Source organism: Aegilops tauschii, chromosome 3, assembly GCF_002575655.3.
Source record: "Aegilops tauschii subsp. strangulata cultivar AL8/78 chromosome 3, Aet v6.0, whole genome shotgun sequence".
Taxonomy (NCBI): Eukaryota; Viridiplantae; Streptophyta; class Magnoliopsida; order Poales; family Poaceae; genus Aegilops; species Aegilops tauschii.
Window position 1 is genome coordinate 491236597 of NC_053037.3, and position 71421 is coordinate 491308017.

The 71421-nt window shown below is 53.2% G+C and overlaps 1 protein-coding gene across 1 annotated transcript; it reads right to left on the reverse strand.

Annotated features, from left to right (window-relative positions):
• Positions 1-18985: 18985 nt before the first annotated feature.
• Positions 18986-31590, reverse strand: LOC109746855 (ASC1-like protein). Its single transcript, XM_040403009.3, has 6 exons — positions 31496-31590; positions 31232-31310; positions 20278-20504; positions 20037-20192; positions 19765-19950; positions 18986-19630 (listed from the first exon to the last, which is right to left on the reverse strand). The coding sequence occupies exons 1-6, from the start codon at positions 31588-31590 to the stop codon at positions 19363-19365; spliced, it is 1011 nt and encodes a 336-aa protein (XP_040258943.1). The 3' UTR covers positions 18986-19362.
• Between the last annotated feature and the right edge of the window lie 39831 nt (positions 31591-71421).

The following is a 71421-nucleotide window of genomic DNA, read 5'->3' on the forward strand; positions in this document are numbered from 1 at the left end:
TAGCAATCATAGAAGACTATATGATGGTTGAGTATGTGGTGTTGGGGATACACATAACAGGTAGGCCCACGAAGGTTCGAAATATCATAAAGCATGGGGTCTACACAACATGTGGGTCCAGATAAATTTCATACAGACATACTGTCCACTCGACCAAGCAGCATACCATCCACTCGACCAAGCAGCATACCATCCACTCGGATGATAGTTTATCACTCGACCGTACGACTCACTCGGGTACACGAAGACCAGCAGGCAGCAAAGCAGTCAAAGCATCATTCTCATAGTGAAGGCTTGGTAGTGGGCTGGCATTATTGCATTCATGCCCCTGCTTTGTAACATAGGAGGTGAGGGGGTTGCGCACTCTATATAAGCCACCCCCACCACTAGACTTGGGGGCAGGCTCTTTTCTTCTACCTCTCTCTCTAGTCTCAGGACTTAGCTCAGGCATGGGGATCGTCCCTCTCTCTCGCATACATTGTAATCTCCGGATACATACCTAGATAAAACAAAGCCTCTTCGGAGCACGAGACGTAGGGTTGTTATCTCTACTGTGAGAGGCTTGAACTCGCTAAAACCACCGTGTCACCCATTTGCATCTCGATAGATCATGCTCCTTTACCCTATCCTTTATTATTGTCGAAATCATTTCCACGACAGTTGGCTCCCACCTTGGGGCCTGGCGTCGATCGAGCCATGATGCAAATGGTTTTTCTTTTTCGATCTTCGTCCGTCGGTCAACAATCATCGATGGAGAATTTGATCCAGGATGTTCCAGACATCGCTCCATTCACTGGAAAGTCATGACACTCTGCATACAGAAGGATCAGGGAGTTGCTCATCTCAACTTGTCCTCTTTACAATCAAACAATGATATAACAATGGTTTGTTCTTCTTATGTATGCACATGAGCCTATACGAAACGACGCCTCCTTTTGTTCCGATTGGCGGCTCGGTTCCCGGACGATGAAGCGTCGTCGTCCGCCCATCATCATCTCGCGAACTTCTCTACGACGCCGTCGCCGAGCGCCCACACACGTGCTGCCGCTAACGCTCAGCCTGGTTCCCTGACCGGCTGAGCACGACGATCGGCGGCCGACCCGGTTCCTCGGGCGGCAAGGCGCGGCTGCCAGCAATCCGCCAAGTTCCGCGGGTGTTGAAGTGCGACTCCGACCGGCGCACGGCTCCGGCTCCCCGAGCAGTGAAGCACGATCACTAGCGCTCACGTCAGCCTCGCCCTTGGCTGCGCCGGCCCGCGACTCCCGCGCCTGGACTGCGGCCAGCTGCTCATCCTCCTCGTCGCCTCCTCTCGGCCGCCGTCTGATTCCGGCCAGACCGGCAGTTTCCGCCGCAGCGGGGCTCTCCCTCGGGCTGCCTCTACAGCTTTCCTCATTTCAACTCCCTCGCATGCAGAATCTTCTTTAATTCTTGCTTAATTAGCAATAATACCTCCTGCATGCAGGTCCTGGACGTGGGGCAACCCCTTCAATGCGTTGGACGTGGACAATCACACCTAAATACCATGCTTTATTGCTCCATGACTAATCGACCGAGCTCTGCACCAAATCAACCTCCTCGAGGGATAACTGCATGCAGGAAAACGGAAGGACTAGCTCCCACCAGTACGCCGCTCTGCTGGCTCCGCTTCATCAAGGTATAATCGCCTCATTAAGCGGCTCATCTGGTGAGTATTTCCTACGCCAGTTACCTAATTACTCGGGAAGGCGGAAATAACAGGATACTCGGCCACTCGCGCGCCTTCAGACAACTAAGTCATTTTACATTCTGTTATTTCCGTCTTCCCGAGTATCCCGTAATTCACACATCACGTTCACTCGGAGGCCACACCATCGAGTGTACCTTTAGACTCGGCTGCTTATTTCCTACGTCAGTCACCTCATCACCACTCGGCTGTCCCGCGCGTCACCATCGGTTGGTCAACTCATCACCACTCGGCCGCCCCGCGCGTCGCCATCGGTTGGTCACCTCATCACCACTCGGCCGCCCCACGCGTCGCCATCGGTTGGTCACCTCATCACCACTCGGCCGCCCCGCGCGTCGCCATCGGTTGGTCACCTCATCACCACTCGGCCGCCCCGGGCGTCGCCATCGGTTGGCCACCTCATCACCACTCGGCCGCCCCGCGCGTCGCCATCGGTTGGTCAGCTCATCACCACTCGGCCGCCCCGCGTGTCGCCATCGGTTGGTCACCTCATCACCACTCGGCCGCCCCGCGCGTCGCCATCGGTTGGTCACCTCATCACCACTCGACCGCCCCGCGCATCGCCACTCGGTTGGTCACCTCATCACCACTCGGCCGCCCCGCCCGTCGCCGTCCGTTGGTCACCTCGTCACCACTCAGCCGCCCCGCGCGTCGCCATCGGTTGGTCACCTCATCACCACTCGGTCGTCCCGCGCGTCGCCATCGGTTGGTCACCTCATCACCACTCGGCCGCCCCGCGCGTCGCCATCGGTTGGTCACCTCATCACCACTCGACCGCCCCGCGCGTCGCTACTCGGTTGGTCACCTCATTACCACTCGGCCGCCCCGCGCGTCGCCATCGATTGGTCACCTCATCACCACTCGGCCGCCCCATGCGTCGCCATCGGTTGGTCACCTCATCACCACTCCGCCGCCCTGGGCGTCACCACTCAGTTGGTCGCCTCATCACCACTCGGCCACTCACGCGCCTTCAGACAGCTAAGTCATTTTACATTCTGTTATTTCCGTCTTCCTGAGTATCCCATAATTCACACATCACGTCCACTCGGAGGCCACGCCACCGAGTGCACCTCTACGCTCGGCTGCTTATTTTCACATACTTACTTAGTACTGGTTATGTGACTCCCGAGTCCAACTTCCTTTTTTTCGCATACATCATTCACGAACACCATGTGTCGTTCTTCATTTCGAGTTTGCATCAGTCCTCCGGGGCTGCGACTCTGTCTAAACACTACACTTCCGTTTTATTTGAGCCAGTATTCCAATGAGTTCAGTCGGATCCTTCGCTTCGACAAGTTTGAACGAATCATTTGCTCTTTCAGAATCTTGCCGGTTAACCAGCAAGCCCCTTGCACTCCCAGCGGGTGTATGGGTGTCATTCACACAAATTATTTTAGCATACATCAAATTTCCTTGAGAAATTATTATGTTGGCTTGTTCTATTTTTCATACACAAGTTACACAACCACTCGACGGCCCTATGCGCCAACTTCATCGTGTCGGCGTTCTGGGAACGGGGGTCCCCAAACTTGCCTGCCTGCGGCCCACGGCGTGGCTAAGCCAGTAGGCCGTACGGCCCATCTTCATCAACAAGGCATCCAAGACCCTCGTGAGGGTCCGAGCCTCGCGAGGCGGACGACGCAAGACCTCCTCAGGAGTGGCCTAGTCAGGCAGGCTCACGAGGAGTAGAGATATCAAGGCAGGGCAAACCTCACGAGGCTCTCGTGACGTGAGCCATGATGATCGACACCAGGGGGGCGCCAGCGCGCGCAGCGTCCTTGTTTCCTCTTTGGTGCTAAGGAGGCCAGCGCAGGCGAGGAGTACTGAGGCATCAGGCAAAGGTTGCCATATCGGTGCAACGAGACTAAGACCAGGGGGACGGCAAGACGGAGGTCATCGTGGAGCCCAAGACGGCGTCACCACCAGAGCCTTTCGCAGGTGAAGACCACTTTTGTCAGGATAGCTTGTACTAGCTGTCCCCCTTCAAATTTGCCCGCCGTTGTTGTCTCCCTTCCCGCTCAATATTTGGGAAGAGGACCAGGGCCTATATAAGTAGAGCTAGCCACCACCGTAGGGGGCAACTGATTCAGATCACTCTCACCCGCACAAGTTAGCCAAGCACAAAAACACCTCAACCTCAGGCGGCTGTTCTTCCCCCTGTACTATTCATCATCTGCCCAAGAGGCAATCCACCACCACCACACTGGAGTAGGGTATTACACCACAACGGTGGCCCGAACCAGTATAAATCTCGTGTCTTTCTGTGTTGCGAGTGCGTCGAGTTCGTCCGCGAGATCTAAGCGAGCTAGGGCGTAGATCGGTAGGAGGGAAAGACTTCGCGCGCACCCCAGTGTTCGAACCTTAAGGGTTTGCCGGAACCCCACATCCGACATTTGGCGCGCCAGGTAGGGGTGCGCCGTAGCCTCCCTCTCGTCAATCAGTCGCTCCGTCGTCCCCATGGCGGACGCTCACCGTGTTCGAGCTGAGCGTCGGGCTGCCCTCACCGCCCGCGTTGCTCAAACGGCTCCCATCGGCGGGCCACCTCGTCGTTCTCCGTCTCCCGCCGCCAACGCTGCCACCGGCCCGGTGGGGAACGAGCAGCAGGCGTCCTCGCTGCATCCTTCGGTACGGTAGGACGGCCGCACCGCCACTCCATCGCTGACCCCGGACGGTTCTTCGTCTCACGCGCGCCGCGCTTCCATGGAGGCACGGTCTGCACTCCTCGCCGCAAACGAACTCCTGCGCTAATGCCCAGTCGACGACCTCTACGAGGAGTGGCTCGACCGCATCGCCGAGCTCGTCCGCGCCGCAGGGGGCTCCCCAGCGCCGTCCCTCTCTCTACCTCACCCTCAGCCAGCCACGGGCGACGAGGCACATGGCGCGCCTCCACCACCTCTGCCCCAAGACGGTGCCTTGGCACCAAGGCGCGCGGCCCCGCGGCGTGATCCGCCACGCCCGGTGCCCGCGCGCGAAGAGAGAAGCTGCCAAGAAATCCCACGGCCGCGAGAAGCTGCACCCGCGCTGCCTCATTAAGACCGCGCACCGCCCGCGGCGGCGCCGCGCGGACCTCATCAAGACCAAGCTCCACCTCCGAAGCAGGCCCCAGCAACCACGGCTGGCTGCCGCGCCTTCACCCCCGAGCTGCGCAGCGTCGCCTGGCCAGGCAAGTTCAAGCCAGATCTGCCTCCTCGCTACGACGGCACCGCCGACCCCGCGGAGTTCCCATGGCTCTCAAGGATGGAGCCCGCTCCTGGCTCCTGAACCTGCAGCACGGCTCGATTTCCTCCTGGGATGAGATGCGCGACCGCTTCGTCGCCAACTTCCAGGGCACTCGCGACCGCCGGCCGGCCGCGGGCGACCTGCGCCGCATCAAGCAACAACCAGGAGAGACCCTCCAGAAGTACATCTAGCGCTTCAACAACACCCGCCTCAAGATCCCCAATGTCACGGATGAGGCCATCATCTCTGCGTTCTCCGACAGCATCCGTGACGTCAAGATGAAGGAAGAGCTCGCTATCCACGATGAGCTCTGCACATCTCAGGAGCTGTTCAACCTAGCGACCAAGTGTGCAAGAGCTGAGGAGGGGCGGCTCTCCCTCCTCGAGCTGCCAGCTGCGGGCACAGAGGAGAAGAAGGCCAAGGCCAAGGACGTGAAGCGCAAGGAAGCAGCAGTGCTAGCAGTGGAGCCCGACACCAAGCGGGGCAGAGATTAGCCCGAGTCATCCAAGAACAGCCGACCGTTCTGCGCCTTCCACAACCTAAACACCCACAACACCAGCGACTGTCAAGAGCTCAGAGCCATACAAGAAGGATGCTTCGGTCGACGCCCTGAGCGCAGCGACCGGGGCTACGGCCGTGGAGGAGGACGTGGAGGTGGACGCTGGGACGACCGTGGCCCGCGCCAAGAATGGCGCGACAGGCCTCGTGAGGACCGCTGGCAGGACCATCCTCGCGAGGGGGCCTGGAGGGACCAGCCTCGTGAGGATCGCCCCAAAGGCAACGCCGGTCTTCCCCCACTGCCGCCACCAAGAAGGAACGACGATCACCATCAGGACAAGGGGGCTGGGAGCTTCCAGGAGCCGCGTGCAATCGCCTGCATCTTGGGCGGCGCCCAGGCCCCAGCCTCTCAGCGCATCTTCAAATAGTTCGCTCGCGAGGTGAACGCGGTGCTCCCCAAGCTCGAGGCCACGCGCCCGCTCAAGTGGTCCCAATGCGCCATCACTTTCAACTCGGCAGATCAGCTCAAGTGCGCGGCCACCGCCGGCACCCTCCCGATGTTGTGTTCCCCAGTCATTAGCAATGTGCAGGTTACCAAGACCCTCATCGACGGCGGCGCGGGGCTCAACGTCCTGTCCGTCGACACGTTCGACAACCTCCAAGTGCCATATGAGTAGCTCCAGCCTACCAAACCTTTCTCAGGAGTGACCGACGGTTCCACCACACCGATAGGGCAGGTCCGCCTGCCTGTCACCTTCGGGGAGCGCAAGAACTACCGCACCGAGCTCATCGACTTTGACGTCGCGCATATCCGCCTGCCGTACAACGCCATCCTCGGGTATCCGGCCCTGGCCACGTTCATGGCGGTCACCGACCACGGCTACAACGCCCTCAAGATGCCGGGAAGTGGCAGGATCATCACGGTCCCATGTGAAGAAAGAGATGCGGTGTGCTCCCTCGAGCGCGCCTTCCAAGCTGCAGCAATCGACGACCCCGACAGCAGAAGTGAGGGCCCTCCGGAGGCCATCCCCAAGAAGAAGCAGCTGCACCGCGCAGGACCTCAGGAGGATGGCTTCGCGGCAGGAGCCTCATCAGGGTCAGCGTCCGTCCCAGGGGCGCCTCCCTCCATCGCATAGGAAGGCGTGCCCAGCGCCCTCCTCGGGCAGGGCTCGGGGGCTCTCTTCTAGAGGACCTCAGACCTTGCCAACCTCACGAGGGAGGCACTTGGGCACCACTTGGAGGCGTGTTTCGCGGCACGTTTCCCTCAGGAGAACACAGGGCAAGAAGGTGCCCACCAGTCAGGAGTTCATCGCCAAGACCACTCAGGAGCTGCAAGACGCAAGAGCCATGCGCGGCGACGGCCATTCACGAGGCGCAGCTCCCCATCCTCGAGAGGATGCTGGGCTGCGTGTCCGCATCGACGTCCCAGGGCTCAATAGGGCCGCATCTCAGGAGCGCTTCTGGCCTTCACGTGTGGGCCCCTGCGAGGGCCCGCCACACAACTACGTACGCATGCCCTTCGGCTTGCCGAGCATGGCGTCAGCCTATCAGCGCAACATGCGGCGTGTCCTGGCAGCTCAGGAGGCCAGGTACCACGCCGTCCTGGAAGAAATGGAGACGGTCTTTAGGGAACCTCCCGAGCCCCTAGAGCCTCCCGAGGCTCGGGGCTCTGGTGGTTCGTGAGGAGTCACTCCTTCGACGCACGCCTTCAGCTGCACCAACTCTACTTTGTCTACAGAACCAGGTGACACCTTCCAAGCTCGCTTAGCTGGGAGCGCCCCTCGGGCTGCATCATTCCCAGGCCACATGGGTCCGTCCCTGTGGCATGTATCCCTTTTGCTTATGTCTTTAGCTTACCTTGCTGGGGGCGCCCCTCGGGCTACATCATCCCCAAGCCGCTCGGGCTGGACCCAGTGGCATGTATCTTCCTGCATTTACCCAAGCTGATCTGCTTTCCATGCTTAACCCGCCTACGGCTATCGCCTGCTCGATCGCCACCCGCCGCGGGTCCATTCACCCCGTGCAATTCGCTTGCGCGTTAAAAGGGGGGCTCCTGAGCATCGCGACTCAGGAGCTCTGACTGGCTCTCCAGCCCTCACCCCCTGGCCTTGACCACGGCATCACGACCTGGCATACCAACGACAGCTGAGCTCGCTCGAGGGTCGGGACCTGAGGACGTAGAGTGCTTGCACCTAACTGCCTTGCAGGAACATACAGTCACCAAGACTCAAGACCAGGCGCAACCCGCCTTGAGGTAGGGCCTCGTGAGTCCCGCGCTGGCTCACAAGTGCCCAGATACACCTCGCAGCCCTGCCGTGCAAGTCACATGTCAGGGCGGGGCTGTACACGCCCCGGGGGCTCCTCCCGAAGGGGGCCCCCCATCCCACGCTCAAGTGGAAGCACCATGCTCTGCGCCGGCCGTCGACACTGCCGAGGAGCGGCCATGCCCGTGCACAAGCGGAAGCACTATGCTCCGCGCTGGTGATAAAGAACCGAGGGCGGCCCCACGGTCGTACCAACCTCAGGGAGCCCAGAGCTCAGCGTCCAGCCTCACCGCAACGCCTCCCCTCGGGAGAGCCGCGCGAGGGGGCTGGGCACGGGGGCTGCGCTCGGGTCACACCCAAGCGCACGCCACCCAACCAGGTCTCCCGGACCTGGGCGTCGCGCGCCCCTCCCGAGGCCTTGGCGAGGGCAGGTATGGAAATTGTTTGCACGTGAAGGGGGACTCCTGAGCATCGTGACTCAGGAGCCTAACTAGTCACGTAGCCCCTCACTCCTTGGTCCGTCCTGGTCTCCGGTCGGCCCAATGGCGGTTGAGGTATGCGCGGGGCCAGGCTCTGCCGACGTAGAACATCAATCTATCCTTGCGAACTCTCCCTATAAGCTGTTTGCGCGTCAAGGGGGACTTCTGAGCATCGCAACTCAGGAGCCTAACTGGTCACGTAGCCCCTCACTCCTTGGTCCGTCCTGGTCTCCGGTCGGCCCAATGGCGGTTGAGGTATGCGCGGGGCCGGGCTCTGCCGATACAAAACGCAAAGCAAATAGGAAGGAAATCGCAAAATCTCGAAGCAAATATTACAAACACATTGTCCTCACGATATCAAATGAAAAGTCTAAACGCCTCCATGAGGCCTAATGCATGTTGCAGGAACAAAACGGGAGAATAGCAGCAGGTCACCCCCGGGCACAGCCATCACCTGCGGAAGGTGCTACTTCGTGAGCGACGTTGTCTTCACCTTCACCACCAGCTGCAGGATCGGCGACATCGTCGGACATAGGAGCGGAGACAAAGCCGCGGAACTTCTTAAGCAAGGCCTCCACTTGACCTTGCACGGCTGCGGCGGCGGCCTCGTATTGATCTTCAGCCACAGGCTCCAGCAGCTCATCAAGACAAGCGTTGGGGTCGCGAAGGTACAGGTGGCTGAAGACGCGGGTCAATGCAGCTGAAGACAGGACGCGAGCTTCCGCCTCCGCCATGGGACCAACGCCATCAACGACTTCCTCGAGCACCTTCACCAAGAGAGGAAGCAGCCGGGCGGGGCCGTCCTCATCAGTGGCCAGCGACTTCTCCAGGCCATGCTCGTAGAGCGTCTTCAGTGCCTTGCGAGATCTCTTCTCGAGGTCGGCAAAAGCCGCGCGGTCTTCGGTCAGGACTCGCGCCTTGGCGTCGAGATCGGCCTCCCTCGTCTTCGCCTTTCGCTCCAGCTCTTCCAACCGGTTGCGCTCAGTGGCCTGCGTCCTCCCCAACTCCGACAACTCAGCATCACAGTTCTTGATGGCGTCCTCCCGGGCCTTCATCTCCTCCTCCTTCGCTTGGCAGCAGCGTGCTTCTTCGGTGTGCTTGTCACGCAGGCTCTGCAACTCATCCTCCAGCACTTGGCAGCGGTCACGGGTGGCCTCGGCGTCTTTCAGCGCCACCTCACGATCGGCTGCGGCGTTGGCGCCACTCCGCTTCTCCTTCTCGGAAGCCGCAGCGGCCTGGCCCAGCGCCGCGCGAACCGCCAGGTCGGAGTGAAGCCAGCCAGAGGCCAGCTCCAAGCACCCAGACACCAGGCGTGGGTCCGCGCCCAGGAGATCTGCCTGGAGTTGGGTCATCTCCGAAAGAGCACGTTCCAGAACAGCAGCAGGAGCGGAAGAACCAAGGAGTGGAGGTGCAGCAGTGGGAGGAGGCGACACTGTCACCAGGGCCTGGGAGATCGCGGGTTCCGGAGCAGCTGGGACCTCATCAGCCGCGCCAGGCGCCGGCACTTCCGGACCCAGCGGGGCCATGGGGGCTGATTCCACACGGCGACGTTCCTCTTGGCCCCGCGAGGACGACCGGGCTGGGGAGATGCGGGCGCTGCTGCCTCCTTTCTCTGCGGAGGGAGGCACGGCCGCCGTATCCTCCTTCCTCTTCTTCGCCGAAGATGTCGGCCTGATCAACCAAGGGCGAGCATCAGGAAATGACGAGTACAAATAGGGACAAGGCGAAGCTTAAGACACTTACTGATCCACCGCAACATACTTCCACTTGGGGAGCTTGAAGCCTGACAGCATCGGGACCTGAGGAGCAGGCATTCGGGTTCCGGCGGCGCCAGGCGGTGCGGAGGCAGAACCGGAGCCAACCCTAGGAGGTGTCGGGACGGAGGCGGCATCGCGAGGCACCAGCGACGACCTACCCCTCGTCGGGATGAGGGGCTGCTCCCTCTCCCCTTGGCGAGCGTCGGCCTCGGCATCGTCAGGAAGGGCGCGGAGGATCTCGGCCTTGCTCAGAGGGGAAGTCTCCCCCACATCTTCCAGAGTCTTCTCCGAGTCCACCTCCTCTTCCCCTTCCCCGTGGGACTCGTCAGAGGACACCTCCATCGGTTTCGGTGCCGCAGGGGCTCCCGGGAGCGCCGGCGGCACCAGCCCACGCGCGTCAAAGTTTGGCCTAGAGGCGAAGAGTTCCTCCCGGTCCCTGCGTTGGAACAAGGGGGTGAAGGTGCTTGGTGGGTACTCCTGGTTGTCCCCAACTATGAGGCGCAGAATAGCGGCCAATTCATCGTCAGGCAGGGCCCTCGGCCTCAGGCGGGTCTTGTTTCCCTCTTCTTCAAGCTCCCACAGGGGGCGCGCACGCGCCTGGAGCGGGGCAACTCGCAGCGTCAAAAACTCCCTCAGGAGCAAGACCCCTGTCACCTTGTCCGCCCTCGCGTTGCCCGGCTTCAAGTCGGTCATCATCTGCCCCAACACTAACGATGCCCGCTCATCGGCAAGCTCCGCCTAGGGCCACCCCCCGTTGGAGGAGGGCGCCGCCGTTGGCAACACCAGACTCGGATCGGCACGCTTGGCGTCCATCATGACCCATTTGGATCGAATGTTGTCGGCCCTCTTCCCGGTGCTCGAGATCGAGTTGGCCTTGGCGCATGCGACGAAATTACCGCATCCGGAGACGTGCACCTCGCTGACACGGAGGAAGAAGAAATGGCGTAGGAGTGCCACAGATGGCATCACGCCCAGGTACGCCTCACAGTAATAGGAAAAGATGGATAGGAGGAGGACAGAGTTGGGATGGAGATGCAACGCCTGCAGCCCGTAGTGGTCGAGGACTTCATAAAAGAAATCAGAGAAGGGAGGAACCAACCCAACGGGAACACTGCTCGAGAAGAAGGGGAAGAAGGTGCTTTCCTCGGGCTCCGGCACGTCGGAGGCAAGCCGGAGCTCGGGCTCCCCCCACTCATTGCTCTCACCCGCCGTCAGCAGGCGCACGGAGGAGAGGCTCTTCTCAGTGACGGTGGACGCCTCAAGGGCCGGCTCATACCAAGCCGGTGCTGAGGAAGTCTTGACCTTGCGCGGCGCCATGGATCGCGGATGCAGTATGAGATTGGAGCGGATCTGGAGGTAGCGGTGGCGAGGAGCAAGAAATGGGATCTGGAGCATGGCGAGGAAGAAGCAATGAAGGCCAGTACTGCCTGCACCAACCTTTTGTCAGGTCAGGCAGTTGCCGAGGCAGCGTGGGGAAGCGGAGACGCCCACGTCTAATCAACCGCCACGCGTCAGCCGAGGCCGCAGGCTTTTGGGGCCCGCGGTGCTCCGTACTTGACCCTTGGCTTCGCCGCGAAGCCAAGCCCGAGCGCACCTTGGGCCCGGGGGCTACTGTCGGCGTTCTGGGAACGGGGGTCCCCAGACTTGCCTGCCTGCGGCCCACAGCGTGGCTAAGCCAGCAGGCCGTACGACCCATCTTCATCAACAAGGCATCCAAGACCCTCGCGAGGGGCCGAGCCTCGCGAGGCGGACGATGCAAGACCTCCTCAGGAGTGGCCTAGTTAGGCAGGCTCACGAGGAGCGGAGATATCAAGGCGGGGCAAACCTCATGAGGCTCTCGTGACGTGAGCCATGACGATCGACACCAGGCGGGCGCCAGCGCGCGCAGCATCCTTGTTTTCTCTTTGGTGCTAAGGAGGCCAGCCCAGGAGAGGAGTACCGAGGCATCAGGAAAAGGTTGCCATATCGGTGCAACGAGACCAAGACCAGGGGGACGGCAAGACGGATGTCATCGTGGAGCCCAAGACGGCATCACCACCAGAGCCTTTCACAGGCGAATACCACTTTTGTCAGGATAGCTTGTACTAGCTGTCCCCCTTCAAATTTGCCCGCCGTTGGTGGCTCCCTTCCCGCTCAATATTTGGGAAGAGGACCAGGGCCTATATAAGTAGAGCTGGCCACCACCGTAGGGGGCAACTGATTCAGATCACTCTAACCCACCCAAGTTAGCCAAGCACAAGAACACCTCAACCTCAGGAGGCTGTTCTTCCCCCTGTACTGTTCATCATCTGCCCAAGAGGCAATCCACCACCACCACACTGGAGTAGGGTATTACACCACAACGGTGGCCAGAACCAGTATAAATCTCGTGTCTTTCTGTGTTGCGAGTGCGTCGAGTTCGTCCTTGAGATCTAAGCGAGCTAGGGCGTAGATCGGTAGGAGGGAAAGACTTCGCGCGCACCCCGGTGTTCGAACCTTAAGGGTTTGCCAGAACCCCACATCCGACACATCGCTACTCAAACTCGGTCACCATACCGGTCTTAGCGCACCATAACACCGACCTTGTCGCTCTGTTGACTTCAAACACATCCGTCCGACCCCTCTGTGGAATCCTCTTCATGGTATCAATGATATAGACCTCGTCGTCTCGTTGGGCATGAGACAGATAAATCTCTTTTATAATCAAACTGCACACTTCACTCCTTTGCGAGTTTTCATCTTTCGAGCATCACTCGGAAGCTTCTCCTCATCTTTACCTGAGTCAAACTCGATGAATTGCAAATCATCCATTCAAAACTATATTTCTCGTATTTCGACATGTCCGTTGTCGAAGACTGTAGTACGCTCGGGGGCTACGCCGCACTCGGGGGCTGCCTCTCATTCGGAATGACACTCTCTTGAGTGGTCGAGTACTTCATCACTAGTCATATCTTTCACTTCAACAAGTGCATTTGATCCACCACTTTGACAAGTTTTATAATCACCCAGACGCTCTGCACGCCATCTTCATTCCTACTCAGACTCAGTTGTCACGCCGGTCTTGCTGTGTCGCAACCACACTACACCGACCTCGTCGCTACATTAGCTTCGAAAGCATCTGGCTAACTCCTTCGAAGACCATTTCAGCCACTTGGCTGGAGACGCAACCTGTCACTCGACCACCCCACGCATCACCACTTGGCTGGACACGTAGTCCTTCACTCCACCACCTCGCACATCCTCACTCGGTCGTCCCGCACCACGCCACTCGGTTGTGCACGTCTTCACCACTCGGCCGCTCCATGCGTCGCCTCTCGGTTGTGCACGTCTTCACCACTCGGCTGCCCCACGCATTGCCACTCAGTTGTGCACGTCTTCATCACTCGGCCGCTCTGTGCATCGCCTCTCGATTGTGCACGCCTTCACCACTCGGCCGCCCCCGCGCATTGCCACTCAGTTGTGCACGTCTTCATCATTCGGCCACCTCGCACATCATGACTCGGTCGCCCCGCGCGTTGCCACTCAGTTGTGCACGTCTTCACCACTCGGCCGCTCCATGCGTCGCCTCTCGGTTGTGCACGTCTTCACCACTCGGCCGCCCCGCGCATTGCCACTCAGTTGTGCACGTCTTCATCACTCGGCCCCTCCGTGCGTCGCCTCTTGGTTGTGCACGTCTTCACCACTTGGCCGCCCCGCGCTTTGCCACTCAGTTGTGCACGTCTTCATCACTCGGCCACTCTCTGTGTCGCCTCTCGATTGTGCACGTCTTCACCACTCGGCCGCCCTGCACATTGCCACTCAGGTGTGCACGTCTTCATCATTCGGCCACCTCAGACATCATGACTCGGTCGCTCCGTGCGTCGCCACTCGGTTGGGCACGTCTTCACCACTCGGCCCCTCCGTGCGCCGCCTCTCGGTTGTGCACGTCTTCACCACTCAGCCGCCCTGTGCATTGCCACTCAGTTGTGCACGACTTCATCATTCGGCCACCTCGCACATCATGACTCGGTCGCTCCGCGTGTCGCCACTCGGTTGGGCATGTCTTCACCACTCGGCCGCTCCGCGCGTCGCCACTCGGTTGTGCACGTCTTCACCACTCGGCCGCCCCACGCGTCGTCACTCGGTTGTACACATCATCGCCCCTCGGCCGCCTCGCGCGTCACCATCAGTTGGACATGTCTTTACCTTGACACCCCCAACACGGGAACGACTAAGTTACTCATATGATCAAACCTCATATCTCACTCTGTAGCAAGCTTACCTCTTTCGAGCATCACTCGGGGGCTACGCACAGCCGTTGGCCATGCCGCCCTCTGGGGTTATGCCCATTCAATCAACCCATTGATCACATCAGGAATATGTTTCTGACCATACATGCCCGGTCTGCCGAAAATCTATAAGGGTAGTACTGTCCACTCGGACGATCGCCCAAGTCATTACCTAAAGTCATCTTCAGGACTGAAAAAGGGTGAAAACAACGCTCCTCTGTGGATACACTTGGCCCTATCCTAGGCTCCAAGGCGTCAGTTTCACAAACATGGACTCACAGATGGCATGTGCTGGTGTTCCCCCGGGATAATGAGTGGCCTCTCTCCGGAGAGTCCGCCCACACACTAGCCTCGTCACTCGGGTTTCATGGCACGTCCATGTTAGACCACTAGTCTATCTCCTCCGGGAGACATACAAGTGCCACCAAGTTTTTCCTTGCAGTCAACATACCCCGATCAGTCAGGAAGCATGTCCACTCGGACAAATACCCCTTTCATGCAAAAGGGTGAAAACGAAGCTCCTCTACGGGTGCAATGTACTCTTACAAATACCCCTTTCATGCAAAAACTGACGGTCAATATAAGAAGTAGTACTGGAACGGTTACTCCTTGGAGTGTCCAGCTTTTTTCTACAGTCGGCAGTTTCAAGGCCGAATTCATTCATCGTGCCGAGAGCACGAAGACTCACCTGCTTGACCAAGTTCCAGGTTGAATTTATTTACAGTGCCAAGTTCAGGAAGATCAGTCCGAATGACTCAGCTCCAGGCTGAGCTTATTTACCATGCCAAGCGCTTGAAGATGCATCAGATTGACTCAATTTCAGACAAAGATATTTGTCGTGCCGACTGCATGGAGGTTTACCAGGAGACTTAAACCCTCTGCCAGACTCATCTAGTCCGATAGAGGCTCGGGGACTAGACCCAGTGGGTGCACTCAGCGTGCCCCCACTGGAAGAGAACTCAGAAGGAAACATTTTTGCTCGGTCAAGACCAGCTCCAGATCACTCAAGTACTACTCGACTTCTGAGTCGAGGAGAAACAAGCTAGACCTATACCAGATCCTCAAGTACTACTCGACCTCCGAGTCAGAGAGGAACAAGTTCGATTGGTACCAGCTAAGAAGATTTTTAGTTTTCTCAGACCCCCGCCGAGTGCCCGTAGTCGACAACAGTCTCGGGGACTACACCCAGTGGGTGCACTCAACGTGCCCCCACTGGATTAATCTCCACTCGGTACGGCCTGACCAGTCCGAGTGATGAACAACAACCAAACAAGTTCTAAGGACTCCCGTCAAACTACCCAAAAAAATCCTATAAGGTGAGTTTAGCGCTCCTCCGTGGACATGTTTTGAGCCTTCTTCTAGGACTCAAAGCGTGAAACTCACAAGTTTGGATGCAGAACCGACTCACATTGACGTTCCCCCGGGATAATAATGGCATCTCTCCGAGAGAACAGTCCATGCGTCAATCCTGTTGCCCGGATTTAATGACACACCCATACTCTGATCACGAGTTAACCTCTTGCGAGTGATGAACAAATGTCTCCAAGTTGCTCCTCACGGGCACTTACCCCAGATCAGTCGGGAAGCACAGTGCCGGAATCCATTGAGATTTTATTCAAACCTTGGTTGTCTGAAAGCACGATGACAGGTACCGAGTATTTCCACAATCACTCGGACCAAATTTTGTCTTTCACAAACTCGTTCTGCAAAATCGCAATCGATTCGGGGGCTAATGTTGGGGATACGCATAACAGGTAGGCCCATGAAGGGTCGAAATATCATAAAGCATGGGTTCGACACAACATGTGGGTCCAGATAAATTTCATACAAACATACTGTCCAGTCGACCAAGCAGCATACCATCCACTCGGATGACAGTTTACCACTCGACCGTACGACTCACTCGGGTAGACGAAGACCAGCAGGCAGCAAAGCAGTCAAAGCATCATTCTCATAGTGAAGGCTTGGTAGTGGGCTGGCATTATGGCATTCATGCCCCCGCTTTGTAACATAGGAGGTGAGGGGGTGGCGCACTCTATATAAGCCACCCCCACCACTAGACTTGGTGGCAGGCTCTTTTCTTGTACCTCTCTCTCTAGTCTCAGGACTTAGCTCAGGCATGGGGATCCGTCCCCCTCTCTCGCATACATTGTAATCTCCGGATACATACACAAATAAAACAAAGCCTCTCCGGAGCACGAGACGTAGGGTTGTTATCTCCACTGTGAGAGGCCTGAACTCGCTAAAACCACTGTGTCACCCATTTGCATCTCGATAGATCATGCTCCTTTACCCTATCCTTTATTATTGTTGGAATCGTTCCCACGACATGTGGAGCTCTTACTTAGACTCTGTTGAATAAGTTGAATTGCAATTTCTTGGTGACTAAGAACATAGGTTGTAGAGTTTCAAGAGAATTCATTGTTTGAACCTTAACAAGTGAATTGGTTGCTACTTTACCATGATGAGTTGTATGAGAAAGAATTGCTATTATGATGCTAGGAAAAGTAATTGAAATTATCATTGATCAAACTTATGCACTTTTCTAGCATTCACACTTCATAAATTATTTATTTTATCATTTACCTACTCGAGGACGAGTAGGAATTAAGCTTGGGGTTGCTGATACGTCTCCAACGTATCTATAATTTATGAAGTATTCATGCTGTTATATTATCATTCTTGGATGTTTTACAATAATTTTATAGCAACTTTATATCATTTTTTGGGACTAACCTATTGACCCAGTGCCCATTGCCAGTTGCTGTTTTTTGCTTGTTTTTTACATCGCAGGAAATCAATATCAAACGGAGTCCAAATACCGTGAAACTTTTTGTGGATTTTTTATGGACCAGAAGTCATCCAGTGGGCCAAAGAAGCACCCGGGGGTGCCCCGAGGGGGCACAACCCACCAGGGGCGCCTGGGGGCCAAGGCGCGCCTAGGTGGCTTGTGCCCACCTCGGTGGCCTCCCGCACCCCCTCTTTGCCCTATAAATTCCCAAATATTCCAAAAACCCTCGGGTAACCCTAGATCAGAAGTTTCGCCACCGCAAGGCTCTGTAGCCATGAGAAACCAATCAAGGCCCCGTTCCGACACCCTACCGGAGAGGGAATCATCACCAGTGGCCATCTTCTTCATCCCGGCGGCCACCATGATGAGGAGGGAGTAGTCCACCCTCGGGGTTGAGGGTTTGTACCAGTAGCTATGTGTTTAATCTCTCTCTGTCTCTCTCTCTCTCCCTCTCTCCCGTGTTCTTGAGATGTCATGATCTTGATGTATCACGGGCTTTGTTAATAGTCGGATCATATGGTGTTTTCCCCTCTCTATCTTGTTGTGATGAATTGAGTTTTCCCTTTGAGATTTATTTTTATTGGATTGAATACTTTTATGGATTTGAGAGCACTTGATATATCTCTTGCATATGAATACTCATGGTGACAATGGGGTATTGTATTGATTCACTTGATATATGTTTTGGCACTCAACTCGCGGATTCCCGAGGTGACATTGGGGTAATCTATGCATAGGGGTTGATGCACGTTCTTGTCTTTGTTTCTCCGGTAGAAATATTGGGGCACTCTTTGAGGTTCTTTGTGTTGGATTGAGTATTATGAATCTGAATTTGCTTTGGTGTTATTTTAGTATGAACTCTTGGTTATCGATCGGAAAGAATAGCTTTGAGGTGGTTTCGTACCCTACAAACAATTCTGTCTTATGTTCTCCGTTAGATAGGAACTTTGGGGTGATTCTTCATCGCACTTTGAGGGATGGTTATACGATCCAATTATATTAGAATTGTTGAGAGATTGCACTAGTGAAAGTACGGACCCTAGGCTTTGTTTTCAAGCATTGAAATACCGTTTGTGCTCACTTTTATCGATTGCTACCTTGCTGTTTTTATTTATTCCGATTATAAAAATATATTTCTACCATCCATATTACACTTTTATCACCATCTCTTCACCAAACTAGTGCACCGATACAATTTGCCATTGTATTGGGTGTGTTGGGGACACAAGAGATTTCTTGTATTTGGTTGCAGGGTTGTTTGAGAGAGACCATCTTCATCCTACGCCTCCCACGGATTGATAAACCTTAGGTCATCCACTTGAGGGAAAATTGCTACTGTCCTACAAAACTCTGCGCTTGGAGGTCCAACACGTGTCTAAAAGAATAAAGTTGCATAGTAGACATCAGAGGTCTAGGAGGAGGTGGCGCAGCGGCGACAACAATGTGGTGGTGCATGCGGCGTGGCGGCGGTAGTGTTGTGGAGGTGGATGCGGCGCGGAGCGAAGAGTGCTAGTTTAGACTAGCCGGAGCACACCCATCTATCTTTATGAAACTGGGGGAGATGAAGGATCGGGGATTTTCTAAATTCTTTATGTCAGATTCTCCGCAAAGGGGTCTACGTGGCGACTCTTGGTTTTCCCAATTGAAAAATTAAACTGATAAATCTTTCCAGAGTTCCTATTACCAGAAATTCGGCATAGTCGTCACCTAGTCCACGTGGGGCACCTCGGTCTGGTCTTTGCCGAGTTCATTTGGACCGGGACTCAACAAATAAAATACTTTGTGGAGTTCGACTGATCGCTAAGTTTATTTATCTTGGCACTAGCCTAACTGTCCTATTTTAGATCGGTTCTCGGAAAACTGTTAACATTGCCGAGCTCCTGACAAAAAGAACTCACAAACCCCGGGAATCTAGGCATCTTCAGTGATTCGAGTAGTGGTACGCAGAAAAAAGATGGAACAAAAAAGCAAAACATGATGGTTCACACTCGCACCACTTAATTTCAATCAAGTCGGATAAAAGATAGTTTTTTTTAACTTGGAGACTCTCAATATTTCTACAATGACATTTTGACATGTATTGGGAGAGAAAATTTACAATGTTTGATTTATGCCTCAAGATCCTGAATGATATCGTATCAAGGATAATTGTTCTAGTGACACCGAGATTTGAGCCTTTTCAATTTTGTTCTTGTAACATAATTTCCTCCTAATCGACATGCTAACTGGTTCCTCCTTGACATTATTATTCTTTATACAACCCTTTTGCACAATTCTCATTCCAAACAAGAGACATCATATATAGTTCTTCAAGCATCCAACAACCTACAGATTAATCTTCATGATCATTTTCGCCTTAGAATCTGTTTGATAGCAGGGATAACTTATAAGAAATACATAAGAAGATGCTGCTGAGAAAGAAAATAAATGTAACACCGAGGAAATGAGCAAGAAAAGAGTAACTGACCGGATCGAACATCCTCACCAACATGCCCACTGGACTGGATTTGTTTGACAAGCATCCTATAAATCAATACCCACCAATATATGTGAAAGACTAGAAGTGAGAACAAGAGAGTGTTGAAAAGATAGTAATATGAGCTTCTGTAGATTTTGTTGTTGTCCTTTTCCAGGATCATAGCTACTTCATAACTGAAAAAGATGAGAGATCATGAAATTGATCAACAAAATGCACTACAAAATCTACAGTGGAGTTACTCTACTTTCTAATCAGGTAAAGTAGCACCACATGCCAGAATAACATAGAAACTGTAGTAGATGTTTACCTTGTGCTTCCTAGGATCCATAAAGGAAAAATTATTAGCCGAAGAAGGATCCAAGAAGCCACAAAAAATAGAAATGCCACAGCAGCTAGCCACTCACAGCTACTGTACTTGGCCATCTTTCCTATCTCTACGAATATATCACTTGCATCATGGATGGCTAAAATGACTGACCCAGCACGAGATAATCTGTTTGCAGTAGCAATACTTTTAGGTTTGGCTATGTTGGGTATCATTATATGGGTATAGAAGGGCAATTACACGCATCTACATACCTGCAAATATAGGACATAACAATTAGAACAACAGTTGCCACATGGTGACATATGGAAACTCCGAAGTCCTTTCGCCTTGTTTCCCAGATCAGAAGTGCAATGATAGAATATATGTAAAATCCAGCAACAAACATGTATACAGCCTTAAGCTTCAGCCTAAAGAGAAAAAAAACAATGTTGAGGCCTCTTAGTGAAATAAAAATTGCAATGAGGAACAAATGAGGTTATTTCTCTCACTCACTTCATCTTTTGATTAGGCCAGAGCTGCTCGCCGGGCCCTACCCAAAAGTATCTTGTATTTGTGAACCATGGCTCATTGTATGTCACAGATAATGAAAATAGTTCCGCCGAAAGAAAATAAACAAATTTCCAGGCTGATTCTTTAAATTTGTGGATTTTGTTTCTCCTTTCATGTATTTCAGCAATCTTGTCATGTCCCTTTCTAAATATAAGTCGTCTTGCTAACACCTGTGAAGAGAGTGAGATAAAAGAGCTTATATTAGAGGGAAACCAGAGTAAACCTAGGTTAAGCAACTCAAACAAGAGAGGATGAAATTTTGCCAGTGTAGCCCATATTTTCTTCCATTACATGTTCTATTATTTTCCTAGATAAGGTTGGATAGTGGAGTGTCCTACGTCACAATAGATTAACAAGAAATATCACAACCAGTTTCATGGCCGTCGTCATATCATATATCATATCCTCTATTCTTAAATAGTTGCAACCCACTACCTACTTTTCCTCATCATGCAACTATGCCACATCATCAAGTCATGCATGTGGTCATTAGTTACATTTGTGCACTAATATATGCATGCAACCATGCCACCTCATTAATCATGTACGGATTTGTTTCACTAATTTTTGTGGGCAGCATAGACTGTCATGTTACACATTTTCATAGCACGACTTACATATATTTGTACATTTTTGTAGCATGAACTACATATATTTGTATGTTGGACGCTTGGAGCAAATATATGTAGGTCATGTTACACACATTTGTTAAAAATGGCCCCCGTTTGGCTTCAATCCGATAGATTTATCTTTTTACACAATATTTTGTGATATCCTTCATATACATTATTGTTCTCGAAATATACCCCGATGGCATTCTTAAATTTGTTTTTGCAATAGTTTTAGATTTTCTAGCATGTATTTATGCATCTATTTTACAAAGGTTCTCCCAGCAACGCGTGGGACATCATTTTGTATAACAAAATAGATGATCCGCACTAACCTACTTCTCTCAACATGCACACCTAACACCTCAACATGTAATTATGCATGGGAAAAGGCACATGCGTAGAAAAGGTCCACCTTAATAAATAAATATAATAAACCATATTTATTCTAATTTAAATTCTCATATTAGAATATATATATATATATATATATTCTATCAAACTAAATCTCATCAAAATATATTGCGACCAATGCCTTCAGCAACGCATGAGGGTATCATCTAATATGCCTAAGTAGTTGATCTCCACTATCTCTATTTATCTCAAGATATATATTTTTTAATCATCCAAGGGTATCATCTAATCCGGCTGGCTCATTTTATCAGATAAACCGAATTGATTACCTTGGACGATTAAAAAATTATCAGATTCTGCAGGATATTCTCAATACCATATATTGCCATCACTAGTAGAAAAAGGGCTTTCGATCGGGCCTGGCCAGCCCATTAGTCCCGGTTCTTATACGAACCGGGACCAATGGGTGCATTCGTCCCGGTTCGTGAGCCCAGGTGGCCGGCCGGGGCCTCGTGGGCTTTGGTCACGGTTCGTTTGGACCCATTTGTCCCGGTTCTAGGCACGAACCGGGACCAATGGGCCTCGCTCCTGGCCCACATCCATTGGTCCCAGTTCCAGCCACGAACCGGGACAAATGATTTGCCTATATATAGCCCATCGCCGGCGAGCAGAGCACTCCACACTGCTCTGTTTTTTGCTGGCCGGCGAGGGGAGGGCATTTGGGTGCTCTAGCTCACCTCCTATGCACATGAGGTGTTCGATGAAATGTCTGAGCCACACTAGTTAATATTTCTTCTCTCGAAACTCGACCTCCGAGCTCCATTTTCCCCGAGATTTTTCTAGGTTTAGCGGTCCGTCACATCCCGTCCCCGTCTTCACCGCCGTCGATCGCCCGCGCCGATCTCATCGTCGGCACCACCGTGGTGAGCCTCTTGTTCTTATCTTCTTTCTGAAAGAAAAAAAATTCTTACTTGAGATAGATACTTGTCTAATTTTCTTACTTTTATTATTCCTTGTTGTTATATAGTGCGATGGTTCTGGTATCCGCCCCCGTCGGCCCTCGTCCTGTCTATGATTCGGATGTGGTATATATTATCTTTTTATAACTATTTGGTTCATCTATTGTTTATGACAATTATGCCGACCAACGTTACATAGATTTTATTTATGTAGGAGGTGGTTGAACGGGAAATTCCAACCGACCCTATTGTCGAGAGGTTAAATTTAGTTGAAGAAGAAAACAATTACTTGAAGGAAAAAATAAAAAAATTGAGGAGGAGAAGATGATATTGGAGTTGCATGTTGCGGATGTCGTCGATGATCACAAGATCAATATGGATGCAATGCAGTTGAAGATTAGAAAGATTAGAAAATATGCCATTCATACCGAGGCTTGGTATCATTATGCCGTTGGATCAATTATTACCTTAGTTGTGATTATGATCGCATTTGTTGTTGCATTGAAAGGTTTTACATAGTTTCAATGTATGGTTTAACTAGATGCTCTGGAGAGCTATATGTTGTTCAATTTGAACTATGTATGTACTTTGGTTTTAATTTGATGATGAACTACTATTAATTTGGTCACTTATCTATCCATGTTCATTTGTAGTGCTTTTCAATTTCAGGGTCTTATAGCTGAAAAAAATCAGTAAATGCATGAAAAATAACAAATGAAGTCAGAAAGGGTTGAAAATTGATGATGTGGCTTTGAATGGTGCATTTTGAACACATAAAAAGTATGGAGTTCAAATAAGTTCAAAGAAATGAAATCCCTTTGTAACAGACGAGTTTCCGTATGAAACCCTGATACTTCGAAAGAGATTGTCCATTTTGTACACGAAGTGCATCCAGTTTTTGCCGTAAGCCTCTCTACTTTCTTGCACATGCTATGTGGGTGAAATGATGATACCATGCCAACTTTCAACCTTTTCAGAGTTCATTTGTAGTGCTTTTCAATTTCAGGGTCTTATAGCTGAAAAAAAATCAGTAAATGCATGAAAAAACAAATGAAGTCAAAAAGGGTTGAAAATTGATGATGTGGCTTTGAATGGTGCATTTTGAACATAGAAAAACTATGGAGTTCAAATAAGTTCAAAAAAATGAAATCCTTTTGTAACAGATGAGTTTCCGTATGAAACCCTGATACTTCGAAAGAGATTGTCCGTTTTGTACCCGAAGTGCATCCAATTTTTGCCGTAAGCCTCTCTACTTTCTTGCACATGCTATGTGGGTGAAATGATGATACCATGCCAACTTTCAACCTTTTCAGAGTTCATTTGTAGTGCTTTTCAATTTCAGGGTCTTATAGCTGAAAAAATCAGTAAATGCATGAAAAATAACAAATGAAGTCAGAAAGGGTTGAAAATTGATGATGTGGCTTTGAATGGTGCATTTTGAACATAGAAAAACTATGGAGTTCAAATAAGTTCAAAAAAATGAAATCCTTTTGTAACAGACGAGTTTCCGTATGAAACCCTGATACTTCGAAAGAGATTGTCCCTTTTGTACACGAAGTGCATCCAGTTTTTGCCGTAACACTCTCTACTTTCTTGCACATGCTATGTGGGTGAAATGATGATACCATGCCAACTTTTAACCTTTTCAGAGTTCGTTTGAAATGCTTTTCAATTTCAGGGTCTTATAGCTCAAAATAATCAGTAAATGCATGAAAATTTAATAGCAAAAAGAATTATCATAAAATAAAATAAATAAGTAATTTGAAACAAAATAATATAAACTTTAATAAAATATATAAGTAGAAACAAAATAAAATAAACTTTAATAACATAAATAAAATTTATGAAACTAAAATTACCAAAGTATTTTCTGTTCAAAAGATTATAAGCAACCTCTAAAATTTATGAAACTAAAATTATATAAAATGGATGCAACTAAAATTTTCAAAGTATTTTCTGTTCAAAATCATTAAAAGCAAAAAGAATTTTCATAAAGAACTTTGTTTGTTAGAAACTTTAATAGCAAAATGAATTATCATAAAATAAAATAAATAAGTAATTAGAAACAAAATAAAATAAAATAAATAAGTATTTTGTTGTAAGTAGAAACAAAACAAAAAAATAAAGCAAAAAAGAAAACAAAAAACTGGGAAAAAATAAAAAATTTGCCACCTACTGGGCCACCACGGCCTGAATACGACTAGTAACCCATCCATGGGCCAGGATTCAGGCCTGCAGAAGGCCTAGTAGGCCCATCAAGCATAGCAGTCGCAATTAGGCCCGTAAGCCTGCAATGGAGAGGAGCTCAAGAGGGGTGCGGCAGTGGGGCTTATAAACCACTGCGCGCCCCTCTCAACTAGCGAGGTGGGACTAAACTTTCGACGCGGGCGCAGCAGCACAAGGCCTTTGGTTCCGGTTGGTGGCACCAACCGGTACTAAAGGGGTGCATTGGTACCGGTTCGTGCCACCAACCGGGACCAATGCCCCCCCCCCTTTAGTCCCGGTTGGTGCCACCAACTGGGACCAAAGGCCGCCGCTTCCCGCCCTTTGGGCTGCTGAAAAGAGGCCTTTTGTCCCGGTTGGTGGCACCTACCGGGACTAAAGGTCGCATTCGTCCCGGTTGGTGGCACCAACCGGGACCAATGCCCTGGGTATATAAGAAAACAGTTAGTAGTTTCGACCAAATCCATCACTTCTTCCCCCGACGCCCCTGCTCCTTCTCGCCGTCACCGCACGACGCCCCTGCTCCACCTTGTCGTCGCCGCCGCCACCAACGCCGTCAGGCTGCTCGACATCGCCGTCGCCGCTGCCACCGACGTCGTCAGGCTGCTCAACGTCGTCGCTGACGCCCTCTGCCCCGACAACGGCGTCGACCCTCGCGCCCCTGCCGGCCCCGACGCGCCGCCCACCGTGCCCCGCCGCCCCCTGTGAGCACCAGCCTGCTCCCGCACCCCTCCCCTGTCCCGCGCCCCTGCGCCCCTGCCCTGCCCCGCCGGCGCCGGCGCCGGCGCCGACCCATCCGCCGTGCCCCTCCGCCCCTGCCGGGTGCTAGCTATTAGATTTTTAGATGTTTTTAGATGTTTTTAGATGCTATTTTTAGATGTTTTTACATGTTTTTTAGATTATTTTAGTTTATGTTTAGTTTAGTTTTAAGATTAGGAAAATTTCAGATGTATAGTTATATTTATTTAGATGTATAGTTTATTTAGATGTTGTAGTTTGTTCATAAAAATTGTGCACTTTTGTATAGAAACTTTATTTTTTTCATATGTACGAAAATGTAGAATGAAAACGAAAACAAACATATAAGAAAAAACAAAGGAAAAAATGAAGAAGGACCCGCGGTGAAGCAAGTCTTTTTTTTAAGGTAGTTCGTTGTTAAAGTGAGGGGGGACGTCCGGAGCACCCCCCGGCCCTCTCGCTCGACCAAAACTCTCGAGGACACCCAAACCCTAGAAAAAAACAATGTCGGTCTCCTACCCCCTCCCGCCGCGCCCCTACCCGATCGACAAACTCTCTTGAGGCCACCCAAATTTACCAAGTTAAAAGAGCATTGTCGTCGAGGCCACCCCGAACCCTTGAAGCGTTGTTGAGGCCACTCCAAACCCTTGAAGCGTTGTCGAGGCCATCCCAAACCCTAGAGAAGCGTCGAGGCCAGGCCACTAATATGATTCCTTATTGTGCTTAGCTAGCTAGTTCAACGTTTGCCACTAATATATCCATCTGTCATGTTTGAATAATAATTGCCATGTTGTAAATATTTGCAGAAACTATGGATCCGCACCCCCGAGTCGAAGCAAAAGAAGCGGTGTTGGGGGAGATAATCGCACACGGAAGTGATGCCGTCTTGTCGTTTCTCAACGACACATGCACCTATGGTCTGGAAAGACAGGATGAAGAAGCAGGCTACGACGATGATCAAACAATGGAGGAGGAAGGACACCGTGATGACGGCTCCGGTGACCGAATGGAGGGGGAAGGACACCGTGATGACGGCTCCGGTGACCGAATGGAGGGGGAAGGACACCGTGATGACGGCTCCGGTGACCGAACGGAGTCCGACCAGGTATATATATTAATTAATTAAGCATGTCCTGACTATAGCTAATTGATGCATTAATTGTTTTTGGTATGTACACATATTAACTCTCTTCTTTTTCTTCTTTTCTAGCCCTCCGGATCGAGCAACACTTCGGTAACGAGACAAGGCCCGAAGAGAAAGTTGCGCATGGATGAAAGGTACACGATCATCGAAATTGATCGCGCTGGCCAACCGATTGAACCCCTCCGGACCAAGCAAAAATTTAATGCTCAGTGCGGGGTTCTAGTTAGGGACATGATCCCAATCAGCATCGAGCAATGGTTGAAGCCTAAGGACAAAGACTCTCAGGTGTCTTATGTCAGCGGTAGGCAAAAAGCTGATCTTTGGACCGCGCTGCAGGAAAATTTCACCTTCCTGCCAGAGGAGGATCCCGAGAATCCAGTTAAAAAGCCAATGATCAAGGCTTATGCTCTTAAGAAGATGGCTGAGCTATTCAGGAGGTGGAAGAATGAGCTGAAATCATCGTTTGTCAACCAAGACAAGACTCCAGAATTCATCGGTCGATTTGAGAAGATCAAAGATCAGTGGCCCGCATTTGTCACCAAAAAGAAATCTGAGAGAGCAGCGAAGATGTCAGCGACAAACAAGAAAAATGCTGCAAAGAAGAAGCATCACCATCGCAAGGGGTCAGGTGGCTACCTGAAAGCCCGGTCATTGTGGGACAAGGCTGAGAATGACCTCATTGATAAAGGGATCGAACCAGACACGCGAGGCTAGCCAGACCGTTGCAGGACTTGGTTCTTCGGGGTTGGGGAAAATTGGACCCTGTAATAGGGAAGTGCGTTTGGACTAACGAGCAGCTGAACACACCCATCGAGAAGCTTCAGGAGTATATCAAAAAGGCGCAGCAAGGGACGTTCGTTCCGGACAGAGAGAACGACGAGCTCACAGAGGCCCTCGGGAATCCTGAGCACCCCGGACGGACACGAGGCACGCCAGGCTCCCTTTCGTAGAAGGCTGGATTTCCCGACGCAGGCGGTTACAAACGCCAGGAGAGGAAGAAGAAAAAGGAGTTGACCCAACTACAGGCGCTGCACGCAAGGGTACAAGCGCTAGAGGAACGAGACGCAGTTCGCAGCATGCGACCTGGTGAAGCTACACCCGAAGCTACCCCGCCATCTCAGCGGAGAAGCAGCGTGGCTTCCACAGAGCTGCTTCAGGAGCCTTTCTTCACGACTCCTGCTAGCTACCCCGTGGATGCTATCACGGAGTCTCAGCATTGCCACATTATGACGCAGTGGATGGAATTGAAAGTCAAGGCGGCTGTTGGCTCTATTGCACCTCCTGAACCTGGTGCAACTTTTCACTGCCGGCCGATTCCAGAAGGATATGCTAGGGTGATGGTGGATGAAATCACAGAAGGATTTGAGAACCTCCAGCTTGACCACCCTACGGGTGACGGGGAGACTCGGTTGGGTTCTTGTCTGAAGACTCCATGCCTATGGCAGAAGGAGCTCATCAACCTTCCAAACTGGACGCCTCCGCCTCCTCCTCCTCCTCCGGCGAGTCAAGGCACTCCGCCTCTTCCGCCGCCTCCTCCTCCGGCGAGTGACGATCAGGGCACTCAGGCTCCTTCTCCGGTGCGTGGCGGCACTCCGCCTCCTTCTCCGCCTGCGCCGGTGCGCCCGAGGAGCCGCCAGCCTCCTCCTTCTCCGCCTCGCCAGCAAGGGCGGAAGAGACCCGCCGCCGCCCCGGCTGCTCCGGCGCATCGTAGTCCTTCTCCTCCGCCTCGTAAGCAAGCACGAAAGAAGACAGCCGCAGCCACTCCGTCTGCCTCTGGCGTCTAGCAATACATCTAGAGGCGGGAGGCAATACAGATACGGTCCACCTCTCAAGCTTCTAGAGAAGTTACCGTACGAGATGACCGTGGAAGAAAACAAGAAGATTGTGCAAAAAGAAGTGAAGGACTTCTTTGAAGGGGCGAAAGCAGAGAGACATCCACCTCCGGAGGAGAAGGTAGATCCGGTGAAAGAAAAGCGCACTATCAATGCCCTGAGGAAACCACCAAAGTCTCCGCCGAAAACTAACTATGAGCGTGTTACTGAAAAGGTATATCTCGAAGCGGAGCGGTCGGGAAGTACTGTCAGTGATCAAAGGTTAAAAGAACGACGAGCAGCTAGGAAAAAAATTGCCCAGCTCGGCGAACAAGCGAACCAATCGTGCCCCCTGCTCAATGTGTCTAGAGACATCGTCGCTAATGATCCGGGGATGGTGCCCGGTTATAACAATCTTGGAGATTACCTGCCCTACAATGTACATTATGATTTCTCGGAGGTGGACGAACACAGATACGAGTATGGGAAGCCTCTCGTCAAAGATGAAAAATCTCTAACAACGATGATGCGAAGATTCCATGATTGGTACATGAAAACCTGCAGAGAGTCTGGGGGGACGGATACTTTGTATCTGAGAGTTAAAGAGGAGCACGACCTCGTTGGAATTGATCTGTTGTATGTTCCATTTGAGGAGTTCTTCCAGTTCTTCAATCAAAAGGCCCTCGATAAATTAACGGTCACTTGCTACTGTCTGTAAGTACTACTTCTGCCATTAAGTCTCTATATATAGCTCAGCTCTTTCATTGCAAGTATTTATAATTATCCTCACTATATTATGCAGATTGAAGATCGTCGAGTGCAGAAAAGCAGAAATGTATGATATTGGGTTCATTAACACAAATCTCACAGATGAATTTCAGGTTAAAAAGAGCGCCCAAGATGCCGAGGCCAACTTGCTCAAATCATTGATAATAAATCAAAACAAAGATCTAATACTCTTTCCTTACAAATTCGAGTGAGTGTTACTGTCGTGTGCATATTCGGTTTCCCTTATTACTCAAGCGAGGTTATAGTAATGTAATTGATGAGTTATGCATGCGTGCGCAGCTTCCACTATATTCTCCTGGAGATTAAGCTTGAGCGTGGACTAGTAACCGTGTTAGACTCGAGACGAAAAGATCCCAAGACCTATGCAGACATGACTAAAATTCTCAACAAGTAAGTTCAATCGATCATTATCTCACCATATCGGCAACTTTTTGTTCATTTCCTGATATCTCAAGTAATAATTATTTTCTTTGTCTTGCAGGGTTTGGAAAAAGTTCACCGCAGAAGCTCCGGGACTGCCAAAGGAGCTGTGATATACATACCCGAAAGTAAGTACTACTAGCTAGCTAGTTGCGCGCATCTCCCGTTGATTCTAACTACTTTCATCAATGCCATTTATAATGCTTCATTATCATTTTGATTGACCTCTATTTCTCGTAAAGTGCTTGTGGCAGGAACAAGGGAATGATTACTGTGGATACTACGTGTGCGAGTTCATCTACAACACGACTTGCAAAGATAAGCGGGGCTACTCTAAAAGACAATATGAAGTGCGTAAGTAATAATATTCACAATTTCATTTTATTGCACCATCATTTCTGTTGAGTTTCATTCATATATATGTATTAACCCTCTTTCTTCAAATTAGACGTGGCAGATGCGGAATGAACTCCTATCACAAGATTGCATGAAAGCAATTCAAGAGGAATTGGCGTGATTCTTTCTTGACCACGTCATCAATAAAGCCGGAGAATACCATGTGGAACTTCAGTTCAGATGCTAGGGGATTGTAAGAGATCTTACGTATTGTATATGTATGTAGCCAGTAGCGTCGGATAGATAATACGAAAACTTGTTATTCGACCAATCTCTCGGAGAAGGAGAGGTCGATCACTTCTCTCGGTATGCATGACGAACTTCTGTACTTAATGGTTTCCTTCATTTTCTTACTAGCTAGCGTGTCGAGGGCCTCTCTATACGTATAGTACGTAGCGTCGACCAAGCACAGAGATAAGAGAGGACACTTCTCTCTATTAATTAATTAGCTACCTAACACAATATATGAAACACCTTAATTAACCATACAAAACCCCCAAATCCACCCCCCTTTCAGAAAAAAACAAAAACCCTAGCCCCTGAACAGCTGACGCGTCGATGCCTATTGGTCCCGGTTGGTGCCACCAACCGGGACTAAAGGGCCTCCTGCCTGGGCTCGCAGCACCGGCCACGTGGAGGCCATCTGTCCCGGTTCGTGTAAGAACCGGGACTAAAGGTCTAGGCATTAGTAACGACCCTTTAGTCCCGGTTCCCCAACCGGGACAGATGGGCCTTATGAACCGGGACAAATGGCCCTTTTTCTACTAGTGCATGTTCATGGGATCGATATCTGGTTGACCAAAATATGTATACACATACATATCCATCTCATTCCTAAAGGGTATACCATATCCTTAAAAAGGATGCGGATTTGAACCAGAAATTTTATATATCTAAGAGAGTCATCTTCACTATTTTTTTGTCTCAACATGCAAGCATGCCACGTCATCATACAGTTCTGCATTGATAAAGCTCAACTCAACATGCAACTATGTCTGAGAAAAGACCCACCACCACAGGCAACCATGCATAGAAAAATATTTTTCAGTCTATTATTCTACTTATATCAATAAATATTTTACAATTATACATAATTAAATATATTAAGTCATATGCATTTTGAATTTTGGTTCACGTGTTATTAATCTAAATATTTATATTCCACACAAACAAATCTCATTAAAATACCTTCAAAAAAATCTCATTGAAATATATTGCAACCGATTTCCATAGCAACGTGCGAGGTATCATCTAGTTATTGATAACATTTATATCTGCCTCTAACTGATGCAAAAAGAAAACTAAAGCAAAAAAACTGACTCTCATGTCTTGTCACTCATCCATAAAAAGAAGGATATCGCTGACCAAGTGGACTTGCATATCCCCAGCTTATTCCTTGTTGCCCTTGAACCAAACGGGTCCTAAACGGGACAGGAAAACAGCCAGACAATTTACCTCAAAGACGAATTGATCGAGGATCAAGCGCAAGGCGGGGAAGAAGGCGACGAGTAGGGGGAGCAAGGCGTAGTCAGGCCTTGTACAATGAGAGGTGCTTACGAGAGGTGCTTCAAGAAATAAACCAGGATTTCCTTAAGCGCCGGCGCTTATTTGTACAGGGTAGACGCTTAACTAAGCGTCTCTTCTATAGAAATAGGCACCGGTGCTTCAGAAAAACCCGGTTTATTTTTCTAAGCACCCCCTAAGCATCTCCCATTGTACAAGGCCTCACTGTACTCCGGGTAGGCCTCTGCCTCCCAGTCCACCGGTGCTGAAGAAGAATATGATCCCATAAAGACCTCTACCAGGGACGCCATTGCAGGCAGAGGCGGGAGATGCAACTCCTATAACGCTGGGTGGCTGTTGGATCCAAAACTACAAAGGGCAGAAAATGGACTGGTTGCCGGTCCAAGTAACCTAAGAGCGCTTATGAGCTATATATAAGGAGAAGGATGAGTCAACACAATAAGAACAGATTTGAGATGGGTGGGTGGGACTGAGCTGAGCTGAGCAAGAAATTATAATCTCTGTCTTGGTGGTAGAACCATACCAGGAAGGCGAGTCGGATGAACTGGCGCGCGAGTGCTTTTAAGCAACACGATGGGTTGGATAGAAAGATGATAAATAGAAGTCAGATTTTTATACTCCCGCCTTCCTATATACGTGGATAGCGCATAGTGTTAAGAAAAATCTTTATGATATAAATGAGACATGTATTATCATGAAAAAAAAGAGAACCGACAATAGACGGATCTGCCGCTATAAATCTTTATGATATAAATGATACGTGAATCTTGCCGCGCTGTATGCGCGCTCCCTAAAATACTTTTTTTTTTGCAGGAACTCTAAAATACTTCAGATGTCAACGCCACGCGCGCGCTTGCACGGCCAATAGAGCATCTCGTGCACATGCCCTCATAAAAAAGGAGAGCATCTCATGCAAATAATTTTTGACAGCATAGCATCTCATCAATATATAGTATGGTCAATCGAGCATCTCCTGCAAACAGAAGTAAACAAAAAAGGAGAGCATCTCATGCAAATAAGATATGGTCAGTTAAATGGGTCCTCTGTTCACGAATTGTCATGATCTACTCTCGATTGGATGACACGGTGGGAATTTGTGGCTTGATACAAGATCAGATACAAGTCTTTCAGCAAGGAGGGGAAGCGAGAGCCGGTGGAGGAAGAGATACAGCATCGGGTGTAGGGGAAGAGAGCCGTTCTAGGTTCTGTTCCTCCATTCCGAACCAACACTGGCTGTCCTCCTATGCTATGTTCGGTTGCAGGGGGATTAGTTCCCTTGATCCCCACTTGACCACTGGACCCTTGTAGGGGTTGAATCCCTATCGCTAATGTCATCTCCAACGCGTACCTTTAAACCCTTTGCCACCGTTCGAATCACGTGGTCCGGACGTATGTTGTCATCCAACACGGGTCTACATTGATCCGCCGATTGGTCCGGATATACTTTTTCCTAATAAATTCGAGACAAGCTAGGGAGAGGGGAGGGGCTTTGCGGGTGTCTGGACCTCTGCCACGCCCGCAACTGACTAACTTGCCCCATCACAAAAAACCACCCACCTCTCCCGCGCTTTCCAGTATTTAGTTAAATGATCGTCCCATTTAGGGTTTATGATTTTGTTTTTCTAGTTTTTTGTTATGGTCGAAATATTGCCATTTTAATGTAAATTACGTCTGAACTTTAAATAAATCCATTAAGTTGGATGAATTTTGTCCGGCTAAATCAAATAGTGTTGAAATGTATGCGAATAGCATTGGATGGCCCGCTCTCGCATCCATGTCCGCGGACGAACGCGGTCTTTGATTTGCGGGTCAGCGTTGGAGATGCCCTAAGGGCAGCTTTAATGTGTTTCATCAAAACAAACGCACCAAACGTCTGTACACGCGTCCAGACTTGTCAACGGACAACATATAGGGGGAAGTTATCTAATCCGGTGAAACAAATATTCGCTTCTGTTTTTTCTATATCTGGAGGACTTACAAATATTAAAGATAAATATCATCATTCATCCATAATCATGGTGTGCAAATATTCTAGTGCAACAATAATTCAAATATCAATATTACAATCCAAACATTAAGTTTTGCAATAAAATAGTTTAGATTTGAATTCAACTTATTCGGACGCATTGTTTAGTTCTCCCCTCGAAGCGCAAACGAATGCTCAACCAGATCATTCTAAAATTGTGCATGAGTTCTCAATGACACATATGTTGATGCATTTGGATAAAATCCTCAAACGTCGCCGGATTCCTCTCTTGAAGTTGGATAGGATCACCCATGTGCTCAAATTACACTGGCCGGGGCCGTCGGGGGTGGCGCTACGCTGCGCACGGGGCGCAGCGGCGCGGCCGCGGGTGCTGTCGGGACGGCGGCCCCTGGTGGCGGTGAGAAGGGCTGCGGGCGGCGGTGCGCGCCGTGGCTGGGCCCGGCGGATCGGGCGGCGGCGGATCCCTCCTCCAGTCGTCTCTGGCACCTCTGCCCTCGGTGTTTGCGTCGATCCAGCGGGTCGGGCGCCAGATCCGGCCTTCCCGGTGGCTGGCGGTGCCGCTCGTGGCCCGCTGTGGGCTGGTTCGTCGGTGACCAGGGGCCCCAAGGTGGGGCCTTTAATTCCGACCCTCCGGCGTTCGGCGAGATGCTCGGGGGTTGGTGCTTGGGAGCGGCGGGATGCGCGGGTGCGTGCCCGGCGGCTCCGACGAGGGAGCTCGCTAGGCGGCACGGGTTGGGCAGTGGCCGCTGCTCCGGACGTGGACGGCTCGATGGTGGTTTGGCGAGTCGGCTTCGGCGACGGCTGTCACGTCCTAGCGTCGGTTCGTCCGTAGGCGGCTTGTATCGGCCTTTGGCTCCCCTCCTCGTTGTCCAGTCGCTACGTTCGGCGAAGGCTGGCCTTCTCCCAGTTGCGGTCCATCGCTCGTCTCGCGCCCAGTGCGCAGGTCCGAGCTCGTCTCATGCACATTGCCGCGGGACTAAGCTTGTCCCGCGCACGGTGCAGCAGGACTGACCTCGTGTCGCGCACGGTGTTGCAGGACCGAGCTCGCCTCCCGCCCGGTGCTGCGGGACATGTCGATGGAGGCCAGGTGGCCGGCCTATTGGGTCTCGGCACTGGGGGTCGCCCAGGGGTGCGAAAGGTGGGACCTTTCCGCTTGTCTCTTTGGTTGGGATAGCGGCAGCTCTCGGGTGAGGTTGTAACACCCCCATTGTCATGCTACAGTAACCTCTGTGATTAAGCTAATCATTTTTTCCAAACAGAGCTTAATCACCTTTGTTCAATATCCCATTTGAAATTCCAGTCAATTCAAATTCAAGTGAAGTTTGAAGTTGCTCAAGAGTTGCTGGAAAAATGTTCATCATTTGTCAAAAATTCCATAAAAATTATTTGTTAAGAAACACAACATCACTTTTGTGCAAAGATGAGCATTAGCAATTATAACAGCACCAATTCAACATTTTGAAATGCTATCCCATTTATGAAAATTACCAAATGAATTCTTCTGGTCTCCAAAATATTTGTGGCACAGTCTAAGATCACCGGGGAATAAAAGGGCACTTCCCATATTTTTCCTAAGTAAATAGCATGCCCAATATTTTCTTACCCATCTCTGTTTATTAAATTAAAAAACAGAAAGCAAAGAAAGAAAAAAAGGGAGGAGAGAGAGAAAGTCTCGTGTCTCCTTTGGGCCACGGCCCACATCCACCAGCCGGCCCAGGTCCCCGCACCGGACCCCCTGCCTCCCTGTTCCTCGGTTGCGCACCGCTACAGGCGCGGTTGCCATCGAACTCCCTCGCCGGCGACACCAGGACCTGGGAGGAGGATAAGGCCGCCAGCGCCCCGACGCCTCGGGCCTCCTCCCTGCACCTACCTCCATCCACTTGCCCGCTCCCTGCCTAGCTCGCTCGCCTCTCCCTCTTCCCTCGTCCCAATCTGGACCTCCCGTGCGCCGTCGTCGCCGCTGTCTACCACCACCGCGGCCACCGCCCACCCCGCGCGTCGCCAGCACGTCCACGAGACGTGCCGTCGACCTCTACCTCGACTATGCCTCGCCATCGAGCTTGGGGACGACCGCACGGCCGGGATCGAGCTCGTCCCCATCTTCTCTGTCGGCGGTGACCGCCGTCGTCTCCGGCCACCTCCGCGCTCCTAAACTGTCGCAGGCTTTTCGTAGCCGCTCGGTGAGCTCCTCCCTCCCTCCATTCTTCTCCTCGCACCGTGTGATTCTCCCTAGCTAGCTCGTCGCTGTTGTCGTGAGCTTGTCGCCGCAGATCACCTCACTGTCGGATCACGGGTTCCGGCAAAACCCTCAAGGTTCGAACACTAGGGTGCGCACGAAGATTCTCCCCCTACCGATCCACATCCTAGCTTTGCTAAGATCTCACGAACTAACTCGACGAACTCACACCACAAGGGACACAAGATTTATACTGTTTCGGGCCACCGTTGTGGTGTAATACCCTACTCCAGTGTGGTGGTGGTGGATTGCCTCTTGGGCTGAGGATGAACTGTACAAAGGGGAAGAACAGCCTCCTGAGGTTGAGGTGTTCTTGTTTTTGGCGAACTTATGTGGGTGAGGATTCGATGCCTCCTACTGTGGTGGCTAGCCCTATTTATAGAGGCCCTGGTCCTCTCCCCAAATATTGAGCGGGAAGGGAGCCAACAACTGCCAATTTGAAAGGGGACAGCCAGTACAGCTTATCCTGACAAAAGCAGTCTTCGCCTGCAAAAGGCTCTGGTGGTGACGCCACCTTGGGCTCCATGGTGACCTCCGCCTTGCCGTCCGGCCGGTCTTGGTCTCGTTGCATTGATAAGGAAACCTTTGCTTGACGCCTCGGTACTCTACGCCCGCGCTTGCCTCCTTAGCACCAAAGAGGAAACGAGGACACTGCGCGCGCTGGCGCCCGCCTGGTCTCGGTCGTCACGGCTCACGTCACGAGAACCTCACGAGGTTTGCCTTGCCTTGATCTCTCCGCCCCTCGCGAGCTAGCCTGGTGAGGCCGCTCCTGAGAAGATCTTGCGTCGTCTGCCTCGTGAGGCTTGGCCCCTCGCGAGGGTCTTGGATGCCTTGTTGATGAAGATGGGCCGTACGGGCCTGCGAGCAGAGCCACGCCGTGGGCTGCAGGCAGGCAAGTCTGGGGACCCCCGTTCCCAGAACGCCGACAGTAGCCCCCGGGCCCAAGGCGCGCTCGGGCTTGGCTTCGAGGCAAAGCCAAAGGTCAAGTGCGGAGCGCCGCGGGCCCCAATAGCCTGCGACCTTGGTCGACGCGTGGCGGTTGATTGGACGTGGGCGTCTCCGCTTCCCCACGCTGCCTCGGCAACTGCCCGACTTGACAAGTCCCTGCGACATGCAAGGAAAACCATCATTACCTATGATCGTGGGGGGCGCTGGTTGGCCTTCTCCTGCTATAAATGAGGAGGGTGCAGAGCCCCAATCACCATTTCTTCCCATTCCGCTTGCTTCTTCCTCCTCTGCTCCACCGCCGACACCGATGGCGCTGTCGAAGAGGTTCTCTGCCGCGGAGAAGGTTAAGGCCCCTCGCGAGGGCCCCGGCTCCCCAGCGACCAAGCATGGACGCGGCCGTCCCCGCAAGCACACCGTGACCCCCACCGCGGCCCCCATTTCCGCTGTGGCGCCGCTGCGCGTGGCAGGGGTCGTTCCAGTCGTGGCAGCCCTGTCGACGAAGGGAGACGCGCCTAGGTTGCACGGCCTCCCCGGCCGCGCTTCCACTCAGCGGAGGTGTTGTCGGAGTTCATCGTCTGGACGGAGAACCCGGCCGGCAACTGGCTTCAGCTCCCGCGCTTCTTCGCCGACGAGCTGCCGGCCTCCGGTCCAGGCGGGCTCTGGCTGCAGGCGGACGGTTGCTGCAGCAGAGCTTCTTGGGTTGCGGTTGAGGTCTCCGCCGCAGGCAACATAGCTCTAGCCCACGGTTGGCAGACGTCCGCCCGCGCGCGCGGCCTGGGCAGGCGGTGCACCCTCCATTTCAAGTACGACGGTGATGCGACCCTCTACGTGAGGGTGTTTGGGGAAGATGGTCGCCGCGCCGGGTGCTGCCCCGAGGTGAACGACGGCGAGGAGGTGCTCGGTCTTGGAGATGGTCGGGATGAGGATGAGGGCGAACCCGCCCTTGGTGCCGACCGCGTCTTGTCCAGCTACGGCGGCTCTTCCCCCGGAGACAGTTCCAGCAGTGGTGGCTACGACCAGCTGCCGCACCCGCTTCGAAGGCGGTAGCGGATCGTCTCGTCGCCGCGCCTCCGTGAAGCGCGAGGAGGGGTCTGGCTGAGCTCAGGACGGCGCCAGGAACCTGCCTCCGTGGACCGCTGTAGGGGCAAGCACCGCTTTATTTTGTTCTTCCTTTCCTTTCTGCATCAAGAAGAAACCAGTATGGGCCCCGTAGGGGCGTGTATCGAACTATGATTTCCCAATCATTACGCTATGTTTGTTGTTTCCGTGCTATGTCGTTATTTTGTGTAGAGGTAACTTAGCTTGGCACGCTTGAGGTAGCCTCCTCCTCACGAGGGACTCGCTTCCTCGTGCCTGTGGAGGCCTTCCTTGACTTGGCGGGTGCTAGGGAACTGCAAAAAACTCATTAGGAGCGTCACCAGGAGGCTTATCGTTCACCCGAGCCTTGGCCCAGCGCTTCGTATCGCGATACCCGAGTGGCACAGATCAGGAGAGGTGTGCCAGCTTGTGGGCTCGAACGACGGTGCCTCGCGAAAAAACAGACGAAGGGCAGAGGAAAGGAAAAACGCTCGCGAGGGCACCTGCCTAGCCCCCTCGCGAGGTATGCGAGAGAGAGAAAACAGGTTAAACTAGAACCGGAAACAGTAGCAAAAAGCGACGGAACCAAACCAGCAAGGAACTCCAGAAGCAAACTTTCAATTAAAAGAAGGCGAGCCAACTACGGAAATCAAATGAAAAGCCGCGTCCAGCACCTAGTCTAGTCTTCAAGTCTTCTCACCAGCACGGAGCTAAGTGCTGCCAATTGGACGTGGGAGGGAGCCCCCGAGGCCCGAGGGCCGCACTCCTGAGACTCCAGGGCGTGTACAGCCCCACTCGTTATTACGTGAGAGTGTCACGGGCGGCGATCTTCACAGGCACTGGGCCTTCTTCCCAGGCACTGGGCCTTTCTTCATGGGTAGAACTTTCGGAGGTGCTGGATATTCCAGGCGTTCTGGATGGGTACCACGTCCTGTGTCTCTAGACGCGCGGTGCCAGGCCTGGAGACATGGACGACCTTGAACGGGCCCTCCCACATGGGCGAGAGCTTATGCAGCCCTTCCATGGAGAGGACCCGCCTCAGGACAAGGTCACCCGCGTATCGCCGCAGCGCCTGGTGATACCTTGCCGCCCGTGGTGCGGCTTCGCGGCGGCGTTCCTCCCCCAAAACGAGGTTCATCCCCCGCGTGGCGTCCTGTTGCGTTTCATCAAATGCCAGGACCCGTGCGGAGCGATGCTTGACCTCGTGAGGGAGGACCGCTTCTGCTCCGTAGACGAGGAAGAATGGGGTCTCGCCCGTTGGCTTGGTGGTGGTGGTGCGGATGGACCACATCACGAACTGGAGCTCGTCGTACCAGCCCCTGCCGCAGGCCTCGAGCTTCTTCTTGAAAGTCCTGGTCTTGAGGCCCCTCAGGACCTCTGCGTTGGCGCGTTCGGCCTGACCATTGCTCCTGGGGTGTGCCACCAAAGCGTAGCAGATCTGCGTTCCAAGGTTAGCACAGTATGTTTTGAAGAGATTACTAGTGAACTGCGAGCCGTTATCAGTGATGATACGGTTGGGGACCCCGAAACGGCTCACGAGACCCCTGATGAACTTGACCGCGGAGCCAGCTGGGATGGTGTGGACGGCTTCCACCTCTGCCCACTTGGTGAACTTGTCGATAGCGATGTAGAGGTAGCGGTAGCCCCCTAGCGCTCGAGGGAACGGGCCCAAGATATCCAGCCCCCAGACCGCGAACGGCCATGTGAGTGGGATGGTCTGGAGGCCCTGAGCCGGCTGATGGATCTGCTTGGCGTGGAACTGGCAGGCTTCACAGGACTTCACCAGCTCGGCTGCGTCGTTGAGCACCGTGGGCCAGTAGAATCCGCTGCGAAATGCCTTGCCGACGAGGGTTCGCGATGACGAGTGGTGCCCGCAGTCCCCACCGTGTATGTCGGATAGCAACTCCTTCCACTGGTCTCTGGAGATGCAATGCAATGAAACGTCATTTGGTCGCTTCCTGTATAACTCACCGTCCCGGATGCAGTATGGCGTGGCTTGCCGGGCCACGCGCTCCGCGTCCTCCTCTTTCTCCGGCAGCATCCCTTGCATCAGGTATTCCTTGAATTCCTTGGTCCAGCATCCCTCATGGGGCTCGAGCGCCAAGAGTAAGCGTGCTCCCGAAGTCGGGCCACAGGCTGGGGCTCCTATGGCAGGCGGCTGCGGGAGCTCCTCCCGAGGCTGAGCCATCCTTGAAAGTGGTGGTGTTGCTGACGGCTTGAAGAGCCGCTCCTCGAAGACGCCAGGCTCCTGGGGCTGCCGCTTGGATGCCCTCTTGGCGATGTCGTCAGCTTCCTTGTTGGTGCCACGGGGCACGTGCTGCAACTCCAGGCCCAGGAACTGCTTCTCCATCTTGCGCACTTCCGCGAGGTATGCCTCCATGTGCTCGTCCTTCGGCTCGTATACATTGTTGGAGAAGTTGACGAGAAGCTGCGAGTCGCCCCTGACGGTGAGGCGCTTCACCCCCAGGGCTGCCACAGCTTTCAGGCCAGCTATGAGGCCTTCGTATTCTGCAATCTTCTTGGAGACCTTCTCGCCCTGCTGAAAGCAGAGCTGTACAGCGTAGTAGAGCTTGTCTTGAGTGGGCGAGACGAGTACTGCTCCAGCCCCGCACCCTGGTACGCGAAGGCACCATCGAAATACATGACCCGGCCGTCAGGCGCCTCACTTCCCAGCGCGGTGGACTGGACCTCGCCTACTTCAAGCGTCGGGGCATCCGTCCATTCTGCCACGAAATCAGCGAGTGCGGCTCCCTTGATGACCCTGGTAGTGCTGAACTCCAACTGGAATGTCTGCAGCTCGATGTTCAACTCAGCGACCCTTCCAGCAGAGTTGGGGCTCCTGAGCACTCTCTCCAATGGGTAGGCCGAGACGACCTTGATGGGGTGGCCCTGGAAGTAGTGCCACAACTTACGCGAGGCCACCAAGAGCGCGAGGAAGAGCTTCTGAGGCATGGGATATCGTGCCCTTGCGTCCCGCAACACCGTGCTGACGAAATACACCGGGTGCTTGAGGAGAGCTGGAGCGTTGGTGAGGCTCGTGTCTTGCGGAAGTAGGGGTGTCTCCTGAGGTAGTGGAACCTCCGACGCTTGATCGCTTGTCGGGACCTTGGCGGCGGCGTCCTGCCGAGCTTGATCCTCTGTCGATGCTGCTACGGCTCTTGCGGTGTCTTCCTGATCTTGCGTCAATCCGGCTGGTGGCGTGGCTTGTCGTAACGCGCCTTTGGCTTGGTGCTCTTCCCGAACCGCCACCGGAGCCGCGCTGGCGGAGTATGGAGTAGCGGCAAGATAAAGCACTAGTGGCTCGAGAGGTCGTGGTACCACCATCACTGGAGGGCTGGTCAGGTATCTCTTATGGTCTTGAAAAGTTTGGTCGGCCTCCGGGGTCCACTCGAACGGGCCTTTCTTCTTTATCAGCTTGAAGAAGGGTAGGGCGCGCTCTCCCTGCTTGGAGATGAAGCGCCCCAACGCAGTCACCCGACCAGCCAGCTTCTGCATTTCCTTGAGGGTCTGCGGTGGGCTCATGTCTTCAATGGCCTTGATCTTTTCTGGGTTCGCCTCGATCCCTTTGTGGGATACGAGGAAACCCACCAGCTTGCCGGAAGGGACACCAAACATGCACTTCTCCGGGTTAAGTCGCAAGTTCACCTGGCGTAGGCTCGCGAAGCTCTCCTCCAGAGCCTGGATCAAGGTTCTCGCCTCCCGAGACTTCACCACAATGTCGTCGACGTAGGCCTCCGTGTTTCTCCCGAGCTGCCGCCCCAAGGCAATGTGCATCAACCGCTGAAAGGTCGCGCCCGCGTTACGCAGTCCGAACGACATGCAAGTGTAGCAGTATACCCCACACGGGGTCAGGAAGGCTGTCTTCTCTACATCTTCTACCGCCATCTTGATCTGGTGATACCCTGAGAATGCATCCAGGAAGCACAGCAGGTCGCACTCGGTGGTGGAGTCGATGATCTGGTCGATGCGTGGGAGCGGGAACGGATCTTGGGGGCAGGCCTCGTTGAGGTTGGTGAAGTCGACGCACATTCGCTCCTTCCCTCCTTTCTTCGGCACAACGACGGGGTTCGCCAGCCATTCGGGGTACCGAACCTCGCGAATGGCACCCGCCGCCTCTAACTTGCGAGTTTCTTGGACGATGAAGGCCTGCTTCTCCGTGGACTACCGTCTCGCCCGCTGCTTCATAGGGCGTACATTGGGGCGCACCCTTAAGTGATGCTGAATCACCTCTCTCGGGACCCCCACCAGCTGCTTGGGTTCCCATGCGAATATCTCCATGTTTGCGCGCAAGAACCTCACCAACGCTTCCTCTTGGCTCGGGTCGAGGTCGGCACCTATGGTAAAGGTGGCTCCCGAGGATCCGTCTTCATCGACCGGAACCTGCTTGGTTTCTGCCTTGTCTTGGGTGAACATCTACTTCTTCTTGGTTGGTGCGGCCCCCTTGGCCTCGGAGGCGCCCGCACCGACGGGCTGCGCTGCCGCGACGGTCTTGAGGGCAAGTTTGAGCGCCGCCAGGGCCTCCTTGGCGTCCCCCTTGATGGTGAGGACGCCCTTGCTCCCCGGCATCTTCATGAGGTTGTAGGTCGGATGGGTTGCCGCCATGAACTGTGTGACGCCCTGAGACCGACGCTTCAGAAGACTTCCATATTTTTCGTGATCACCGTGTGTTTCTTTTGTGCTTGCTCTTTTATTTTTGCATTGCATCATGTCATCATGCCACCATGTCATTAATCTTTGCATCTCAACTCAACTAATAAATTACATAGATGGTTGATCTATTTAAATCCAGGGAAGGGTGACTTCTCTTTATAACATATCCTCCCAATATTAGGGAGCTATATTAAATATTTCTTTAATTTGGAAATCACCATAACACACTTGCAAATTATCCCAATGCCTTTGTTATCTTAATTCTTGGTCTCCAACCTTGCCATATATTCTTTCATCATATTCCGGAGCTCCACCAAAAATCCGAACATTTTTGGACCTTCCCAACCCTCACTTCCTATTCAAATCATTTGAATTTAAATCAAATGAGTTTGAATTTAAATCTTTCAATCATGGCCTTTTCTATTTTCTTGGAACAAGCACATTTTGGTGAGTCCGGGAAAATTATCCGCATGTCCAACTTTTCCGCTAACCTCTCTTTCTTTTCTTTCTTATCTCTGTTTTGTTTTTATTTTCTTTAGAGTGGGTGAGAGAGAGAAGCCCAGCCGCCACTTGTATCCATCCGGACCAGTTGGCCCAAGGCCCAGCTCCGGCGCCCTTAACCCTAGCCCGACCGATCCCATCTCTCGATCCCCAGCTCTCTCCCTTCATTCTCCTCCTGGCGCCGCCACTCGCAGGGAGAGAAAGAGCAGAGCCACGCCTCGCCCGATCCCCTTCACACCCATTCGGCCCCGCGCCTCCCCGTCGACCACGTCACCTTCGCACCTCCAGCCGGCCATGGGAGCCCGCTCGCTGCCGCCGGGCTTCGCCTCGCCGTGCTGCCCCAGGACGTCGCTCCCCTGCCGTCTCCGGCGCCGCAGCACCGGAGCTGCTCCTTCCCTGCGACCCCGAGCCCCAAGCGCCGCCTCGTCTCCTCTGCTACACCCGCACCTCGCCTGCGACTTCTCCGCGCCGGCGACCTCCATCGCGCCTCCCTGCTTCCCTTCCGCTGCCATGCACAGCCACCTCGCCTGCAACCTCTCGTCGGCCCTCTCTGCCTGCTGCCGTTCTGCCATCTCCGGCCTCTGCGTTGACCGACCGCGACGTCCCCGAGCAGCAGCGCTGCTGCTGTGTCTCTTTGCCGTTTCATGAGCACAAGAATCTCTGTCGCCAAGTTCATCTACGGTGAACCATACGGACCGCCAACTTCGACTATGATCCATCAAGACCATTGTGTTGCACGTCAACATGAGTACGACCACGGACGGCTATCTCCAGAGGGATTTCGTCAAGTTCCTCTCCGAACGTGAACGACTACCATCGCCGAGACCGCAAGTACCACGACAACCCCGAAGGGATTTGAATTCGTCAAATTCCTCTATGAAACGTGTACCACTACGCCCAAGTTCCACTACAAGATGTGCCACTATCGTCATCGTGTACCACTACTTCCACTACCGTCGAACCCGATCTGCTCCGAAAAGGCACGCTTCGAAGGTATAACCCCGAGACGACGTTCGTGGACCGAATGCATGTGTTGTATGAGATGCACCCTATGTTTGGACCGTGTCCGAATTGTTCCTTGCACGTTCGCCGTAAACCATGCCACCGACATGTGGGACACCCGGTATCCGGGATCACTCCCCGTCACTCTTGCACGTTTCGCGCACCCACACTTGTTCCTTTGCACCAACATCTCAATCGAGTTGCCGGAACCGGGATGTTGCCGTGGCACCATTTCCGTTTCACCACCGTGGCACCCTTTTCCTTCCGCCATGGCGACAAATGCCTCGTATCATGCTCATGTCAACATTTCCATAAAAATTGCTTAGAACTTGCATATGTCATCCGCATCATGATAATAACATTTAAAACATTTAAAATTGTTGTTTGCTTTAAATTGCTAAATGACATATGTGGAATTTCCGCAATTGTTATTTGTTATTTCCGGCCTCATTTAAACTTGCCTAAATAGATAGTTTTATTATGCTTCACCTCTTGCCATGCTTAACCACAGTTAATTTTGTTGGCACATAAACGGGAGAGAACTAAATAATTGATGTGGTGTTTTGTCAATATGCAACTCGTTGCATATTGAGCTCCACTTAATTTGTAGTATTGTTTGTTGCATTTTGCCATGCCATGCCTCATTTAAACCGGACATGCATCATACTTGATTGTGCATCATGCCATGTTTATGATTGTGTGTTTACCATGTTGTTTGCTTCTTTCCGGTTTGCTTCTCTTGTTAGCTTCGGTTTCATTCCAGAGTTGTGAGGGTTCGTTCGACTCCGTCTGTTTGTCTTCTTCATGGACTTGATCTTCTTCCTAGCGGAATTTCAGGCAAGATGACCATACCCTCGAAATCACTTCTATCTTTGCTTGCTAGTTGTTCGCTCTATTGCTATGCCACGCTACCTACCACTTGCTATATCATGCCTCCCATATTGCCATGTCAAGCCTCTAACCATCCTTTCCTAGCAAACCGTCGTTTGGCTATGTTTCCGCTTTTGCTCAGCCCCTCTTATACGTTGTTAGTTGCAGGTGAAGATGAAGTTGGTTCCATGTTGGAACATGGATATTTTGGGATATCACAATATCTCTTATTTAATTAATGCATCTATATACTTGGTAAAGGGTGGAAGGCTCGGCCTTACGCCTGGTGTTTTGTTCCACTCTTGCCGCCCTAGTTTCCGTCATACCGATGTTATGTTCCTTGATTTTTCGTTCCTTACGCGGTTGGGAGTTATGGGAACCCCTTGAAAGTTCGCCTTGAATAAAACTCCTCCAGCAAGGCCCAACCTTGGTTTTACCATTTGCCTACCTAAGCCTTTTTCCCTTGGGTTCCGCGGACTCAAGGGTCATCTTTATTTTAAACCCCCGGGCCAGTACTCCTCTGAGTGTTGGTCCAAACTAGAGCCCCTTGCAGCGCCGCCTCGGGGAAACTTGAGGGTTGGTTTTAGTTGTACGGACCGCTCATCCGGTGTGCCCTGAGAACGAGATATGTGCAGCTCCTATCGGGATTTGTCGGCACATTCGGGCGGCTTTGCTGGTCTTGTTTTACCATTGTCGAAATGTCTTGTAACCGGGATTCCGAGTCTGATCGGGTCTTCCCAGGAGAAGGAATATCCTTTGTTGACCGTGAGAGCTTGTGATGGGCTAAGTTGGGACACCCCTGCAGGGTATAAACTTTCGAGAGCCGTGCCCGCGGTTATGTGGCAGATGGGAATTTGTTAACGTCCGGTTGTAGAGAACTTGACACTTGACTTAATTAAAATGCATCAAACGCGTGTGTAGCCATGATGGTCTCTTTTCGGCGGAGTCCGGGAAGTGAACACGGTCTTGTGTTATGCTTGAACGTAAGTAGCTTCAGGATCACTTCTTGATCATTTCTAGCTTCTCGACCGTGCGCTGCTTCTCTTCTCGCTCTCATTTGCGTATGTTAGCCACCATATATGGTTAGTGCTTGCTGCAGCTCCACCACATTACCCCTTTCCTACCCATAAGCTTAAATAGTCTTGATCTCGCGGGTGTGAGATTGTTGAGTCCTCGTGACTCACAGATACTTCCAAAACAGTTGCAGGTGCCAACGATACCAGTACAGGTGATGCAACCGAGCTCAAGTGGGAGTTCGACGAGGACTTGGTCGTTACTATGTTTCGTTTCCTGATGATCAGTAGTGGAGCCCAGTTGGGACGATCGGGGATCTAGCATTTGGGGTTGTCTTCTTTTATTTTGGTTCTGTAGTCGGACCTTGATTGAACTCTGAATGATGTATGTTTAATTTATGTATTGGGTGAAGTGGCGATTGTAAGCCAACTCTTTATCCCATTCTTGTTCATTACATGGGATTGTGTGAAGATGACCCTTCTTGAAACAAAACCACCATGCTGTTATGCCTCCAAGTCGTGCATCGACACGTGGGAGATATAGCCGCATCCTGGGCATTACAAACTGGGCCAGAGCCGGGTACACAAGGATGGCATTGTAAGGGAGGCCGACGTGGGCGATGTCGAAGTCGACCAGCTCGGTGCGGTAGTTGTCGCGCGTGCCGAAGGTGATAGGGAGGCGGATCTGCCCCAGGGAGTGGGCGGTGCCGCCGCCAACTCCTGAGAAAGGCTTGCTGAGGCCGAGCCGCCCGAGCAGTACATGAAGGAGGCTGAAGGCCTCCACGGAGAGCACGTTGAGGTCGGCGCCACCGTCGATGAGGGTCTTGGTGACGGCCACGTTGCAAATGGTGGGCGTGCAAAGCATCGGGAGCATACCCGAGCCGGCGGTGGTGACGGGGTGGTCTTCTGAGTCGAAGGTGAGGTCGGCCTCGGGCGCAGCCCAGCCTGGCGGAGCCCCCGAGCGCCTGGAAGCGGCACCGATCTGGCGAAGGAATGGCTTGATATGGCGATCCGAAGGCGGTGCTTGAGAGCCGCCTAGAAGGGCCGCTACCGCGTGGTGTGCCGGTATTGCGTAGCGCGGAGTGAAGAGGCCGCGCAGCTCCTCCCAAGATGCCACTGTGGATCCGGGGAGGTTGAGCAGCCAGGCACGTGGGGCGCCGGCGAGAGCCATGGGAAACCAGTTGGCCATGACCTTGTTGTCGCCCCTGGCCTTGAGGACGGCCTCCTCGTACGCCAGCAGGAAAGCCGACGGGGCCGCCGCACCATCATAGCGCAGCGGCATCCCCGGCTTGAACTTGAGTGTCCACTGCACCTGCCACAAGGCGGGGGCCGGGGCTCGGAGCCCCCTAGCCCCGTCGTCGGCGTTGGCCGTCCAAGCCGGGAGCGGGACGCCTGCCATGAGGGCGGGGCACAGTGGTGGTAGAGCGCAGATCGACGGAAGGAAGGCTGCGGCGCACCCCTACCTGGCGCGCCAAATGTCGGATCACGGGTTTCGGCAAAACCCTCAAGGTTCGAACACTAGGGTGCGCACTAAGATTCTCCCCCTACCGATCCACGTCCTAGCTTTGCTAAGATCTCACGGACTAACTCGACGAACTCACAACACAAGGGACACAAGATTTATACCGGTTCGGGCCACCGTTGTGGTGTAATACCCTACTCCAGTGTGGTGGTGGTGGATTGCCTCTTGGGCTGAGGATGAACAGTACAAAGGGGAAGAATAGCCTCCTGAGGTTGAGGTGTTCTTGTGTTTGGCGACCTTGTGTGGGTGAGGATTCGATGCCTCCTACTGTGGTGGCTAGCCCTATTTATAGAGGCCCTGGTCCTCTCCCCAAATATTGAGCGGGAAGGGAGCCAACAACTGCCAATTTGAAAGGGGACAGCCAGTACAGCTTATCCTGACAAAAGCAGTCTTCGCCTGCAAAAGGCTTTGGTGGTGATGCCGCCTTGGGCTCCATGGTGACCTCCGCCTTGCCGTCCGGCCGGTCTTGGTCTCGTTCCATTGATAAGGAAACCTTTGCTTGGCGCCTTGGTACTCTGCACCTGTGCTTGCCTCCTTAGCACCAAAGAGGAAACGTGGACACTCCGTGTGCTGGCGCCCACCTGGTCTCGGTCGTCACGGCTCACGTCACGAGAACCTCGTGAGGTTTGCCTTGCCTTGATCTCTCCGCCCCTCGCGAGCTAGCCTGGTGAGGCCGCTCCTGAGAAGGTCTTGCGTCGTCCGCCTCGCGAGGCTTGGCCCCTCGCGAGGGTCTTGGATGCCTTGTTGATGAAGATGGTCCATACGGGCCTGCGAGCAGAGCCACGCCATGGGCCGCAGGCAGGCAAGTCTGGGGACCCCCGTTCCCAGAACGCCGACACTCACCGCCGTGGCCACCGTGGCCCGAGCTCGTGTCCGAGCTCGTAGGAGCCCAACTGCGCTCTCCGCGTCTGATACATCTCCAACGTATCTATTATATTTTATTGTTCCATGCTATTATATATTTTGTTTTGGATGTTTAATGGGCTTATTTATACACTTTTATATTATTTTTGGGACTAACCTATTAACCCAAGGCCCAGTGCAAATTGCTGTTTTTTGCCTATTTCAGTGTTTCGCGGAAAAGGAATATCAAACGGAGTCCAAACGGAATGAAACCTTCGAGAGAGTTATTTTTGGAACAAACATGATCCAGACGACTTGGAGTGGACGTCAAGAAATCATCGAGGAAGCCACGAGGCAGGGTAGCGCGCCTACCCCCCTGGGCGCGCCCTCCACCCTCGTGGGCCCCTCGTGGCTCCACCGACCTACTTCTTTCTCCTATATATACCTACGTACCCTGAAACCATCGAGGAGCACCACGAAAACCTAATTCCACCGCCGCAATCTTCTGTACCTGTGAGATCCCATCTTGGGGTCTTTTCTGGAGCTCCGCCGAAGGGGAATCGATCACGGAGGCTTCTACATGAACACCATAGCCTCTCCGATGATGTGTGAGTAGTTTACCACAGACCTTCGAGTCCATAGTTATTAGCTAGATGGCTTCTTCTCTCTCTTTGGATCTCAATAAAAAGTTCTCCTCAATCTTCTTGGAGATCTATTCGATGTAACTCTTTTTGCGGTGTGTTTGTCGAGATCCGATGAATTGTGGGTTTATGATCAAGATTATCTATGAACAATATTTGAATCTTCTCTGCATTCTTTTAAGTATGATTGGTTATCTTTGCAAGTCTCTTCGAATTATCAGTTTGGTTTGGCCTACTAGATTGATCTTTCTTGCAATGGGAGAAGTACTTAGCTTTGGGTTCAATCATGCGGTGCTCGATCCCAGTGACAGTAGGGGAAACGACATGTATTGTATTGTTGCCATCGAGGATAAAAAGATGGGGTTTATATCATATTGCTTGAGTTTATCCCTCTACATCATGTCATCTTACCTAATGCGTTACTCTGTTCTTATGAACTTAATACTCTAGATGCATGCTGGATAGCGGTCGATGTGTGGAGTAATAGTAGTAGATGCAGGCAGGACTCGGTCTACTTGTCACGGACGTGATGCCTATATACATGACCATGCCTAGATATTCTCATAACTATGCACTTTTCTATCAATTGCTTGACAGTAATTTGTTCACCCACCGTAATACTTATGCTATCTTGAGAGAAGCCATTAGTGAAACCTATGGCCCCGGGGTCTATCTTCCAGCATATTAATCTCCCGTCAACAAGCTATTTCTATCTCCGTTTATTTTGCTTTCTTTACTTTTAGTCTTTATCATAAAAATACCAAAAAATATTATCTTATCATCTCTACCATATCTCACTTTTGCAAGTGGCTCTGAAGGGATTGACAACCCCTTTATCGCGTTGGTTGCAAGGTTCTTATTTGTTTGTGTAGGTACGAGGGACTTGCGTGTGGCCTCCTACTGGATTGATACCTTGGTTCTCAAAAACTGAGGAAAATACTTATGCTACTTTGCTGCATCACCCTTCCCTCTTCAAGGGAAAAAGCAACGCATGCTCAAGAGGTAGCAAGAAGGATTTCTGGCGCCGTTGCTGGGGAGTCTACGCACAAGTCAAGACATGCCAAGTACCCATCACAAACTCGTATCCCTCGCATTACATTATTTGCCATTTGCCTCTCATTTTCCTCTCCCCCACTTCACCCTTGTCGTTTTATTCGCCCTCTCTTTCCGTTCGCCTCTTTTTCGCTTGCTTCTTGTTTGCTTGTGTGTTGGATTGCTTGCTTGTCACGATGGCTCAAGATAATACTAAATTGTGTGACTTTGCCAGTACCAACAGCAATGATTTTCTTAGCACTCCGATTGCTCCTCTTACCGATGCTGAATCTTGTGAAATTAATGCTGCTTTGCTGAATCTTGTCATGAAAGATCAATTCGCCAGCCTTCCCAATGAAGATGTCGCTACCCATCTAAATAGCTTTGTTGATTTGTGTGATATGCAAAAGAAGAAAGATGTGGACAATGATATTGTTAAACTGGAGCTATTTCCTTTTTCGCTTAGAGATCATGCTAAAACTTGGTTTTCGTCTTTGCCTAAAAATAGTATTGATTCATGGAATAAGTGCAAAGATGCTTTTATCTCTAAGTATTTTCCTCCCGCTAAAATCATCTCTCTTAGAATCGATATTATGAATGTTAAGCAACTTGATCATGAACATGTTGCACAAGCTTGGGAGAGATTGAAATTAATGATACGTAATTGTCCTACACATGGTTTGAACTTATGGATGATTATACAAAAAATTTATGTCGGGTTGAATTTTGCTTCTAGAAATCTTTTAGATTCGGCCGCGGGAGGCACTTTTATTGAAATCACTTTAGGAGAAGCTAATAAACTCCTAGATAATATTATGGTTAATTATTCTCAATGGCACACTGAAAGATCTACTAGTAAAAAGGTGCATGCAATTGAAGAGATGAACTTATGAAATTGTTTGCTAAAAAGATTGTTCCTTCTGATCTCAATGATATGCCTTTGTCTACTTTGGTTGAGAATAATAATGAATCTATGGATGTGAATTTTGTTGGTAGGAACAATTTTGGTAACAACACTTATAGAGGAAATTTTAATCCTAGGCCGTATCCTAGTAATCCCTCTAATAATTATGGTAATTCGTACAACAACTCTTATGGATTTTTTAATAAGATGCCCTCTGATTTTGAGACTAGTGTTAAAGAATTTATGATTTCTCAAAAGAATTTCAATGCTTTGCTTGAAGAAAAATTGCCTAAGATTGATGAATTGGCTAGGAACGTGGATAGAATTTCTCTTGATGTTGATTCTTTGAAACTTAGATCTATTCCACCTAAGCATGATATCAATGAGTCTCTCAAAGCCATGAGAATTTCCATTGATGAGTGCAAAGAAAGAACCGCTAGGATGCGTGCTAAGAAAGATTGCTTTGTAAAATCGTGTTCTTCTAGTTTTCATGATAATATGGATGAAGATCTAAAAATAATTGATGTGTCCCCTATTAAATCTTTGTTTTGAAATATGAATTTTGATAATGATGGGACTGGAGATGAGTCAACTTTAGTTAAAAGGCGTCCCAATGATTCCGAGTTTTTAGATGTTGATGCAAAATTTTGTAAAAGTGGGATTGAAGAGGTCAAAACTTTAGATAGCAATGAACCCACTATCTTGGATTTCAAGGAATTTAATTATGATAATTGTTCTTTAATAGATTGTATTTCCTTGTTGCAGTCCGTGCTAAATTCTCCGCATTTTTATAGCCAAAATAAGGCTTTTACTAAACATATCGTTGATGCCATAATGCAATCTTATGAAGAAAACCTTGAATTGGAAGTTTCTATCCCTAGAAAACTTTATGATGAGTGGGAACCTACTATTAAAATTAAAATTAAAGATCATGAATGCTATGCTTTGTGTGATTTGGGTGCTAGTGTTTCCACAATTCCAAAAACTTTGTGTGATTTGCTAGGTTTCCTTGAATTTCATGATTGTTCTTTAAACTTGCACCTTGCGGATTCCACCATTAAGAAACCTATGGGAAGAATTAATGATGTTCTTATTGTTGCAAATAGGAATTATGTGCCCGTAGATTTCATTGTTCTTGATATAGATTGTAATCCTTCTGTCGGATGTGGGGTTCCGGCAAACCCTTAAGGTTCGAACACTGGGGTGTGCGCAAAGTCTTTCCCTCCTACCGATCTACGCCCTAGCTCGCTAAGATCTCGCGGACGAACTCGACAAACTCGCAGCACAGAAAGACACGAGGTTTATACTGGTTCGGGCCACTGTTGTGGTGTAATACCCTACTCCAGTGTGGTGGTGGTGGATTGCCTCTTGGGCTGATGATGAACAGTACAAGGGAAGAACAGCCTCCTGAGGTTGAGGTGTTCTTGTGGCTAGGCTCTCGATTGGATTGGATCGAGCTAAGATCAGATCCCCCCTCTACTATGGTGGCTAGACCTATTTATAGAGGCCCTGGTCCTCTTCCCAAATATCGAGCGGGAAGGGAGCCAACAACAGCGGGCAAATTTGAAGGGGGACAGCTAGTACAAGCTATCCTGACAAAAGCGGTCTTCGCCTGCGAAAAGCGCTAGTGGTGACGCCGTCTTGGGCTCCACGATGACCTTCGTCTTGCCGTCCTCCTGGTCTTGGTCTCGTTTCACCAATATAGCAACCTTTGCCTGATGCCTCGGTACTCTTCGCCTGCGCTGGCCTCCTTAGCACCAAAGAGGAAATAAGGACGCTACGCGCGCTGGCGCCAGCCTGGCGCCCGCCTGGTGCCGTTCGTCATGGCTCACGTCATGAGATCCTCATGAGGTTTGCCTCGCCTTGATATCTCCGCTCCTCGTGAGCCTATCTGGCCAGGCCACTCCAGAGGAGGTCCTGCGTCGTCCGCCTCGCGAGGCTTGGACCCTCGCGAGGGTCTTGGATCCTTGTTGATGAAGATGGGTCGTACGGCCTGCTGGCTTAGCCACGCCGCGGGCCGCAGGCAGGCAAGTCTGGGGACCCCCATTCCCAGAACGCCGATAGTAGCCCTCGGGCTTAGCTTCGCGGCAAAGCCAAGGGTCAAGTTCGGAGCGCCGCGGGCCCCAAAAGCCTGCGGCCTCGATTGACGCATGGCGGTTGATTGGACGTGGGCGTCCCCGCTTCCCCACGCTCCCTTTGAATCCGCCTAACTATGCGGCCCCCAGCGGCCTACACAGTTATTCTTCCTTCGCCCACGCCTGGCTCTTCCAATCTCTTTGCTTCCTCGCGGCCCTGCTTCGCCCTTCCAATCTGACTTGCGCTCCGCCTGCCCCATCGCGATGGCGCCGAAACAAGCTGAAAAGGGGAAGAAACCTCTGTCTCTACCAACTGAGCCTCCGTCCTTCGCGCCCGCGCTTGGCCAGCTCGGGTGCTCAACGACGAGGCCATGGACAAGGTGCGTCCGATGCTTGCTTCCAGTTTCAACGAGTGGGGGGAGACGGTGGCTTGGCCTGCGTCTCGCACTCGCATGGCTCTGGCGGCCACCCAAGTCCCAATCTTCATAGATGCCCTCTGGACTGGCCTGATTCCTCCCTTCTCTGCCTTCTTCAATGCGGTGCTTGAGCATTATCAGATCCACATGCTGCATCTCGACCCCCAGTCCGTGACTCTTCTCGTCGTCTTCGCCTTCGTGTGGGAAGCCATGGCTGGCATTGCTCCTTCAGTGGCTCTCCTTCGCCATTTCTTCTCATTGCATCTGACCGACCCCCAACAAATCTCGAGATGCATGAGCTTCCATGCTGTGGCTGCGACGGCGGGCGAGGGGATCGACTTCGAGCTTCCTCCATCCAAGAGCGAATTCCGGACACGATGGGTGTTCGTCGATGCCGGCGTGCTCAGTCCTCTGCTTCAGCCTCCGTTGGGGCCCGCTGTTCCTAACTCCGGCTGGAGCCATCAGCGGCTCACGAGCCCCCGCCTTGCCCACGTCTGGCTCAGGCTGAGGTTGCTGAAAGACCGTGGCGTAACTGCACCGATGGTGGTGAAAGAATTCGTCAAACGCCAGGTTGCTCCGCTTCAGCGCCATTCTCGCCCAATGTGGACCTTGCTCAGCAGCCAGGACCACATGAGGTTCCAGGAGTCTGGGCTCCTCCTTGGGACGCGGCAAACAGTGCTCAAGATCCTGACGGGTGTCCTCGTGTCAGCCGAACTGCCTGGGAATAACTGTTTGCTGTACTGCTGCAAGAACAAGGATGAATTTGTAGAGAACATGCCTCCCTTTGATGAGTGGGGGCCATGGCCGATCGACCTGGTGGGGCCCCGTGAGAACAACGTCGTCGTGGTTCCCTTCCTTGCCGCTGGTGACGAGCTCGCCCCGGGTGAGGGTGCAGGAGGGCGAGCTCTGTCAGAGGCTGGTGGCTCAAGTGCTGAGGAGCACGTGCCGCTCGGTGATCCTGGGGCATCGTCCTCAGGAGCCTGCAACCCCCCTGCTGAGGCATCGGTCGCTGAGGGGGCGCGGCATGCGGCTCCCGAGACTAAGGCTCCAAAGGCCTCAAGAGATTGTGGTGAGGCGGTGCCTGGCTGTTCGCTGCAACCGGGCACCCCTGAAGACATCCTTCCAAGCTCTTCTTCGGCCCCGCCACGCACTGGCCGTCATGTCCAGCGTTTCGATCGTTTGTGTGTAGACTTCGAGGAGCTCCGTAAGAGGAAAGGATCCCCTGGCGGCAGCAATATCTTCGGGCCGTTGAAGCGGTGAAAGTACATCGCCATTGACGTGTAAGTATCTTATTGCCATGGCTTCCTGCATGCAGTCTCCTTATTCTGATGTTGGTCCTCCAGGGATCCTCCCGTCGAAGCTGTTGCAACTCCCGAGAAGCAGCCCCCTCCTTCACCAACTTCATCATCCGCCTTGAGCGTTCCTGGCCCGCCTGCCGCCCCTGGAGAGGGGTCGGTTGGGGGAGCGTCTCCGCCTTCACGGCGTACCGAGCCCGCGACTTGGCCACCCCTCCCCCACGGTCTGGCGTGGAGATTGGCGGGCGTGCCTAAGACTCCTCCTTTGCTCATGGGCAGCAGCTGGTTGGCTTCAATGTTCGGTTCCTCTTCAAGCAGCGATCCCCGATTGGCTCGGGCTCCTCGCGAGGATGACTTGATGTCAGGTGGAGTGCCAGCCCCCAGCCTCCTGCCGGGAGGTGGTGTGCCGCTTGGCGCCCCGCCCACAGCCTCCGAGGTGGAGGATGAGGTGGGCCGGGCGTTCGAGCTCGAGCGCGGGCGAAGCATAGTTCGTCACGAGCTCTTCCAGGAGGCGATGGGCGCGATGAGCCGACTCGGTGAATAGCTCGCGGGTGTCGACTCGCGCCTTGAGGCTGAGGGTCTCCGGCTGGTGGAGGAGCGGCGCAAGCTGAAGGTGGCCATCAACTTCGGTCGCTATCAGTGCGACCTTGAGAATGCGAAAGCCGAGGCAACCCTCAAGATTGCCCATGAAGCCCGCTCGCGAGCTCAGGAAGAGGCCCGCGAGGCTGACCTCCGTCGCGAGGCTGCGGAGAAGCGCGCGTGGGAGCTCTAGGCCTGGAGTGTGTCTCTTGAGCAGCAGGTGGAGGCGTGCAGGACCGCTCTGGCTTTGCTGAGGGGGACGCCCAAGGAGGAAGAAGAGATCCGGAAGCGCGAGGAGGCGCTGACCCTGGAGGCCGTGGAGCGTAGCCTCGAGCTCGAGCGACTGGAGACGAGGGATCGTCAAGTTGCACAAGCAGAAGATGTCATCGGGGCTCGCGAGGCCAGAGTCGAGGAGGAGGTTGCTCGCCGGGTGGCTGAGGTTCGCGCAGATCTTGAGGGTAGGTATGACCTGAAGCTGAAGCTCGCAGGCACGGAGGATGAGGGCAGGGCCGCTGCCCTCAGGCCCAGGTTGGACGAGGCCGAGAGGCATGCAGAAGCCACGGCTGCCGCCCTGGTTACGGCGCAGGTGGACTTGGCCTCCGCCCGCGCCGAGCTGCGTTCCCTCCGGAGGCGGGTTGATGATGCAGTGGCCGTCGCGAGGCAGAACACGGAGGAAGTGCTCCAGTGACGCACACTAGAGCGCGAGCATGCCCCTATGCTTCAGGATCTCCGGAGCAGGGCCAATATCGCCCTGGGCCATATTTGCGACGTGGAGGCGCCGGCCCCTCACTCGAATGATTATGCCAGCCACCTGACCTTCTTCACCGAGGTGGTGACGCGCCTGGAGGCTCGATCTGCTAGAGCTCGCCAGCTTGTGGAGGAAAGGGGTCGTGGCCTGCTCGAGCGCGCTTTCTCCCGTGTCTTCAGCCACCTCCTGAATGCCGACCCCAACTTTGATTTCGACGCCGCCATCGCCCCCGTTCCAACGATCGTCCGGGATGACCTGGCGCGTTGGGTTGAAGGCAACGTGGATGTGTTGGTCAGGGCCTTCACTTCGGAAGATGACGGGATGGTGGTCGTCGCAGACGGAGGCGATGTGGTGGACGATGGCGTCGGGGGCGTCGCCGGCGGTGGCGACGTTGCTGATGAAGACGATGATGACGAGAGTGACGCCTCCGCGGGTGATGTAGCGAGGGACATTTCTGGATGATCGCATGTTTTCCTGGCGTTTCATCCTGCACACGAAGCTCGGGCATGGCCCTTGGAAAACCGGTAAGAGCATTTTGGGAGGGGGAGCCCCTCATGTAAGCAAACTGCAGTTTTTACTTTCCCATGCGATGTGTGTTTATGTCCTCGTGAGCTCGTGAATCCGGGTGCGAGTTCTCTGTCGTGGTTTACCTTAGTCAGTGCCAGCTTTGAGCTGGGTCGCGATACGTCGAGTTTCTGAGAACCCTGCGGAGCTCGTCGCCCCGTTAGAAGGGGCCCCACTAGAGGTGAGCACCACTTGTAGTGCTAGCGCGCGCTTGGCGTGCGCATGCTTCGCGCAGTCCCGCTCGCGAGGAGCTCGTGAGGGAAAGGCGACGGACATGAGTCCCGGACAAAACGAGATCCAGAAGGCAAGAAATTGCTCGAACGAGAAAAGGCTGCCCCCGCGCGCATCGATAAAAACACGGTTTCAACTCAAATCCAGATCCAGAAAGCAAAGCTACAGAAAGAGAGATCCAAAGCAAAAGGCCGCGTCCATCACCTAGTCTAGTCTTCTTGTCTTCAAGTCTTCTCACCAGCGCGGAGCTAAGTGCTGCCACTAGGGGTGGGAGGGAGCCCCAGGGCCTGAGGCCGGCACCCCTGAGACTCCGGGGCGTGTACAGCCCCGACTCATTATTACGTGAGAGTGTCACGGGCGGCGAGCTTCACAGGCACTGGGCCTTCTTCACAGGTACCGGCCTTGCTTCATATCGCCATACGAGGGCCCCGCCTTGCGCCACCCTCGACATCCTCTGAGCCAACCGGTCACCAGGACAACACAAAGGAGGGAAAGAGGACGCCAGTGGTTCCCTCGGCGACCACAGGTCCTCTACCGGGGGAAGGGTTGTCGAGGCCTCCCCGACAGAGGGCCTACCTCCGAGTGTCGCCAGACGCCGCGCGCCGTGGGGAGGGGCCTGGCTCCCGACCCCTCTCTTGCAGCCCCCAGCGCGATCCCCCTGGCGGCAGGGAGGCCGCCGAGCTGGGACCGCCTGCCGCTGCGATGATCTGTTCCTCCTGCGGCTCATGGTTAGTGTAAGCTTGCTCCTGAGGGATTAGGGGTACCCTGTAATTGCCATCGCCGGCGCGATCGTCGTGGTTCCCCATCGGTTCTTGGAAGGCTTCGGCTCCTACCACCCCCGCTTCCCAATCTTCTCCAGCGAACGAGCCAGGTTCGTCCTCCGGTGCGTAGTCCTGATCCATCATGTGGGGCACGTAGGCTTCCGGGGCCGTCACCCCGAACACCTCGCCGTAGTGCCCCACGCTCCTTGTTGCCCTGCCCAGGACGGCGTCCTGAGGATGGTAGCGCGGCACCCGGCCTGGACCATGGGGGCGACGCTTGCGCCCGTGCTTGTCGCGGGGGGCACGGGGGCGGCGGAGCCCCCTACGCTGCTAGCCGCGCTGACGTTGATGAAGCCCCCGAGCGTACCCGACGGCGCACGGTTGTGGTGAGGCCCGCCGTGTGGCCCTACAGCGGCCTGAGGGGGAAGTCGATAGTAGAAAGGTGGTGCTCCCAACGCTGCTGCATCCAGTAGCTCGGCAACACGCTCCAACAGTGCATCCCGGCCGCTGTCCATCAGCCTGCATCGCAGCAGCTCCCTCGCCACGGTGAGCGCTGCCCGTATGTTTGCTTGCTCCCGCCGCGAGTGCGGCGCCGTTGCAGCGGCATGGCTCGCCGCTCTTGCAGCGGCTCGTACTTGTCGTGGGGTGAGGGAGGACGACGCCTGGCCGCCCCCGTCGGAGTTCGGCGGCGCTCGTGCCGCATGTAGTGTGGGGTCGAGGTCCTCATGGGCAGGCGATGCTGCCCGGGCTGGCCAGGCTGCCCAGCGGTCGAAGCCAGCCCTTGGGTCACCGGACATCACGGTGGTGGAGCGTCGGCGAACTGGTTGGTGGAGAAGAAGCTCCGGCACACCCCTACCTGGCGTGCCAAATGTCGGATGTGGGGTTCCGGCAAACCCTTAAGGTTCGAACACTGGGGTGCGCGCGAAGTCTTTCCCTCCTGCCGATCTATGCCCTAGCTCGCTAAGATCTCGCTGACGAACTCGACGAACTCGCAACACAGAAATACACGAGGTTTATACTGGTTCGGGCCACCGTTGTGGTGTAATACCCTACTCCAGTGTGGTGGTGATGGATTGCCTCTTGGGCTGATGATGAACAGTACAAGGGAAGAATAGCCTCCTGAGGTTGAGGTGTTCTTGTGGCTAGGCTCTCGATCGGATTGGATCAAGCTAAGATCAGACCCCCCCCCCCTCTACTATGGTGGCTAGACCTATTTATAGAGGCCCTGGTCCTCTTCCCAAATATCGAGTGGGAAGGGAGCCAACAACGGCGGGCAAATTTGAAGGGGGACAGCTAGTACAAGCTATCCTCACAAAAGCAGTCTTCGCCTGCGAAAAGTGCTAGTGGTGCGCCGTCTTGGGCTCCACGATGACCTCCGTCTTGCCGTCCTCCTGGTCTTGGTCTCGTTGCACCAATATAGCAACCTTTGCCTGATGCCTCGGTACTCTTCGCCTGCGCTGGCCTCCTTAGCACCAAAGAGGAAATAAGGATGCTGCGCGCGCTGGCGCCAGCCTGGCGCCCGCCTGGTGCCGTTCGTCATGGCTCGCGTCATGAGATCCTCGTGAGGTTTGCCCCGCCTTGATATCTCCGCTCCTCGTGAGCCTGCCTGGCCAGGCCACTCCAGAGGAGGTCCTGCGTCGTCCGCCTCGCGAGGCTTGGACCCTCGCGAGGGTCTTGGATGCCTTGTTGATGAAGATGGGTCGTACGGCCTGCTGGCTTAGCCACGCTGCGGGCCGCAGGCAGGCACGTCTGGGGACCCCCGTTCCCAGAACACCGACACCTTCATGTCCTATTATTCTTGGTAGACCTTTCCTTAGAGCGATTGGTGCAATTATTGATATGAAGGAAGGGAATATTAGATTCCAATTTCCGTTAAGGAAAGGCATGGAACACTTTCCTAGAAAGAAAATAAAATTACCTTATGAATCTATCATGAGAGCCACTTATGGATTGCATCCCAAAGATGATAATACCTAGATCTATCTTTGCCTTTATGCCTAGCTAGGGGCGTGAAATGATAGCGCTTGTTGGGGGGCAACCCAATTTTATTTTATTTTTTTGCTTTTTGTTTATGTATAGGAATAAATAATCCATATAGCTTCTGTTTAGATGTGGTTTTGTGTTTTAATTAGTGTTTGTGCCAAGTAGAACCTTTGGGAAGACTTGGGGAAAGTCTTTGTGATCTTACTGTAAAAAACAGGAACTTTAGCGCTCACGAGATTAGCTACAACTTTCTACTGGAGAGTGCTATTTAGTTGATTCGTTTTGCAGATGATTAATAGATAAATTCCTCACGTCCAGAAATTTATTTTAGAATTTTTGGAGTTCAGAAGTTTGCGTTAGTTACAGATTACTACATACTGTTCTGTTTTTGACAGATTCTGTTTTTCGTGTGTTGTTTGCTTATTTTGATGAATTTATGGCTAGTAATGGAGTTTATGAACCATAGAAAAGTTGGAATACAGTAGGTTTAACACCAATATAAATAAAGAATGAGTTCATTACAGTACCTTAAAGTGGTGTTTTGTTTTCTTTCGCTAACGGAAATCACGAGATTTTCTGTTAAGTTTTGTGTTGTGAAGTTTTCAAGTTTTGGGTAAAGATTTGATGGTTATGGAACAAGGAGTGGAAAGAGCCTAAGATTGGGGATGCCCAAGGCACCCCAAGGTAAAATATAAGGACAACCAAAAGCCTAAGCTTGGGGATGCCCCTGAAGGCATCCCCTCTTTTGTCTTCGTCCATCGGTAACTTTACTTGGAGCTATATTTTTATTCACCACATGATATGTGTTTTGCTTGGAGCGTCTTGTATGATTTGAGTCTTTGCTTTTTAGTTCAACACAATCATTCTTGCTGTACACACCTTTTGAGAGAGACATACATTAATCGGAATTTATTAGAATACTCTGTGTGCTTCACTTATACCTTTTGAGCTAAACAATTTTGCTCTAGTGCTTCACTTATATCTTTTAGAGCACGGTGGTGGTTTTATTTTATAGAAATTATTGATCTCTCATGCTTCACTTATATTATTTTGAGAGTCCTTTAGAACAGCATGGTAATTTGCCTTGGTTATAAAATTAGTCCTAATATGATAGGCATCCAAGTTGGATATAATAAAAACTTCCATATAAGTGCATTGAATACTAAGAAAAGTTAGATACTTGATGATTGTTTTGAGATATGAAGATGGTGATATTAGAGTCATGCTAGTTGAGTAGTTCTGAATTTGAGAAATACTTGTTCTAAAGTTTGTGATTCCTGTAGCATGCACGTATGGTGGACTGTTATGTGATGAAGTCGGAGCATGATTTATGTATTGATTGTCTTCCTTATGAGTGGCGGTCAGGGATGAGCGATGGTCTTTTCCTGCCAATCTATCCCCCTAGGAGCATGCACGTAGTACGTTGTTTCGATAACTAATAGATTTTTGCAATAAGTATGTGAGTTCTTTATGACGAATGTTGAGTCCATGGATTATACGCACCCTCATCCTTCCACCATTGCTAGCCTCTCTAATACCGCGCACCTTTCGCCGGTATCTGTCGGTGTGGAACGACACCTATGGGATCACAAGAATCCCTACTATGGTTGCCGGGGCGCAGGGTTGCAAGAAGAGCAGGATCAGTAGCCAGCACAAGAATCGTTTACCCAGGTTCGGGCCGCGAGGATGCGTAAAACCCTAGTCCTGCTTTGGTGGGTGTATTTCAGAGAGTTCTTGAGCTCTCGAACTAGCTGTGGTAAGTGCGTGGTTCGAAAGAGCCGAATCCTTCTCCAGTATGCCATGGGCCTCCTTTTATAGTCGGAAGGGGCAGCCACAGTGGCACACAGGAGGTGGAAAGGCGTACAGTACCCTGAGCTTATCGCTCGTATTACAAGACAAGACGCATTTAATGCGTAGCTTTGGTGTCCTCTTGCTTTATCGGGGGCGGGGCGAGGCCCGTCCCGTCTATCGCCGTCCTCCTCGCTTCGACACGCGCCTCGGCCAGTGATGCGTGCGTTGCCATGTTGCAGGCAGGCAGCTGAGGTGGCGCGGTGGTGGAGCCTTCACGAAGATCTGCATGCCGCCACGCAGGTGCTTGATGAGTTGGCCTGGGAGCTGCATGTTGCCACGCAGGTGCCTGCCCAGCTGGTTGGGCTGGCAGCTGCATGTGAACGGCGGTGGAAGCTTGGTTGACGTGGGCCTGGCGGTGGCCCTGCTCGCGTCCTTGGCGAGGGCCTTGCCGGGTGGCCCGGCAAGGGTCTCGCCGTGTGGCCCGGCAAGGGTCTTGCCGTAGCGCGCTGTCGTCCCCGGCAAGGGCCTTGCCGGGGGTCTGGTGGCCTTCCTCGGCAAGGATCTTGCCGAGGATCGTCGTCTTCTAATCCTCATCTGATCTTGAATATGTCTTCACAAAGATCTACATGCCACCACAGAGGTGCCTTCCCGAGCCCTGGCCCCACGTGGAGGATGGCGTTGGGGACCGTGGGCTCAAGGGTGGCTCGCTCCGTTGGTGTGGGGCGAGCTGCCCCGGCAAGGATCTTGCCGGTGCTGCTGAGGCTGCCCCCGGCAAGGGTCTTGTCGGGGGAACCTGCTTCGTCCCTCTGCTCTTTGTGGTCTTGGTCTTGGCGTTGCTCTGATCATCTTGGGCTTCGGCCTTACCTTGGCTCACCTCCCCTGCTCTGCTTGGTGTGACCGCGGGCGCGGCTCCGACTGCCCGTGCACAGGTATTGGGGTACAAAAACACACCCCTCTTTTTGTACACCGACAGGAGCCCCCAGGCCTGGGCCACACATAAGCGCGACACGTTGTTGGGTCAGGCCCAAAATGGTGCGCGGGCAGGCGGGGCGGTTTTTACCACGGTAAGATTTTTCGCACGCTGCGCTTCCCCACGACCCGCGCGCACGGCACGGCGTGGAAGGGTGTGCGTGACGTGGGCGGCATGTGTGGGGCGGTTTCCGCACGCATACGTCACATCATAGTAAATGGGGCAGCGCGACCCGCGGCTTCCCCATAAAAAGGGATAACCGCGGGCGCACTGTTCCTTTAACCCTTCGCGCAACCCCAATCTCAGAAACCTCCATCTGCCTTCCTCTTCTTCTCCAAGCTTCGTCCCCGCTCGCCGTCGTTGCGCTTCCGCTGCCCTCTGTCCTGCCCTCCTCCCCCAGTCGCCATGGCGCCAAAATCCACCAAGGGCAAGGGAGTGGCCAAGGACGCCGGGGCCGCGGAGCCACCGGAGATTGCGCTGGCGGTGCAGCGGACGCAGTCCGCCTTCTTCCCCTCGACGGTTGACGTGTTCGAGCTCCGGGACTCCTTCAGGCCCCTGTGGGGAGTGAAGACGGGGGGAATTTGGGGCATCCAGCCACGCGCGTCATCCCCGCCGACTGCGCCGAGGCTGCCCCAAATCGGTACCCTTCTTTGTCGATTATTTTTCCTGCGGGCTCTGTCCTCCCTTCTCCGATTTCTTCAGCGACGTCATGCATACCTTTGGCTTCCGCCTTCTAGATTTTACTCCGAATGCGGTGGCGTGCATGGCTCTTTTCGCGCATCTCTGCGAGGGCTTCGCCGGGGTGCACCCCAACACGGCGCTTTTCCGCCATTACTTCTCCCCTCGGATCCAACTAGGGGGCGCCATCTCCAGTTGCATGGCCTGGGTCTCAATATCCAAGGGGGCGTATCCGGAGGGCGCCATGAAGGAGAGGTGGGAAAAATGGTGGGGCCGGTGGTGCTGGATCGAGGAGGACGACCCGCTGGCATTCTGCGAAGTTCGCCGGGCGCCGCCGGTCCGCAGAAGCGATTGGAGCGACGTCGATGCTGACGACGAGAAGCTCACGGTCGCCACCACCAGGATCCTCCGGCTCACCGAGGCCGGCCACACCCTTGAGATGATCGGGGTGGACTTCAGCCGCCGCCGGATCGCTCCGCTGCACAATAAGGGGAGGCCAGCCTGGCTCTTCATGAACCCCGCCGACATCATGCGGCTTCGTCCCGGCCTCGACCACAACTTCACAGTGATGGGGCACGCCCATTTCTACCAGCGGCTCTTCCAGCTTGACGTGGGCCGCGACGGCGAGGTCGAGCTGACCGGCAAGGTCGCGAGGGCCGCCGCGAAGGCCGGCAAGGTCCTCAATGGGCCTCTATTCAAGCTGCCGACGGGGGTGGTCCCGTTGTGCAATAACTGGCGCCGGTCCGATATCATTGCCATGATGCCGGACTGCAACGCGCATGGCCCCGACCCGAGCTGGAAGGAGCTGAAGGACGTCGAGGTGCAGCAGTTCTTTGACACCCTGCACGAGGGGTACGTCAACGCCGACGCCGAGCGGCTGCTTGTCCAGGACACTACCCAGGCGGAGCTGGACTACATCGCCACCAGGGCGAGGGAGGCACAACTTGCCAGGGAGGCCGGCAGCGCCGGCGGTGTGGACGACAAGGCCGCGACGGCCGCGAAGGAGGAGGAGCTCGCCCGGTGGGCGGCGGCCGCCGGGGGAGCCAGCAGCGCCGGCACCGAGGCTCCTCTGGTTGAAGATGTGACCGGCGAGTCATCGTCGGAGGAGGCCGAGACCGCAGATCTGACGCCGCCTACGGGGAGGGGGCGAGTCCTGCGGCGGGCCAGTTCCGGCGAGCCAGTCCGGCCTGGCAGGGCTGCGTGGCCACAGCTGACCTTCGAGGGGCCCGGGCGCCACACGAGGGCAACGGCGGCAAAGAAGCCGGCGAAGGCCGCGGTGAAGAAGAAGACAGCCGCCCCTTCTTCGTCCGCGCGTGTCCAGACACCACCTCCTTCTCCTCCTCCGGCGAATGTTGATACGGAGGTTAATTTTGATTATGGATCCCACAGCCCGAGGAGGAAGAGGAAGACAGCAGAAGAGGAGGCGGAAGACGAGTAAGTATCTGGTTCTTTTACGTTATCCCTGCCTCCTCAATCTACGTTGCTTGTCTTGACTTGTTTTCATCTTTGCAGGGACGGGGAGACGCTGGCCCAGAGAGCGAAGAGGGCCAAGGTCTCGGCGGGTGGCCAGCCCCCGGCTGGTACTTCGAGGGCGCCGTTGGTGGTGTTGAGCAAACCAGACAGCAGCCCCCGGCCTAACCCCCAGTGTAAGTTCTTCACTCTTCCCCTATCGACACGTGTCAGGGGCATGACATTTTGGTGCTGACCTTGCCAGATAAGCAGGAGGAGAGCAGCAGCAGGAGGAGCCGCAGAGGGCTACTCCCAACACACCGCCCCCATCGACCACGCTGCCCCGAGGGGCGTTCCCGGCAAGGGCGCCAAATACCGAGCCCACGCACATGGAGGAGGAGGAGAACTTGGGCGCCGGCGGCTTTGCCTCGATGCCAAATGTTGGCAGGGAGGGGGCTTCCGTTTCCCAGCCGGGTACTGGCACTGGTAAGTCGTTCGCCGTTCGTCCCTGCTTCTTTTACTTTCCGGTTCATGGTCCTGGCCTTGCCTCACCCCCTTCTTCGGCGCCTAGATTCCTCCTCGGTGAACCCAGAGGATGTGGACGCCGTCATCGAGGGCGTCGCTAAGGCCGTCGAGGCGGACGCCGAGAAGATCGCCGCCGAGGAGGCCGCCAAGGACGCTGCCAAGGACGCCGCCGAGGGGCCTACCGGGGAGGCCGGCAAGGCTGCCGCTGAGGAGGCCAGCAAGGGGCCTGCCGGGGAAGCCGGCGGGGCCGCTGCCGAGGAGGATGAGGAGGAGGCTGGCGACCAGTCTTCCTCCTCTACTGCTTCCGGCTCCGGCAAGTACCTGAGGGTGAGTGACGACTTTTTCGTCCACCTTCCAGGCGCGTCGAGCACCAGGACACCCGTTGAGCGAGAGGTGTTCGACGATGAGGTGCTTGCCACTGCTGGGCTTGAGGTCGTCGACGAGCCGATCGTTGGCAGCGTCGGTTCGTAGGAAGAGCGGCTCCTCCACGCCATGGGCGCCAGCTTCCGGAAGCTCCAGGCGCTCCACCGCGCCCGCCTGGGCAAGGCTTAGTCCAGGACGGCGGTGGTGGAGAAGGCGGAGGCGGACCTCCAGGAGCGCGTTGCCGAGGCGCAGGACTGGTTCCGCGAGGCCTACAAGGAGCTCAAGGCTGCCCAGGGTGAGCAGGCCAAGCGCGACGTGGAGCTCACCATGAAGCTCGCTGACGTCGATAAAGCTCAGGAGGCGGCGAAGAACTTGGCCGCGGCCGCCGAAGCCGCTCGGACCCAGCGCGAGGCAGCGCTGAACTCCCAGGCGGAGGACCTCGCTGCACGCGAGGAGAAGCTTGCCGCCATGCTTCGCGGCAAGGATGCAGAGGTGGAGAAGCTTGTCTTGCAACGGACCAGTGAGCTGGAGCAGAGGCACGAAGAGGCACTCAATGCCTAGGCCCAGGTTCACGCCGACAAGGTGGAGGAGCTGGAGGCGGAGCGCGACGGGCTGAAGGAGCAGGTCCTGAAGCTGTCCCAGGAGAGGGACACGCTTAACAGTGCCCTGACAGAGGCGTAGGGCGCGGTTGTCAGCAAGGCCGGGGAGCTCTCCGAGGCCAACAACTCCATCAAAGATCTCCAACTGAAGCTGGAGGGTCTCGAGAAGGTGCTGTCAGAGGCCAAAACCCGGGAGGGGATCCTGGCCAAGGAGCTGGAGGCCGAGAAGCAGTTGCGGACGAACGAGGGCCTCAACTTCGCGGATCACGTGGCGGGCGAGAACTGTTGGCTCGATCGCCTCGCCACCGTCGCCAACCAAGCCGCCGCGCAGCTGGCCATCATGGGGATGCCGGACGTGAGGTACGTCCCGGAGCGGAGCGTGAGCGCCAATTGTAGCCTGACCATGTTCTTTGAGAAGGTCGTTGGTGCTCTGGAGCAGCTCCACGCCAACCGGGCGGCCTCACTGGCCGACGAGTCCTGGAGGGTTTGCCAGGGTGCCATGACCAAGGTTCTCACCAAGCTGGCGCACTGGTACCCCGACTTTGACTTTGACGCCGCGCTGGAGAGCTTGCCGGAGGGTACTGACCTCGCGCCGCTCAGGGAGCGCATCAAGCCCATCATCAGCCATGTCGGCGGAATTCTGAGGGTGGAGGGCCAGCGCCGGGATTAGGCATCCCGTTCTTTGTCACCGCTGCAGGTTCACAACCAAGACAATCGCTATCTCTAGTTAGAACCGCAACAATTTGATGTAATATAACTCTGCAACACTTTCAGTATCATGCATGTTATTTTCCTGTTCGATTTTCCTTTGTATGTCCACCCTACGTTACTGGGTAGGCTCGCCGGCGCGTAAACCCAAGGCGGCGTCTTGGGGACGGATCCCCATTGGCCTGCCGGGTGTGCTTGCTACCGAGCGAACCACCTTGCCGCCCTTAGCGCGGCCGCCCGAACTGTCGAGCTTGACTCGAGTCAGAGTCGGGAGCGTTGTCAAGTGCGGAAGGCTACCCTGCCACTCTCGACGCGGCCGCTTTGAGCTGTTGAGCGGACTCGAAACAGAACAAGGGCGTTGCCAATCGCGGGAGGGCCCATTTGCATGCAGGTTTCTCATACATAAGCGAGATCTCCGAGGACGATAACTTTAGGAAGAGGAGGAAATAACTCAAAGCCCTGAATAACTTAGCTTTTCTGTTGCCGAGTCGGCGTCGTTCCTCCGGCCGCCTTCTTCTCGGGAGCCATGGCGACGAAGAACTGCCAGGCTAACTACCAAACCAGATTCTCACAATTGCGCCCCCTGCCTGGCGCACCAAAGATGTCGGTGTGGAACGACACCTATGGGATCACAAGAATCGCTACTACGGTTGCCGGGGCGCAGGTTGCAAGAAGAGCAGGATCAGTAGCCAGCACAAGTATCGTTTACCCAGGTTCGGGTCGCGAGGATGCGTAAAACCCTAGTCCTGCTTTGGTGGGTGTATTTCAGAGAGTTCTTGAGCTCTCGAACTAGCTGTGGTAAGTGCGTGGTTCGAAAGAGCCGAATCCTTCTCCAGTATGCCATGGGCCTCCTTTTATAGTCGAAAGGGGCAGCCACAGTGGCACATAGGAGGTGGAAAGGCGTACAGTACCCTGAGCTTATCGCTCGTATTACAGGACAAGACGCATTTAATGCGTAGCTTTGGTGTCCTCTTGCTTTATCGGGGGCGGGGGCGAGGCCCGTCCTCTCCGTCGCCGCTCCTCCTTGCTTCGACACGCCCCTCGGCCAGTGATGCGGTGGTGGAGCCTTCACGAAGATCTGCATGCCGCCACGCAGGCGCTTGATGAGTTGGCCTGGGAGCTGCATGTTGCCACGCAGGTGCCTGCCCAGCTGGTTGGGCTGGCAGCTGCATGTGCACAGTGGTGGAAGCTTGGTTGATGTGGGCCTGTCGGTGGCCCTGCTGACGTCCTTGGCGAGGGCCTTGCCGGGTGGCCCGGCAAGGGTCTTGCCGTGTGGCCCGGCAAGGGTCTTGCCGTGCACGCTGTCGTCCCCGGCAAGGGCCTTGCTGGGGGTCTGTTGGCCTTCCTTGGCAAAGATCTTGCCGAGGATCGTCGTCTTCTAATCCTCATCTGATCTTGAATATGTCTTCACAAAGATCTGCATGCCACCACAGAGGTGCCTTCCTGAGCCCTGGCCCCACGTGGAGGATGGCGTTGGGGACCGTGGCCTCAAGGGTGGCTCGCTCCGTTGGTGTGGGGCGAGCTGCCCCGGCAAGGATCTTGCCGGTGCTGCTGAGGCTGCCCCCGGCACGGGTCTTGCCGGGGGAACCTACTTTGTCCCTCTGCTCTTTGTGGTCTTGGTCTTGGCGTTGCTCTGATCATCTTGGGCTTCGGCCTTACCTTGGCTCACCTCCCCTGCTCTGCTTGGTGTGACCGCGGGCGCGGCTCCGACTGCCCGTGCACAAATATTGGGGTACAAAAACGCACCCCTCTTTTTGTACACCGACAGTATCATACACCCACCATATACCTTCCTCAAAACAGCCACCATACCTACCTATTATGGCATTTCCATAGCCATTCTGAGATATATTGCCATGCAACTTACCACCGTTCCATTTATTATGACACGTTTCATCATTGTCATATTGCATTGCATGATCATGTAGTTGACATCGTATTTGTGGCAAATCCACCTTTATAATTCTTTCATACATGTCACTCTTGATTCATTGCATATCCCGGTACACCGCCGGAGGCATTCACATAGAGTCATATTTTGTTCTAAGTATCGAGTTGTAATTCCTGAGTTGTAAGTAAATAAAAGTGTGATGATCATCATCATTAGAGCATTGTCCCATGTGAGGAAAGGATGATGGAGACTATAATTCCCCACAAGTCGGGATGAGACTCCAGACAAAAGAAAGAAAAAGAGAAAAAAAAGGAGGCCAAAAGAAAAAGGCCCAAATAAAAAAATGAATGAGAGAAAAAGAGAGAAGCGACAATGTCACTATCCTTTTGCCACACTTGTGCTTCAAAGTAGTACCATGTTCTTTATGATAGAGAGTCTCTTATGTTGTCACTTTCATATACTAGTGGGAATTTTACATTATAGAACTTGGCTTGTATATTCCAATGATGGGCTTCCTCAAAATGCCCTAGGTCTTCGTGAGCAAGCGAGTTGGATGCACACCCACTTAGTTTCTTTTGTTAAGCTTTCATACACTTATAGCTCTGGTGCACCCGTTGCATGGCAATCCCTACTCACTCACATTGATATCTATTGATGGGCATCTCCATAGCCCATTGATACGCCTAGGTTATGTGAGACTATCTTCTCCTTTTTGCCTTCTCCACAACCACCATTCTATTCCACATATAGTGATATGTCCATGGCTCACGCTCATGTATTGCGTGAAGATTGAAAAAGTTTGAGAACATAAAAAGTATGAAACAATTGCTTGGCTTGTCATCGGGGTTGTGCATGATTAAATACTTTGTTTGATGAAGATAGAGCATAGCCAGAATATTTGATTTTGTAGGGATAACTTTCTTTGGCCATGTTATTTTGAGAAGACATGATTGCTTTGTTAGTATGCTTGAAGTATTATTATTTTTATGTCAACATTAAACTTTTATCTTGAATCTTTTGGATCTGAACATTCATGCCACAGTAAATAAAATTACATTGAGAAATATGCTAGGTAGCATTCCACATCAAAAATTCTGTTTTTATCATTTACCTACTCGAGGACGAGCAGGAGTTAATCTTCGGGATGCTTGATACGTCTCCAACGTATCTATAATTTTTTATTGTTCCATGCTATTATATATTCTGTTTTGGATGTTTAATGGGCTTATTTATACACTTTTATATTATTTTTGGGACTAACCTATTAACCGAAGGCCCAGTGCAAATTGCTGTTTTTTTGCCTATTTCAGTGTTTTGCTGAAAAGGAATATCAAACGGAGTCCAAACGGAATGAAACATTTGGGAGAGTTATTTTTGGAACAAACGTGATCCAGAGGACTTGGAGTGGACATCAAGAAATCATCAAGGAGGCCACGAGGCAGGGAGCGCGCCTACCCCCCTGGGCACGCCCTCCACCCTCGTGGGCCCCTCGTGGCTCCACCGACCTACTTCTTCCTCCTATATATACCTACGTACCCCGAAACCATCGAGGAGCACCACGAAAACCTAATTCTACCGCCGCAACCTTCTGTACCCGTGAGATCCCATCTTGGGGCCTTTTCCGGCACTCCGCCATTGGGGGCATCGATCACGGAGGGCTTCTACATCAACACCATAGCCTCTCCGATGATGTGTGAGTACTTTACCACAGACCTTCGGGTCCATAGTTATTAGCTAGATGGCTTCTTCTCTCTCTTTGGATCTCAATACAAAGTTCTCCTCGATCTTCTTGGAGATCTATTCGATGTAACTCTTTTGGCGGTGTGCTTGTCGATGTCGGGGGTTGGGTGCGACATATGCCAATGGATGGCTTATCATGGTGGGAGCGAGTAGAACGTCGTCAGTGCCTGGAAGCGGGATGAGGCGTAGACACGAACGCCGGCGCACTTTACCCAGGTTCGGGGTTCTCCTAGGAGATAACACCCCTAGTCCTGCTCTGCGGGGTCTCTGCATGATCACTAAGGCACTAGTGAGTACAAATGGTGCTCCTCGAGCTGTATGCTAGAGGTGGAAGAAGGCAAGGCTTGCTCTCTTCTCCCCCTAGGTCTGAGTCTAATTCTAACAGGTTCCAACCCTTTGCATGGGTGCCCTGGGGGGTTTATATAGGCCTACTCCCCAGGGGTACAATGGTAATCTGGCCGAGTGTAGGACCTGGCTGTCAGTCTCTCTGGTCGTCGGCTTCTCCGTCGGCCGCTGGGGCCCGCCGACTGGTCTGGTACGGAGCCGACAGGCCGCCCCTGCAGCTCGCGGGTCTTGCCGTCTGCTGGTTACTGTAACCGTAACGCTAATGACGCTTGCTTGGTCAGGGGAGCGTGGCTACAGTCCCACCTCCTGGCGGGAGATCACTGTAGCCACTCCGCATCGTCTCTGGTTAATGGCGTGTGGGCCCTGAGGAAGGAGCGTGCCGACTGCTGGGGGACGGCCTCCCTCGGGTCGAACTGGTGAGGCTCTCGCCGTCTTCGAGGCTCTCGCTGACCGGTAGGGCCCGCCGTCTTCGGGCCGTACTGACAGACGGTCGTGGGAACAGGGCTTAGCCTGACAGGAATGATGCTAGGGGGAGTGGCAACACTGCCGTGCCGGGCGGAGATCTCCGCCTGTACGGAACACTGTGGCCACGCCCGGCCTGGATATGGGGGTAATGGGCTATACTGCCGCCCCACCCTGTCTTGTCGTCTTAATGGGGGCGCAGACTCGGAGGGCGCCATGGGCCGACTGCTAGGAGCCGGCCTCTCTGGAGGCCGCCTGCTAGGAGTCGGCTCGTCCTGGAGCCGCCTTCCTGAGCACGGCCATCTTCCGGCAGTCGGCTGCTCGGCTAGCCGGCCGCCAGAAGGCGGCACTCTATCTTGGCGTCTTGAGGGGCGCAGCCGGCCCCGATGTCCTGAAAGGTTCTGGGGCTCGGGTTAGGCTACCCGTGGCCCATTCTCCGACAGTCGAGATCCGATGAATTGTGGGTTTATGATCAAGATTATCTATGAACAATATTTGAATCTTCTCTAAATTATTTTATGTATGATTGGTTATCTTTGCAAGTCTCTTTGAATTATCAGTTTGGTTTGGCCTACTAGATTGATTTTTCTTGCAATGGGAGAAGTGCTTAGCTTTGGGTTCAATCTTGCTTAGGCTACCCGTGGCCCATTACTCCGACAGTAGTCCCCGAAGCTGGTGAGGCACCGCGGCTGAGGGGCCGAGAAGCCTCAACAGTTTCCTCC

Excerpts from the sequence above, each read along its gene's own strand:
- LOC109746855 (XM_040403009.3), bottom strand. The coding sequence starts at position 31,590 with ATGGCGTCCCTGGTAGAGGTCTTTATGGGATCATATTCTTCTTCAGCA. Across the intron at positions 20,505-31,231 it reads TCGATCAATTCGTCTTTGAG|GTGTTAGCAAGACGACTTAT; the intron begins GTAAATTGTCTG and ends CTCTCTTCACAG. Across the intron at positions 19,631-19,764 it reads TGGATCCTAGGAAGCACAAG|TTATGAAGTAGCTATGATCC; the intron begins GTAAACATCTAC and ends CATCTTTTTCAG.